This window comes from Monodon monoceros, unplaced genomic scaffold, assembly GCF_005190385.1.
Source record: "Monodon monoceros isolate NGI ecotype Baffin Bay Population unplaced genomic scaffold, NGI_Narwhal_1 Super_Scaffold_7, whole genome shotgun sequence".
NCBI classification, from domain to species: domain Eukaryota; kingdom Metazoa; phylum Chordata; class Mammalia; order Artiodactyla; family Monodontidae; genus Monodon; species Monodon monoceros.
Window position 1 is genome coordinate 60799818 of NW_021703784.1, and position 68700 is coordinate 60868517.

At 53.2% G+C, this 68700-nt stretch overlaps 1 protein-coding gene across 5 annotated transcripts; it reads right to left on the bottom strand.

The window, feature by feature from the left end:
* Positions 1 to 6319: 6319 nt before the first annotated feature.
* LMO1 (LIM domain only 1) lies at positions 6320 to 58479 on the bottom strand. Of its 5 annotated transcripts, XM_029208577.1 has the most exons (5): positions 58356 to 58435; positions 53654 to 53913; positions 23417 to 23630; positions 20556 to 20681; positions 18380 to 18759 (listed from the first exon to the last, which is right to left on the bottom strand). In XM_029208577.1, exons 2-5 carry the CDS (start codon positions 53676 to 53678, stop codon positions 18654 to 18656), a joined length of 471 nt encoding a protein of 156 aa, XP_029064410.1. In that variant the 5' UTR covers positions 53679 to 53913; positions 58356 to 58435; the 3' UTR covers positions 18380 to 18653. The 5 variants fall into 5 exon arrangements, with proteins under 5 accessions (XP_029064414.1, XP_029064410.1, XP_029064411.1 ...); XM_029208581.1 differs by lacking the exons at positions 18380 to 18759; positions 53654 to 53913 and adding an exon at positions 6320 to 6435 and having other exon boundaries at positions 58356 to 58479; XM_029208578.1 differs by lacking the exon at positions 53654 to 53913 and having other exon boundaries at positions 18388 to 18759; positions 58356 to 58479.
* Between the last annotated feature and the right edge of the window lie 10221 nt (positions 58480 to 68700).

Genomic DNA, 68700 nt, shown 5'->3' on the forward strand with positions numbered 1-68700 from the left:
GAACTTAACGAGATAGCCAAGCCTTCTCCTTGCTGTGAGACCGAGATAAGCCACAGCACTGTGGGCCCTTTAATAGATTGCCAAAATAAAGCATTTTCTATGCAAATTATTCATGCAGTGGGACAGCTAATCGCTTGCCAAGAGCCCGCCCACGCCTCTCTGCAATTAGTCTGCAAAGTTGAGGGAGCTCCAAACTCTGTAGGGGCACTCAGGGCTCCTGCTTCTCTGGCTCATTTTCAGGTGAGCTGGACTTTCTTTCCGCTGGTGGTGGGGCCTGGACTCCCCCGCCATGGAGACCGGTGAGGGGTGTGAGAGGGTGGGCAGCAGGTAGATGGGTAAAGGTGAAAGAGAAAGGGAGCTCCTGGAGTGCCATCCCAGCCCAGCACCTGACTTCATGTGTGTAGTGTGTACTTGGGCCGCCTCAGTTTCTTCATCTGTAACTTGGGGTGAATGCTGGTCTGAGGTTCCCAGTAGCCTAGTGTTTCAAGGAAAAGTGGCAAAGGGGATTGCGAGTAAGCTCAGCCTTTTTCCTGCTCTAGGAAGAACTCACTTTGGGCTTGCAGGAAGCCAGAGATTCAAGATCAGAATAGGGATTTGGAGTCAGGAAAACCTGCAGGGTCCCAGCCTGCTATAACTCACATCCTGGCAACTGTCATTGTAGACATAGGAAGTCTGTGTGGCAGCCAAAGAACAGTCCGGATAATTTAACCAATGATTAGCGCTCCCCCCAACTCTCACACAAACCAACCAGCCCTCTCTGCCCCGCCCAAGTCTGTCTCTGAGTCTCTCACTCTCTCTCTCCCACCAACAACTTGCCATGGAGGGCTCTCCAAAGGGGGCCAGCATTCAGTGACCTCTCGAAAGGTCTAGTGTTCCCAGAGTACCTTGCACCTACCAGTGCTCAAGGCACACACTTCAGTGGGAATTTGTATATTTAATTCTCCCCCACTGCAGGTGATTCTAAGACAGCTAGCGGTGGGAACTCTTGAAACCAGAGCAGGTATGATCAGGGAAAGGAAGATTGGGGTATCTTGCTGTTGCACCAGCTTGTGCAGGGCAGCACCCCCGACCTGGGATCACATGTTCACTCCCCAAAGGGGATGAGGCCAAGACTCCACACCACCTTTGGCCTCCAATCCCAAGATCTGACGACATGGGTAGAACCTGAGTTGCCCAAAAGATCAGACTTGCTCTGTGAGGGATCAAGGGGCACCGTGAGGGCAAAAGTCACGGTGGGCAGCTTCAGAAGATAACTGCTCACTTGGTAGGTTAGGGCCTGGGTTAATCCATGGGTTCTCAAGTTAGTGGTTTGCTTACTTAACAAAAAGTTATTTTTCTTATTAGGGTTTGTTCACACATCAAAATGGCAGTCATTTAACCTAGCAGAGTGATGGACGATGGGTACTTGCCTTTGATATTCTTCGACAGCCTTTCGATGCCGCCAAGAGCCGCAGAGAAGTCGCCGACGAAGGGATCATTTGGTTGAAAACTTGAGTATCAGCTGTGCTCCTTCCCTTGCTGCGTGCCGGTGACTCCCACGCAGACGGAGCACGTCTGAGCCTCCCCAAGGCCCGGGGTGGCTCTAGAAATGCCTGTTGACCCTCCCACACAGAGGTCAAGGCCCAGAAGGCCCCGGGTTCTCAAGGCGGAAATGACCTGGGAGGAGCAGCACTTGAGCCCTCGCTGCTGAGCCTCATTAAAGGCAAAGAGACGGCTCGGATTGGCTGCTTGCTGCTTCCCTCCCTCTCTCATCAGCCATTCGACCCCACCTGTGGCCTCAGTGGGGCCCACACTCTGGTCTCACTTCGCATCGCACCTGGTCCCTGCCTCAGGCCCCAGGGCTGATCCCTTCACTCTAACTTGTTATGAGGCTCGAGGCCCCACCGGGTCACCTGCTCATTGCTTAGAGCAGCTTCGCCCACCAGCCCTGCCCATGGCCCCTGTGGCCTGCTGATGCTCAGCCCTCCTTGCACCTGGCCCTGGCTGTGAATACCTATCACCAGGCTCCGCGATCTGCAGATCACTTCTGCACTGTGTGGGATCAGGGCACTGAGCCGGAGCTGGGTTATGCCTGGTGATTGGCCCTCCCTGTGGCCTCCTGGTTCCTATTGCTTGACTAATCCTCACTCAACCCCAGAGAGAAGATGGGGTGTGATCAGGGCGGGGGTGCTCTCCCAAACTCCTCATCCTAGGAGGGCTGCAAGTCCAGGTCCCCCTAAAGTCCTTCTACCCCTGTGACTCAGACTCTTTCACACGTAGAGACATGAGCAAGCTGTCCCCTGAGTATTGTGACTCTGGACACGTGGGTCTGGGCTGGGAGAAGGCAGGGCAGCCTACACGTGAGGGCAGGCTGGAGAGGGTGCAGTGATAGAGGATGGGGTGAAGAGAGAAGATGGGGCAGGATGGGAATGTAGGACACAGAGGCAACTGCCCACTCAGAGAGCAGCCAAGGCCCGACTCCGTGCTGTGAACCCTGGGAAGAGAATTGACAAGTTCCTTTTCCATCCTTTTCTTCTCTTTCTCTACTTCCTTCTCTTCCTTTCCCCATCCCACGGCCCCTCCTGTTAAGGAGATGTGCTGAGACAGCTTCGCTCTGGGTCTCATGGTGTCTGGGGACTAGCCCGGGGACCCATTCTCCTATGTGGAACATCATTTCTGTAGAGAGTGCGTTCTGAATACCTAATGGCTCCCAAGTGGGTTCCTGGAGCCCAAATCCTGTATAGCCAGAGCTTGCCTACACTGTTGCAGCTTTGTTCCACACCAGACATATGCAGCCTTGTTCCACACTGGACAAGAACCCCACCCTGCCCCCTGGAGGGCCGTGACCATTGCAGCCTGTTTCCCTGCCTCTTTGCTGGCCAGCCCTAGTGTTCCCAGAGTACCTTGTACCTACCAGTGCTCAAGGCACACACTTCAGTGGGAATTTGTGTATTTAATTCTCCCTCACCGCAGGTGATTCTAAGACAGCTAGCAGTGGGAACTCTGATCTTGTTAACTGCTTCTCAAACTTTAACAAGTATCAGAGACATCTAGAGAGCTGATTAAAGCCTAGATTCCCGGGCCCCATCCCCTGATATTCAGATTCAGGAGATCTGAGGTGGCACCAAGAATTTGTGTTTCTAACAAGCTCCTGGATGATGAATGCTGCAGGTACATGGACCACACTTAAGAGTCGCAAGGGTCTGATCCAACCTCTGGCCAGCAAAACAGGGCAGGGGATGCTGGCCAGCCATTCAAATACCCCTCTGAGGGTTCGAGTTCCCATTTGAGGAGGGCAACAACACTCAAGCCAGACCCAGCTGGGCCACGTGTTAAGCCACTGGCCTGGCCCAGATGGCCGGGGCATCGAGTGTCAGCCGCTGCCATTGGCTGGTCCCTCATTGACGGGTTGTCATTGACGGCAGAAACTTGGCCAATGGCAATCAATCAGGGCTCCCCCCGCTGCCCCCCACACTGCCTTAAATACCAGCAGAGCAAACAGCCTCAGACAAAGCTGCGCCATATATCAATTACCAAGAGGCTGTGTGCTCCTCGGGGTGGAGGGAGCCGGAGCCAGCGGCCAGGGCTGCTGCCCCAGCTGATAAGGGCCCCCGCATTGTTCAGGGACAGCTGGCGGCTCGATAAGGGCCTGCTCGTCCGAGATAATGGCAGTGGGCAGGCGCCTCGCGGCAGTTTAGAATTTCTTGGGTCTCCAAGAAAGGTTCTGTTAAGCCCACTGACCCCAATTGAATATTAATTAGCTAATTAACGGATTTATTGTTCCACGCCATTTCTGGAGAGGCCATTTTTTTCGAGTGCCATTATTTTTGTAAATGATTTTTCACATTGTGCATAATTGAATCTTTGCAGCTGCCAGCATCTTCTGCATGATTTGGCAAAAAAAAGGAAGCGGAAGCACTTAGGGTCCCCCCACCCCCTTCCCGCCTCTCTCTCTCTGAACAAATGTTTTCAGCCCCTCCTGCTAATGCTGCAGCGAGGGGGAAGGGGAGGGGCTGCTGGTTCTGTTTCACAGGTTTGTTTTTTAAGCTGAACTGCAACGTCCGCACTCCTTTCCTCCCTTTTATAGGCAGCTGAGGGCCGAGGTGCTCTGTGAGGTCCCGCACCAGGCCTTTGTCTAGCTGTCTTCAGACTGGCCAGACTTCACTTTTTGCAGCCCAGACTCCTTAAAGCATTGCGCTTTATATTAGGGGTAGGTAGAGGGGACAAGATCCAAGCTTGTCCCACCCAGAACTCCCAGCAGGGAGGCCAGCTCTGACGAGCAGAGCAGCATCCCTTGTGGGCTCTACCTCGGCTCCCACCTGCCCTTCCCGGCTGCAGCTCAGCCCTTCCCTAGCTGGAGCCTACCTGGGTCTGGTTGCTCTGAGGGAACAGAACCCCATCCCAGCATCTCTCTGCTGTTCTTTAATAAGCCTGCTCCAAATTCCACGCCAGGGCTGTGTGACTCCCTGGAGCCGGCATCTGCCCATAAGTTGACTCAGGCGGTCCCACAGGCCAATGGCTGATTGAATCAAACCCATTCCTCAGCAGAGGGTCTGGAATGGGGGGCGGGGTATGTGTGCTGGAGTGGGGCTTATGTGGAGGGCTCAGCAATATCGTCAGGCAGCACTGCGGAGACCCGCTGGACATCTCGGCCCCCTTCAGAATCATTAATGAAGCCGGGGGCAGACAGAGGCTCCAGGAATATTAGTCAGGGTCCCCCCCGTGGGTGGGTCTAAGGAAGGCTTATACCCAGGATCTGCCTCTGGCCGCCAGGAGCTGCAGAGTTTTATTGGGATTTTTTATTAAGCCACCTCTTCCTGCCCTCGTCCCTGTCCCTATCCTGCTGCTTGTGTTCAGAAAGGGGAATTCTGAGGGCTTTCCGAGCAGAGAGATGAGTCAGGAAGAAGGTCTTGCATCCGCCTGTGCAGACACTGGCTGGGATCATGCCATCTGCCCATTTCCTTTCCTCTGGGCTGGAATAAAGTCACAGCAGACAGCCTGACAGATGTCATGGGCATCCCCACCAAGTGCAAAAGTTGTGGAAGGGACCCCAAAAGTCTGTCCAAGAACTGGAGGTGGCTCTTAGAGTTGGGGAGGGGGGTCATTCAGTCTCTGTTTGAAGACCTCCAGGGAAGGGAAGCTTTAATAATAAGAGTCATCCTTGGGCTTCCCTGGTGGCGCAGTGGTTGAGGGTCCGCCTGCTGATGCAGGGGACATGGGTTCGTGCCCTGGTCCGGAAAAATCCCACATGCTGTGGAGCGTCTGGGCCCGTGAGCCCTGGCTGCTGAGCCTGCGTGTCCAGAGCCTGTGCTCCGCAATGGGAGAGGCCACAGCAGTGAGAGGCCCGCGTACCGCAAAAAAAACAAAACAAAACAAAAAGAGTCATCCTTGTATGGAGTCTGCATGCTCCTCCCTCTAACACCCCACCCCGAATCTCCCTGTCCGCATGACAACCATTCAGCTAATAACAGCAATAATCATAATCATATCTAACGTTAATTGAGGAACTACTATGTGCCACACACAGTACTAGGGGCCTATTATGCACCACCTCATTTAGTCTTCCTAATATCCCTGTGAGGTGAGATTTTGAGGCACAGACGTGTGACATAACCTAGTATGAAAGTAACAGCACCAGACATCAAACCCCACTTTGCCAGACACCACTTTTGACAACTTTACTCTCCAGACAGGAACACCATGGCCCAGAGGCTGTTCTTCTGTAGTTAACAAGCTCAGTTGCTGGGAATTCCCGGGCGGTCCAGTGGTTAGGACTCTGTGCTTCCACCGCAGGGGCTCAGGTTCGATACCTGGTCGGGGAACTGAGATCCTGCAAGCCGCTTGGTGCGGCAAACAAACAAACAAACAAACCCACAAAACAAACAAACAAACTCCTCATCTAGCAAGGTCTCCCTTCTCCCTGCCGTCCTGGACCTCCTTTCCGATGTCCAAAGCACAGAGGTGGTCTGGCCAGGAGACAGCAGTGTGAACCCATCACCTTCCACATTTTAGACACTATATTGTGTTAATGCAGCCTAGCTGGCAATAGGTTCTTAGCAAGGGGTCCCACTCCTCCCAACACCTCCTATCCTCCAAGGTTCAGATTCATTGTTTTGAAAAGGAGCCACAAAGAATAAAGACACCAGAGATAGGGTGGGCCCCAAGTATGTACTTCCGGCAGCTTAATGAAGCCATCAAGGACATAGGGGTTTCCATTCCTCCATTCTGCCTTCCTGCGTGTCAGCTTCATTCTAAGGCTGGTTTCCTTTGCGGTCATAAGATGCTTCCGGTGGCAAACAGAGCTTCCTCAAGACAACTTGTATACCTACTCACTCTGGGCCAATAATAGGGGCCAGGTGTACTCTTTTGATTTAGACTGATAATCTGTGGGATGGAGGCTGGGAGTCAACCAAACGTCCACCATATAGGGTGTCTCAGGGAGCTGCTCCCTAGTTCCTGTGGGAGAGAAAAAGATGTTCAAACTTTGACTCTACTTCAGTCTCTCAACCAGACATACACTGCTTCTTCCTGGATTTACCTAAGAGATATTCACCACTGCAACAAAGCTGATTCTCACCAGAGGAATGCATATTCCTCCTAATAACCTGATTTTTATTTCTCTCCAATAATTATGACCTGGAATTATTGTACTAAGGAAGTGTTTGACTCATTTCTGATCCTGCTTTCACAGGCTCCTCCATTCACAGAAAATGCTCCCCCCTGAGTCATTTGGGATATTGGCACCATTCTCAATTCCTTTCTCTGTAAGCCCCAAATGTCTTCCCTGGTAACAGGGGGTTGTACTGAGGAGGTGGCCACAGTCCATCTCTACTCATAAAAAATTGTTTACCCAATATGAACACCGTTCCTTTGGCTATTTTATTCTCTGTGCTTGCAGAAGCCCTAGGAGCAGAACATGGGTAAAAGTCTTTGGGAGGAGATACGGGAGGCTGGGTTTTCTGAAAAGGGAAAAAAGCAGACCTGAGAGGCTATGGCAGGTAGAGCACTTCACCTCTGCATCCCCAGGAGGGTTCTAGTATATGGTTTTTGAATGGGTATAAAAATTAAAAAATCCCAGCAGGGGCCCATGAGGAGCAAGTTATGCAAAACTCACTTCTCACCTGGGCAATTGAAAGTGCAGGTGTCCCCACCCCTGGTGTCTGCTCCCTCTGATTCACCCTTTACATCACCCCAGAGTGATCTTTCAAAGAGTACAAATCTGATCATGTCCTTGTTCCATTTACAAAGCTGTGACGTTTCCCTGTTGCTTCGAGGATAAAGGGCCATCTCCCCTGCCTGACATGAGGGCCCCTGCAAGCAGCCTGGCCACTCTCCCCTGGGGCCTCTGTGTTGCAGGCACACCGAGCTCCTGGACGCCCTCCACCCAAGCCCACTCTCTCCCACTTCTGGGCCTTTACCCGCTGCCTGCCATGCTCATCCTCCCTTGTTTGATGGTTCAAGTGTCCTTTCCTCAGAAACTCTCCTGTTTGCCAGGCTGAGTTAGTCACCTTCTCTCCCTTCTTTCTGAAGCTCTATCGTGACACCGACAACTCTGAGTTATGACTTTGTCACTGGCTGGCTCCTGACGCCCTTCCTTTCTGTGAGAGTTTCTGAGGGCAGGGACTTCGCTCCATTTCTTTTGTATCCCTCTTGCCTTATCCTATATTAGATGCTCAACATGCCTTGGATAGATAGAAAAGTGGATGGAAGGAGGAATGGAAAGAGGGAGGGATGGATGGAGGAGTTAAACCAACCTCACTCTTTTCTGCCTATGTCACTAGACAGCTATCGGGGATGATTTGCGATGTCTGTACTTCAGATAAATTCTTTCACAACCTCATCCGTGCCTGTGATGGAAAATTGTGTGACATGTTACTACTCAGCTCTTTGAAGAACTGCCCCCAAAGAGGACCAAATAATGGGAGCCTGATAGGAGGTGCCTAGTGACCAGCCACAGAACTCTGTCCTAGGCCATGTCATGCCCAATTTTTAGCCAAGAGATTGATCATCTCTGCTTGCAGTTAGCATTATTACCCCTCGGGAGAGGCAGTGTTTAAAAATATCACCCCATGGTGCTGAACTCTGCCACCTGTTGAACACTTCTGGTCTATCAGACCTCAGAGTCCTCCCCAGTCAAGGGCACCCCCTGACCCGGATCATGTGCCTTGTCCCACAAGCCAGAGACCATCCAGTATCTCTGTGAACTGCTCTCTACTTCTAGCCTACTTACCTATGTGCCATGTGTCCTGCTCAGGAACCTATTATAGCTCTCTATTGCCTTGCACATAAAGGCTTAAACTCTTCTTAATTTCTTGTCTCCCATGTCAACTCCAAACACATTCTACCTCCCCATGTCCCGTCTTCTGTCTCAACCAGTCAACTTCCCCCTGTACCTGTAAGGGCTTCCCTCATATTTCTAGCTATTCTTTCTGTAGGAAGCAACTCTGTATCCACCTCCTCTCAGATATTTTTTTACCACACCTCCTCTTCAGAGTTCTCACAACATGATACTCATTCATTCATCCTCACTGTGGATGGCTTTTATTGATGATGCATGCCTGAGGAACCACAGAGCAGGCGTCCTGCCCCAAGATACAGAAGAGCTGACTTCTATCCCCTCCTCTGCACCACTTGGCCACATTACAATGTCATTTATTTCCTCACCTGTAAAATGGGCCTATGAACCTGTGCTCTCCCAGGGAGGTTGTGAGACAAATACAGCAATGGAGGGGACATGGATTTAATAAGCAGAGACATTTCCATTATGGGGAGTTGTCATTTGCGCTGTTGGGTGGATAATTTCCCAGAGGGTACAGGTCTGTGACCTCAGGAATGTAGACGGTCCACAGGGAGCAAGGGGCTCTTGATATCCTGCCTCTAAAGTCTCTTCAGGCCTAAGGGCATTATTTTGCTGGACAAAGGGGATACTGATGAGCAGCGGGGGTAGGTAGAAATGTGAGCATTCCTTGAGGAAATAAAGGCAACCAGAAGTGTAATGGGGATCCGCTCATCACCCAGGTGGGGTCAGGAGCCCGGAATTTACATGTACTGTGGGACTCTGGGATCTGTGCCCCTTCCTCTGTGTGGAGCTTTTATCCTTGGCTGTTTTCCTGCAAAAATCAGAAGGTGAAGCTTGAAGGTGTACAGGACTGGCAGGGCAGAGGATGGGGGGTTAGGGACATGATGCTTCACTCTTCAAAGCGCTGCTGGTGGTGACGGTCACACAAGAGACAAAGCCAGTGGTGGAAGGTAGAGTCTGACCCCTGCTTGGCCTGAGATAGGGCTTGCACTGTGGAGGCTTGGGGGTCCCCAGCAGGACAGGCCATGCCACTTTTCTTCTTATATTCCCATTCTAACAGTTTATGGGCTAAACACTGGTGGACATCTACTGCTGGTGGGGCTGGGAAGACAGCATGCAGTAACAGCCTACCACCACATGTCCTTTGACAGGGGACTCAAGGGCTCCCAGAATGTGGGAGGGGAGGGACCTCTAGGATTATGTAGCAAATCCCCCAGTGAACACAGGGGAGCAGAGCCGGATGGAGTTGGGAGCCCAAGTTAGAGGCCCTAAATTAAGGAAACAGTGTTAAGGCATCCCCCTATATGATTTAAAATAAATATAATATTTAAAGTGCAAAAGAAAATTGTAGTTTTGAAATGAAACAAACTTACACATATGACAAAATGAAGACTGCCCCTTGGGAATTCCCTGGCGGTCCAGTGGTTAGGACTCTGTGCTTCGACTTCAGGGGGGCCGGGTTTAATCCCTGGTCGGGGAACTAATCCCGCAAGCCACGTGGCATGGCCAAAAAAAAAAAAAAAAAAAAGATTGCCCTTTTTTAGTTTGGTTTTTCCACCTTGCAGGTCCCAGACAGGAGGCAGAGGGGAAGAAGACAGGTCACAATGAAGGGCGCTGTTGGCGTCATTTCCTGGAGTTAGAGGGGCCTAAACAGGGGCCTCCCTTAGAATCCAGCTGCTTCTGGAGGCAGTGAGCTCCTGTCTTCCAGGCGAAGCCCACATCGTAATACTTGGAGGTGATTTCCACCACGGTTTCCACTCTGTGGCTGATTGAGGACCAAAGGGCTCGGCCTCAAAAAGTTCAGGACCACGGAGAGCTCCAGGGAGCTCCACAGCCGTAATCCCATCCTCCCTTCTACAGGGCCTGTTCAAGTCTTGCCTTTAAGCAGGGAAATTTTGAAGCTCCGGAGGGGATGATGGCCACAGTTCAGCACTGGTTTTCCCTTTACCCCTCCTCCTCAACACTGTCTCTTCATCCAGCCCTACCAGTTCGGGCCCATCCTGCGCAGTCTCCTCCAAGCTCGGCCTTCCTGAACCCACTGGGGCACGTGCCTGGAGGGAGAGGGTCCTCTGATGATGCTTCCACTGCCCAACAGCCGGGAGGCTCCTGTGAACAGCCACAGCCTGAGGCTGGGTGGGAGGACAAGGTACAGGATCCCTCTACAGGTGGGAAGTGGTAGTAATTAGCCTTAACAGGGAGGGAAGGGCAGCCCGCTTCATTACAGGGAAATGAGATTTTTAAATCCCATTTTAAGGGCCACATCAGTTCTAAAATGGCCTGTGGTGAGGCCTCAGAGCAGTTAGTAATTAGCTCTCTTGTTTCTAATGAGAGCAGAGGGGCGGGAGGAGGGGTCACTTAATGAACACAGGGATTAGCTTCCAAACAGGCCCTAAATAAGAAGACAGGTGCAGGGGAGGGCGTGAAGGCCAGGCCAGGCCAGCTGGGCCCCAGGCTGAGGGGCAGCCAGCCTGTGGGAACTTGGAGAAGGGGGTCCAGGGTCTCCTGAGCCTCACGGAGCCAGTGTCAACTCCAGCCCTACTTTATGCCAAGTCCCCCTCAGTTCTTCACTGTGAGAGGGTAGGGGTGGATGGTCGCCTGGCGTCCCCAGCCTAGAAGCAGGCGGCTCTGGTGTTAGCTGGATTCTGGAAATCCATGGCCCTGCATGAAAGGCCAGGATGAAGCAGGAGGGGTGTCCACAGGAGCCAGACAAAACAACCCTTCCTCCGGGGGGCACCTGATGGGGTGCACTGTTGGCAGCAGCAGGAGTTCCCAGCCTCAGCTCTGTGATGCACAGCTAAGAGAAACCCACCTGCCTTGCCCCCTCTCTGGGCCAGGACAGTCCATTAGGAACCCTGAGGCTGAGCCTCAACCTGGACCTCCTCCCCTCAGAACAGACCAGCCAGGCTGAGGGTGGTGAGGTCTGGAGAAGAGAAAAAGGAGGACTGGTCATGCTGGTCCCATTGTCCTGTGGCCCTCTGTGCATTGCCAATTCCTGCTTTTACAGCAAATCTTCTTTTTCCCTGGAAAACTGGTCATGCAGAGTCTGCAGAGAAACCTACTTTCTTGATGCCTCCTCTGTGGAGGGTAGTAATTCCAGGTGTTCAGAACAAGCAGGCTAGAATTCCCCAGAAGCCATGGATCCAGTCGACATGTCCCAAGTTAGTGGTATTGTGGGGCAAGGAGACCTGTGATGGCAGCCAAGATCCCAAGCCCAGTTTCTTGGTATTTTAAGGAAAACTATTTCTTGTTAACCTGGAAAACAAAGGAAGAGAAGCAGCGAGCAGGCATCGGGGCTGAGTGATGCTTTCTCTCCTCCACGCACTGTGTGCCCAAGTAGGACCCTTGGCTGGAACGCAGGTCTCAGGACGCAGGAGACAGAGCCCTGGGCCAGGCTGAGGGCCAGGAGGTCAGGCTTCCAGACCAGGCTGGCTACAGTGTGCCCGAGCTGTTGCTTCCTCTCTGGTCCTCAGTTCCCCCAAAGTGAGCCCTTTGATTAAGATGGTCCATAAGAATGGGCCAGAAAACGTCATTCCTTCTCACTCTGTCTAAAGTAGGCCGCCCTCTAGCTATTCAGAACTATATTTAGCTTGTTATTGATCTATTTGTTTATCATCTCTCTCCCCCACTAGGCTGGCTGTAAACTACACACAGAGAAGGACCCTGTCTGCCTTCTCCACTGGCATTTCCATTCCTCTGCGCCCAGCACCATGCCTGGCATGTAGCAGACACTTGATTCATGTCTGCTCACTGGCTGGCAGGCTGGTTCCGTGACTGAATGAATGATGATGCACTGGGGACTGCCTCCCTGAGAAACCTCCAGCTCAGGGACTGGATGACTGAGAAACCTCCAGCTCAGGGACTGGATGACTGAGAAACCTCCAGCTCAGGGATTGGATGACTGAGAAACCTCCAGCTCAGGGACTGGATGACTGAGAAACCTCCAGCCCGGGGACTGGATGAGCTGCCTGGAGTCCCACCACTGCTCCACCCTGCACTGCCTCTGACTCCATCATCTGGAATTGCTCATCCCACTCAGCACCCAGCATAGGCCAGGACCAGTGACAGGCTCAGTTAGGATGTGCAATAAGAGACAGAAGTGCCCAAGGGCCCTCCTTACCCAAGAAACAAGCTCTCAGTTGGGGGATGGTTTGTAGTGAGAAACAGGGGTAGGGCAGGGGGTCCAGGGGCTCTGTCATGGGTAAAAGCTACTGTGCACTCCTAGATCCTTCCACTGCACAGGGCTGCCTCTAGGTGTCCATTTCACATGAGAATTACCTGTATGGAATCTGGAGTTAGAACGGGTCTGAATTCAGATCGAGGTTCTATTACTTGCTAGAATGGCTCTTTGAGCCTCAGTTTCTTCAACGGTGAAAAGGGGATGATGATAATAATAGCACCCGTAGCAACGGGGGTGATAAAAATAGCACTTCCCTAATAGAGTTACAAGTGGCTCAAGTGGGTTAGGCGTGTTTTTACTTATGAAAGCCCACGGAGTTTGTCCCACACTGGTCCCAGGGTGCAGTGCCCTTTCCAGAAAGCACACACCGATGCCCAGGAACAGCCTGCGGGGTGCAGTTAGAGGCTGCTGTGGGGAGCCCAGGCCTCCTGTGGGAGGGTCTCAGGCCTCAGAACAAGTGGACCTAGACCTGGCTGTATATAGTGAATGTTCCAGCAGTGACTACATGTTCTGTTGTTTACCATGAGCCGGTCGCAGCTGTGAGTATGTGCTGTCCATGTGACAACTCAGCTAATGTTCAAGGCAGCCCTGAGAAGTAGGTACCATCAACACGCCCCTTGTAAGGATGAGAAAACTCCTCATCTGTAAGATGGGAGTAGGTAAGCTGCCCAAGGCTGTACAGCTGCCAAGCAGAGGAGCTATGATCAGAACCCACGTAATCTGGCCCCTGAGCCACATGCCACCACCATGCCACACTGCCCTTTGCCACCATGGTTGCCCTCACCCCACGCCTTCCCGGCAGTTAGAAGATTCTTCCCAGACTCTTTGCCCACTCTCTCTCCCTTCTCTCCTGCCCTCTGTCTCATCTCTCCCACGTCCCCTTCTCCTCCCTTTCCTCACTCTCTCCTTTCCTCCCTCCCTTCCCTGCCTCTCATTCCCTCGCTCACCTCTCCCTGTCTCTGTGTTCCTCTGTCTCAGGTAAGTGGTCCCTGATCTGTGCTGGCAGATGGGGAGGGAGGCAGGAGAAGGGGAGCCTGGGTCATTTGGGGGAAGCCTTTGGGCCCCTGTGGGGAAAGCCCCCGTGGTCCCCAAGTGCAGCAGGAGACCAGGTAGTACGAGAGGTGTGGCCTGGGAACTGCCTCAGTCCCTTTAGCACCTCAGACTCTAGAAGACAACAGTGTACCTGCCTTCCAGAACTATAGGGAACTCTGGCCACCAAAGGGCTTCCCACTGCTCACGGAGCAGACCCAGGAGGTGTGAGTCTGTAAGTCAAGCTGAGGGAAGAGCCCCTGGCCCAGCTCTCCTCTGGAATCTGGTTGTGCCTGCAAAGAAGGCAGGGGAATGGGGGGATGCAGACCTCCAACCTGGGCGCCACAGGCAGCCAAAGGGCGCCTGAGCCCCCGAGGGACTCACGCTTTCCCTTCAAAGGCCATAATCTCTGCCAAACCCAGTGCCAGTGGGATAGACTTGGGACTGGGCTGCTTGTCTTGGGCTCCGAGCATGTGAGTTCAGAGAATCGGGATCTAGGCAGCACCTACTGGAAGCCTTGGGTAGGTGTGCAGCCTGGGGTCTGAAGAGAGGGAGAAACCAGTGTTTTGGGGAACCCAGCAGCACAGAGGGTTTCCATCAGTTCTCAGAAAGATGGATGCTGCCCCAGAATAAAAACCATTTTGTAGAGTCCAGAATATTTGAATCCAGGTCTTTTTTCCCCCACTGGAAATAGGTTTTAAAAGCTAATTTCTCTCCCTCCTTTCTGAGGCCTGGCCCAGCTTCTCCCTCTTCCTGCTGCAGCAGTTTCATAGTAAAGTGCCTCTCACCTCTGCCCTGCACCCCTGATGAATGCCTTGAGCAGCAATGGCGTTCCCCTTCCTAGGTGCGGCCCTGAGCCCCTAGCGAGGGTCATGAGGGTCTAACCCAGGTGGAAGGAGCCCCAGCAAGGGACGTCCCCTGATCCAAGAAGGGGGTGCAGGTGGAGAAAGGGAAAAACCACATGGTGGAAAGAAGTTTGATGTGAAACTTATTGCGTGAGCACTGGACCCAGCCCCGAGGGGAGAGTGGGTGAGTGTGGCCTCACTGGAGCCTCGGGGCTCAACATGGCAGCAGAAACAGAGAGGTTGTCTCTAGGTTGCGGGCAGACCCACTGGTTGGAGGGGCTATTGCTGGGTGACGGAAAATGGCCCCAACAGGAGGGAGCTCAGGAACAATCTACTCTGGATGTACCAAGAGCCTGAAGAGATCTGGACACCCTTCAACCTCGTGTCTGGGGGTAGGAGGTTGCTACCTTTGCTGGGATAAAGCAGTATAAGAGTCTTCCCCAGGGGCCAGGAGCAGAGATGAGGTTTGCTCATGAGGTGCCGATGAACCAGCACCCTTTTCTGGATTTTAGTTGTGTGCACGTGCACGCGTGTGTATGTGTGTGTGTGTGTGTGTGTGTGTATGTGTTTGGGTCATCTGATCATTTTTTCATGATAAACCAATCTTGATCAAGTATTTTTCTGGACCAACTTACCTTCGTATCAGCCCATCTTTATTCATTCATTTTTAGCTAATTATAGTTTGGGAGGTAACATATAGCTAAATATTGACTTGCAGACTGACAGAATTCTCTCACTGGAATTTTCACCAAGAGTGATACACAGTCACAGCTACAAAGCATCTTTCCTTAACCTACCCTCACCTGGTGGCAGCACCCGCAGATGGGTGGTGCTGGGGATCACTCAGTGCCAGATTTAGTCTGGCCTTGACTATGTCTGACAGCTTTAAGGGCGAGAGCAGTTATCTCCATGTAGAGGTGAGATTTCCCAGGCAGGAATTTCACGTGGATTCCACCTGTGGCTCCTACATGTCTCATGATATGGGGCATGGTTTCTGGGACCAGGCCCAGGAGAAGAGGACCCATACGAGATTCCATGATGGGCCCTGCAGCAGTGTCAAGGTTAAAATCCAACTTCTTTCTAAACACAGACTATGCGGTCCAGCTTCAGACCAAGGAGCGGGGGCATAAGCAGGTGTCATGTTCCATGGGTCCCAGGCCCCTTGTTAGAGTATCTCTGACACCAGGGCACTAAGGAAAGCAGGTGGGGAGATGGGGTCCCAGGGGCTGGCTGGGGATGGAGGGGATTTGTGCATAGCTAGTGCAAGGCTTTCCACATCCCCACTACCCACAAGCCCCAGGCTGAGGCTTGAGCTGCTACAGCCTCTAATGGTTCACGTTCAGTGCTCCCTGGCTTCCTCAACTTCAATCCTCCGTGGTGAGCTACGGCCTCAAGGAGAACCAGGTCAGGACGATTCATGCCCTACACTTAAACAAGTTTCTCATACACAGTGGCTGGGGAGGCGGGGGAGATCAGGCTTTTCCTGGGTTTCCTCTGGGGGTTGCAAATCCTCTCCAGGTGCATAATCCCCGGCCCCCAGTAGCCATTCCAGCCCCAGCTTGGTTGCCCTGCTACAGAGGGAGATTGGTCTCCTCTCTGGCTCTCTCCCCTCCCCCCTACCATTGGTTCTACACCTGCCGAGGCAACGCCTGTGTGGCCTCTTCCTGGGGGCAGCTGTGGACTGCTATGGGTCTTCCTGTGCAAAGGGTTTCCTACTCAGGACCTCATGATATCCAGGATGGTGACCCCAGCTCACGTAAGCACAGCACTTCGCAGTGTAGATCTCAGCCTTGCGGCTGTCCCCAGCTCACGTAAGCACAGCACTTCACAGTGTAGATCTCAGCCTTGCGGCTGTCCCCAGCTCACGTAAGCACAGCACTTCACAGTGTAGATCTCAGCCTTGTGGCTGTCCCCAGCTCACGTAAGCACAGCACTTCACAGTGTAGATCCCAGGACACAGATCATCCCCATTTCCTGGATGAGGATGGTGAGGCAGCGGTAAGCGGAGCCATGATGCTGAACTTGGAACGTTCCATGCCATGTTAGGCTGAGGAAGCACCCTGACCAGGTATGGGGCAAGCGGAGTGGGGCTGGGGTCATCTTAGAAGGCCAGCTCTGCTCTTGGGGGCTTTCAAAGCCCGGCTGCCTGACTTTGAGTCGATCTCATTGTGAGTGAATTAATTGTTGTGCAACCTACAGTGTGAGACAAGTTAATTACATAATTACTGCAAAATGACACGTTATTTCATGGCTGCAATATGGTAACTCTGTTGGAAACAACTGTAATTGCCCAGAAACTGCATTCGAGTGGCTCCGTTACCTCTCGATAACCATGTAATTAACTTGTTACAACTTTATCTGCAGCAGACTCCGAAGTTAGGACTTGGGTCCTTGGGGTGGGCACAGCCATCCTAGACATAAGGGCCCAGGGAGGGTCTGGCATTGAGGGCTCTGCTACGGTCCAGGGAAATAATGTTCATGTTGAGCGAGAAAAAAAGCCCTCATTATAGACTCCAGCCTCAAGCTCACGTGCTCAAACCCATTCACAATCTCACATGGTCACACACAGACGACAGCTCCCTGGTCTCACCAGACCCACTCAAATATACCCACTGCAGCCTCTCTTTTCTCTCACGTACACGGGTGCGGCTCCTTCATAGAAAGTGGAAGTCCCAAAGTAGAGAACTCCTACCCCAAGATCCTTGGCCCTAAAGATCCCTTCCCACAGACTGGGCCACTGGCCACAAAACCATATCTTGGAGGCATAGCCTCCTCCAAGCGCCCATAAGAGCTCAGCCATCCTCCCGCTTCCCTCAAGTGGAGGAGCAGGCCCGGGGGCAGGTGACGTGAGATGGCAGCGCATCCCCGCTTCGCCCAGGCAGCCAGTTCCCTGCCCAGAAGCAGGCAGAGGATGAGGCTGTAGGCTAACTCCATCTGGGCTCTGGTCTGGGGAGCCTGTCCATATAGCCTTCTCTGTTCAGGCTTTGGACCCAAGGAGCCTCTCTTTTTAATACTGTTCAGTGATACCTTTTCAGTTCTAGGCTATGTGCTCGGCGCTATGGCTTCAGCCATGACCAAGACAGCATCCCTGCTGCCCTGGGTGAGCCTAGCTCAGCCGCTGGATGTCTGGCTGCCTCCCAGCCTGAGTACCTGCCGGCGTTCTGTCTGTCCCTACCTATCTCTGCCTACACATCCATCTACTTGTGTGTCCATCTCTCCTGCTTGCCAGTACACGTATGTGTCTGACTGTGTGTCTGTTGACTTGTCTGACTCTGCAGTCGTCACAAATGGTCCCATGTCTGCTGGAGGGAACCAGCCTGTCCCAGGTCTCCCCATGGTGCTCATCCTCACCTTGATGTGCTCTGTTTGTTTTCCTGGCTTTCCCCCTTCTCCTCAAGGGCACGGACTGTGTCCAGTCCATGATTCATCCTTGTGCCTGGTACTTGCAGCGCAGGGCTGAGACAGACAGATTTGCTGACGGAAATGAACGAAAACCTCCCGCCTGCGTGGGCTGAGTTAACAGGGAAACAGAATTGTTCTCACTCATCCAGGGGAGCAGAAAGGCAGGCCCCAGGTTGGGCCCAGGCTGTAAGGAAGAGACAGCAGATGCTGTCCGTCCCCATGAAGGTTAAGAGGGGTTTAAGAATGGAGCTCCCATGGCAGGGAGCTCAGGATTTGGGGTCCTACCATGGAGGCAGACCAGAGCTGGGTCCCTGTCTGGGCAGTCTGGGGGGTTTCAATGGTGGATGTAACACAGGAGCCCAGGGAAGGGAGGTTTTCATCTCGGGGGCCAGGGTATATGCTCTGCCGGGGGAGGGGGAGGACACCCTAGCCCCACCTTCTGGCTGAGGGGGTGCTTGGGGTTGTCCCCTCCCCTCCAGCTTCTTCCCGCTAAAGCCCACCTGGAGCCGCCCTGCGGGCCACGGCATACACTAGAGCCCCAGGCACGCCCCCCACAACCAAGGACCAAGGGGAGGGTCTTGTTTTACTCCCAAGCCAAGGGGAGGGGCCCCAGGTCTGTGTCAGTCATGTGATCAATGCAGAATAACCTCCCCGGAAACATTCATAAGTTTAATCCACGCCAGTAATAAAATCGCATTACATTTCTCATAAAATAAATGTTCCCATTTATATACAGAAGACAGACTGTACAGGCCCAGCCTGGCCCCAGGAGGGGTCACACACAGACGGGCGGCGCTGGAGGAAGGGCCCTTCCTCCCATCGAGGACAGAGGAGCTGTAATCGGCAGGAGAGCGGCTGGCCAGCCGGGCGGGTGGGCAGGCAGGCGGGCGGACGGACGGGCCGGGCGGCCAGGCGCCGGGCGTCACTGAACCTGGGGCTCAAAGGTGCCATTGAGTTGCCCCTCCTCATAGTCCATCTGACACAAGATCATGTTGTTCTTCAGGAAGAATTTGTCTCCCACACAAAATCTGGAAAATCCAAGCAGGAGAGAGAGGCCATGGAGGGGTCCCAGTGGACGGTGGCGGCTCCAGACAGGACCCCGCCCGGCCCAGGAAGTGGACGTGTGGGAAGTGAGGTCCCGGGGAGCCTGCTCCTTGAGCTTTCCAGAGGGGATCCCTGAAAGTCTCTCGGCCAGGCCCTGCAGCCTGGGGCGTAAGACACACAGATAAGCCTGGGCCACAGCCCTTCCACATAGTCAGAGCTCCTGTGGAGGTGGGAGCGGGGCTGAGGTCGGAGGGCAGGTGTAGAAATAATGTACCTCAGTGCCAGAGAGGGAGAAAGGGAGGAGGAACAAAGAAATAGGAAAAGACCAACGGAGGAGAGGGAAGGAGAGAGGCAGAGATGGAGCACGACGAAGGGATAAAATGGCTGACTTTTCCAACCCTCTGTTCCCCTCCCCAGCTTAAGGAAATGGCTCAGGGAAGGGCACTCTTCCTCTAAACAGGATCTGTGGGTTTCCGGGAACATCCTTCCAGGAGGAGGTGACGCTGTCCCACCATCTTCCCTCGAACCCAAAGCAGGCCCTGCTTTGCCTCTCTGCCCCTCTCCGTCCTCCTCAAGCGCTGGAGGACTCAGCCCTTCCCCCAAAGACGTGCCCAGGGTGTCTGAGGCCTGTACTGGGACCCCAGGGTCACAGGCTCAGTCCCAGCAGATCCCACTTCAACCACCAGGTGGCGCTGCAACTTCACCGAGCCCTCCCAGCAGTAGGTCTGGGCAGAGCCCCAGCCAAACCAGCACTCCCTGCAGGTCCCTCTGGACCTCACCCTCTGGGAACACTTGTATGAACTCCTTCCTCACCTGGGGGCTCCTGAGAAAAGGGCCTGCCTTCTGGGGCCCGGCCCCCAGCCAGGGTTGAAGTGCTCTGGCTCCTTAGGTCCCTAGGGTCTCCCATGGGGCTCGGGGCACAAAGAAGGGGCCAAAACACCAGAAACAAGGCTGGGCTGGAACCAGAATCACAGAAGTGAGTGACCGTTCCCCAAGGGGATTTCACCTTCCAGGTCTGGGAACCCTTTTTCGCTGGAATGTCCATGCGTGCTCCTGCATGTAGCACACACACACGGCACAGGACATGCATACAGAACTCTTGTGCACACACATTTAAAACATGCATGTACAATACATGCATGGGACTCCTCTGGTGGCGCAGTGGTTAAGAATCCACCTGCCAATGCAGGGGACACGGGTTCGAGCCCTGGTCCGGGAAGATCCCATATGCCGCGGAGCAACTAAGCCTGTGTGCCACAACTACTAAGTCTGCACTCTAGAGCCCGCAAGCCACAACTACTGAGCCCACATGCCACAACCACTGAAGCCCGTGTGCCTAGAGCCAGGGCTCTGCAACGAACAGAAGCCACCACAATGAGAAGACCGCGCACCACAATGAAGAGCCCCCACTCGCCACAACTAGAGAAAGCCTGTGCGCAGCAATGAAGACCCAATGCAGCCAAAAATTAATAAATAAATATATTAAAAAAATAAATGCATGGACACTACACACACTGCACACAGCTCATGCATGGCCCCGTCCATTACATTTGCACAGAGCTGTACTCCACGAACATGTACATGCGGTATCGGAGGGCACACATTTGGCTACAGGGCTCAGGTGTACATAAAACACACGCATGAACATGCATGCTCACAACAACATGCACACACAGGACCCGCATTTGCATGCATGCCTCCATGGCACTCCTGGTCTGTGGCAGCAGGTGTCAGCTGGGGTCTGCTGAGTGTGTTGGGTCTGTTACAGGCCAGCACTCACCTCTGGTTGCAGAGCTGGCAGGCGAAGCAGTCGAGGTGATATACATTGTCCCGGGCCCGCATCACCATCTCGAAGGCTGGAATCAGCTTGCTGCAGGCGGCGCAGTTTCCTGTGGTGCCGAAGAGCCTGCAGAGGGAAGGGTGCAGAGGGCTCAGGCACCTGTTGGGGTGGTGTGGGGGGCAGGGGAGTTGCCTCCATTCAGGGCCCCACCTGCCCTCCCCCTGGTTCAGCAGGTGGGCCTGGGCAAGAGGGAAGGAGCACAGGTGACAGTGTCTAGATTCTGCTAAGAGAGAAGGCTTCAGAGAAATTGGCGCATTCACCCAGGAAGGAGACTCTGGGGACCCAGGTGTTGGCTGACACTGCCCGTCCCCCGGCTTCACTGACAATGCCCTCTCCCAGGCTTCCACTGGGGTCCCTCAAGCACCTGAGGTCACCAGAAGAACACTGGGCTGGGCCCTGAGCAAGGACTCCAGACTCACACAAGCCTGAATTTAGAGACAGTCTGCTGATCATGGGCTGTGTGTCCTCAGGCAAGTTACCGAGTCTCTCTGAGCCTCATTTATTTCAACGGTAAAATGGGGACCATAATACATTCTTCACAAGCTTGTTGTGAAAACAGTAACCTCTCAGTCACAGCTCCTTTAGTAAATGCCTATGTAGCGTTTGCTATGTGCCAGGCACTGTTCTAAGGGCTCTCCAAAGACCAACTCATTTAATCTTGACAACAACCCTATGGGGTGGTCTTTTTCTGCTACCAACTCATGGTGTGACTTGCCTAACTCCCTTTTCTTTTTTCTTCTTTTTTTTTTTTTTTGTGGTACACGGGCCTCTCACTGTCGTGGCCTCTCCCGTTGCGGAGCACAGGCTCCGGACACGCAGGCTCAGCGGCCACGGCTCCCGGGCCCAGCCGCTCCGCGGCATGTGGGATCTTCCCAGACCGGGGCACGAACCCGTGTCCCCTGCATCGGCAGGCGGACTCTCAACCACTGCGCCACCAGGGAAGCCCTAACTCCCTTTTCTTGAACCTCAGTTTATCCTTCTTTAAAATGGGAAGGCTGGACCAGATGATCCTGTTCAAAGGTGCTTCTAAGACAGGACTGATGCCAAAAGGAAGTTCCAAGGCCATCTGGCACAACGCCTCTTTGGGGCAGGCACCCCTCCTCTTAGCTGCTGGTTGCAAAGCTCTAAGGACAGGGAACTCACTCCTTCCCCATGTAGGCCAGTCCTTGCTGAATGTTCCAGGGGTCTGAGCCAGCCAGGCCTCTGCTCTGCAGACTGGCAGCGCAAGCCCCAAGTGAGGCAAGGGGGCTGAGAGGCGGGCGGGAGGCCCTCTAATCCCTGGTTTGTCCAGCTCAAGCTCGGGCGCCTGCACAGGAGCTTGGCTCCATTATCCATCAGCCTGAGCTGCCTGGTGGCTCAGATTAAGGCAGACAAAGGCCGGGCCAACAGCATCTACTTGCCAAGAGGGGCCTTTCTGGCCACCAGCCCAATGAGAAGTGACTGCAGAGAGGCAGGCTCTGGACAGCCGTTCTCAGGGGCTGAGCAGCTCAAGGAAGCCCCGCACCCACGCCCACCCCGGCCCACTGGCCCACCAGGCCCCGAAGTCATTCCTGAGCCTCTGCCAGAGTCCGGGAGAATACCTTCAGGCTCCAGTAGCTGGCAGGGCCCAGGATGCTTGTGGGTGCGTCAGCTCTGTAGGTGAGCCCATCCTGTACTGTGGTCGTCCCTCTCCAGGTCCTGTGGACTCGTCAGATGGTCTGTCACACCCCCTCAACCTGGTAGGTTCAGCCCCCAGGTGATGTCCTAAACCTCCAGACCTGGAGACCCCTTCCAGGTTGCCGAGGGGTGAGTCCCCAGAAGCATCCTTAACCCCTCCTCCTGGCCTCAGCATCTCTCCTCCAGCCCCAGTCAGGAGCACCGAGTCACACATCCTGGTTTATAGCACCACTTAAAAAAAAACAACTCCTGCAAAGGCAGAAGTTAAAAGAGAAGGTGCAGGCAGGTAAATCTTAGGCTCTTCGGGGAAATAGGGGAGCCTCTGCTGATAACCCCGCCCTCCCCCCCTACCCCCCGACATGCCCAGTCCTGAGCAGAGGGAGCCCCAAGAAGCCTGGCCATGACCTACTAATTAATGCGATGGGCCTTCCTTCCCCGCAAGGCCCTGCTGCCGCCCAGCAGCCTGCAGGGGAGCCAGATGCACATGTTGGGTCTCCGCCAAGGCCCCTGCTCTGCGGCCTCCTTCCAGCCTTGCCGACGTCATAGATGGCCTAAGGGAGGGTTAACTGCGGAGGAGGAGCCCCGGGGAATAGGATCCGGGTTGTGGAGGAGGGTGGGTCAGAGCTCTGAGGAATGCCAGGAGGGGAAGCGGTAGTCTTTTCACCATTCACAGAGGGGTAACCTGAGGTGGGGGAAGAGGTTCAGGACTAGCTCAAACCCAGGTCTTTAAGTTCCAGCATCAGTAGCTCTTCTTCTAGGGTCTGGCTACCTACCAGGCTCCCCAGGCGTGGGGGTGTTTAATCCCAGGGCCCACCTGGAAGATGGGGAGCTGGGCCCTGGGGAGATTGAGAAGGAGACCGTCAGGCCAGAGGGGCCCAGGGAAGTCAGAGCTTCCCCACCTGCTCCTGGAAGCCCCTCCAGGGCGTCCCTTCCCAGATTTCAGGGACGGGGTGGGTCAAAAGCACCTGGCAAAGGCAGGGCCAGAGCCACACTGGTGCCCTCGGGAAGCTTCTCTTGGGTGCCCAATGGTAACAGATGTGCCCGCCCAGGACCCGCGCTGGGCACTGAGTCCGAGGGGCAGGGCAGAGCGGTGCCAGCCTCGGAGGATGGGGCTTTCTGAGCAGAAGGGCTGGGAGGCCGCCCACCTCAGGTAGTCGCGTCGGCACAGAATGAGGTTGGCCTTGGTGTAGAGCGTGGAGCCCACCTCGCCCAGGCGGCAGTCACAGCAGGCGCACTTGAGGCAGTCCTCGTGCCAGTACTTGTCCAGCGCCTTCAGCAGGTAGCGGTCCTTGATCTTGCGGTTGCAGCCCGCGCAGCCCTTCTGCTTCCCTTTGGGCTGGACGGAGAGCATCGGCATACCTGCGGATGGACAGACAGATGGACATGGTGGGCCCTGCGGCTCCCACCTCAGGGTACATCCCTCTGCTTCTCTCTGCTGCTCCCTTCCAGGAGCCCTCCCTGTCTCCCCAGCAGCTACCTCCCCTGGGCCTGGGTCCCGCCCTGTGTGGCCTGCCTGGCACGGCCTCCTCCCCTGACCTGTGAAGGTCCTCCAGAAGCTGCGGGAGCCCCGCATCTGCTCTGCTGCAGGGCACACAGCTAGTCCTCGGGTCCGCCTCCCTGAGTTGTTCCTCTCCTTCCAGCCACTGCCCCCTGTGCCGTGGGATCCACGGTAGGCCTGAGGCCTCCTCATGCAGCCACCATCCATTGGCTCTTTCGGCAGCCCTGAGAATGGAATCTCGGGCTTGGGGTCCACTAGAACTCCCAGATCTTTTTGCCACCTCAAGACTTCCTCACACTGCTGTGTGCTTGACCATTTTAACCTAACACGTCAGGCTACAGCCTCTTGATTGTGGAGACGTCAAGAAGAAAGTGAGGGCTTCCCTGGTGGCGCAGTGGTTAAGAATCTGCCTGCCAATGCAGGCGACACGGGTTCAATACCTGGTCTGGGAAGATGCCACGTGCCGCGGAGCAACTGAGCCCGTGCGCCACAATTGCTGAGCCTGCACTCTAGAGCCTGCGAGCCGCAACTACTGAACCCCCGCGCTGCAACTACTGAAGCCCGCATGCCTAGAGCCGGTGCTCTACAACAAGAGAAGCCACTGTAATGAGAAGCCCACGCAGCGCAACGAAGAGTAGCCCCCGCTCGCTGCGACTAGAGAAAGCCTGCGCGCAGCAACGAAGACCCAATGCAGCCAAAAATAAATAAAATTTAAAAAATAAAAAAACAAAAAAAAAGAAGGAAGTGAGATGCCCCTGTGATACTCCCAGGGGGCAGCAGGAGCTCTGGAGCTCCTGGTCAATGCTTGGGGAGGTAGCTGGGCCTGGCCTAGTTGACGCTTTCCTCAGGAATGTTTCTAGCTAGATTCAAACTTCCTACCTGCCCTAGCCTGAGGAAGGGGACCATCGGTGCCCCAGCACCCTTGCTCATCCTACCAGGATAAGAATCTTGGAGACACTGGCCCTCTCCCAGGGCCCATATGAGCTTCCCGACATACAAGGAAGTGGTAAGTACAAAAGACAGGAATCGCAGCATAGCCTTGACCGGAGGGAGGGGCAGACCTCCCACCAGGCAAGCATGTACACTCACGCATACCCCGTGCACACAGGCAAGGTGTGCAGGCGTGGGCATGTGTGTGCACAGAGGCACAGGCTCCTAGCCCCCGGCCCTGAGGCCATAGAGAGGGGCAGTTGAGAAGGAGGTGGGGACAGATGTTGTCTGGGAACCTGGACATCCACGTGGAGTCCTGAGCGTGGTGAAGACTAGGCTTGGAGGGAAGTGCGGAGAGTCTCAGAGCCCAGCTGGATGGTGGGGTTGCCTTGCACTTGTCTAACTGACCCTCACAAGGGCTCAGATGGGTTGAGGGGTCACCGCTGGGGGGAACAGCCCACGCCCTCCTGCCTCCTCGGTTTTCCAGCAAGCCCCCGAAGACTCCCTCCCCCTGGGCCCAAGGTCTCCACAGGACCCCTGCACTCTCCAGGGCTCTGGGTTCAGCTCCCGTTCCCTGGCATTCCTCCTCTCCCTCCCTCCCCGTCACTGCCCCCAGCCTGGAGTCAGAGCTGCTTCCTTTCCCTTCCCTCTTCTGGATTGTGACCCTTCCTCAGGCTCCAGGAGAGAACCAGCTTCCAAAGAACCTCAGTCTCAGAATCCACAGATGTCAGGTGGGAGGGGCCCCCAGAGTTTGTACAGGCAAATGCTCTCATTCTACAAATGGGGGAACTGAGGCCCAGAGAGTCCAAAGGGCTAGTGTAAGCCACTGATCAAGCTGGCTTCTGGGGTTCTTCCTCCCTCCTATGCTCTGTCTCAGCCTCGCTGCCTCCTCAGACTTCTCTTGGAGAGGGGGCAGCCCCCCAGCACCCGGGAGCAGCAGGACAGGTGAGGACAGGAAGGAGGCAGCGCATCCTCCCTCCTCCAGTGCCCGCAGGGCCCATCTGTTAGCTGGGAAGTTTGCTGCCTAATTTCCTTAATGCAGCTCTACAGGCTAATTGGTCTGAGAGAGTGAGGGGGCTCAGGCCCGCCTGTGTCTCCTCTGACAGCGGCCAGCCCGGTCACAGAGCTCAGGGGAGCCCAGAGAGGCCGCTGGGGAGCAGGCCCACCCGAGAGCTAAGGGGGGGCCTGAGAGGCTCCTTCCTAGGCCTGGCCTACAGGGATCAAATGGGGGAGGGGTTCAAAGAGCTGGATATGGAAAGGTCTGGGGGCTCCCAGGGTAAAACTACTGTCCCTGGGGCCTGTGGAAGGCGCACCCAGCCAGCATAGCTATGCATATACATTCCAGCTTGGAAAACCCCAGACCAAGCCTCTCTCTAGTCCCCCCACGGCTGATTTTCCCCTTGCTCCCCAGGGCTAGCAGCAGGCCTGGCTCCCTTCCCAACAGCCCTGAGCCCTCCCAGGGCTCTATACTTGTGCTATCACTGGGAGGGGGGTGAGTGGCTGGAACATCATTACTCAGGGGATACATCTGGCCCACTAAGTTATGCCCCCAAATGAAGGGGGATCCCAGCACTAGGAGCGTCTGTCCTGCTCCATCTTCTGTCTGGCCTGGCTCCTAGAGAGGCTGAGCCTGCAGGGCTATGGACCACATGGTAGCCGGTAATTCCATCACCAGCGGGACCGAGCACCTAGAGGATGCAGGGAGGATGTGGGGAGCAAAGCCACACGCTGCCCCAGGTCCCCCGCCTGGCATACAGCAAGTGCTCTGTAAGGCCTGAATACCCTGCTTTAGGGTTCTGGACTCTGCTTCCTGGGTCCTGGAGAACTCTTTAAGAAGCCACATGGTTTCTGCCAGTGTCTGATGTCCACTGAGACACGGAACACCAGGCCCAGTCTGGCTGAGGAGGTCCCAGAGCATCTGGGGACCATGAGCTTTCTTCGCCTGGGAAGGCTGAGGTCCTGGGAGAAGTCTGACTCACCCCTCCCTTTTTTACCGAGCACCCACACTGTTTGCCCTCATTGGGCTAGTCCAGGAGACTTGAAAACACTCCTGGAAAGGTGAAGGGCCTTTAAGGGGGGCATCTATAATCTCCTTCTCCCAAATAGAGCAAGATGTTCCCCAGAGGGTCTGGGTTCTCCCTTCCTGTCCTGCCTCCCCAGCTCCCACCCAGCCTGCCTGTCGGCCCTGCAGACACCTCTTCCCTCCCTCCCTCCCCTGCCTGGCTCTGGGAGCTGAGCCTTGGGCCATGCACTTTCCATTAAGGAGATAGCATCCCTTTGCTGAAGTCCATTTGGGATCCATTTTAGTGTTATCTAAAAATCAAATCTACATGGTAATCCTTTTAATGTACTCCTGACTTTAGAAAAAAACAGCTTTGCGCTCCTTCAGGAAAGGTTTTAAAGCATTACCCAGTAATTACTACTCACTCATGAAAACACTGACATTTTACAATGGATGATGCTTGCCCCTGCATGTGCTCACGCTCAGACACAACACACGGGACCCAGCAAAATAAACCAATTCACTCAGCCCGTGTGTTCCCCCAAATCTCAGGGTGTGAGGGGGACGACATTAGCGAGGAGATGGGCCAGACTCCTACCCCGCCTCTCCCCTGGGCGGGCTGATGGTGGAAGGAGGCAGCCTCCCAGTCTGACTCATCCGGCTGTCAGACACTTACCCTCAGCTCTTTAATCTGGGGAAAAGCCAGACAGTCCCGGTGACTGGGAGGCACTGCCAGAGGTCATTCAGCTCTTCCCGCATCCTCGAGAGTGGTCTGCCAGGCCAGACCCAAGTCCTCAGCAACTCCTGCCCACCTATCCCAGGACAGCGTGTCCCTCAGATGGGACTTCTCTAAGGTGCCAAGGCCACCGGCTCCCGGTCCCACCCATGCCTCCAGTTTGGACAGCACACTGAGCCCGGCTGTGCAGCACTTCCTCTGCTCACAGTGAGCTCCTCTGAGGCAGGTCCTCCTCCACAGAATGCCCACCCCATCCAGCCCCATGTCAGGTCATGCCCTGTGGCTCCCCTGCTGGAAGCCACTGTGGCCACCACTGGGAACCCTACCTGACATTCGAGGCCCCCTCCCACATGCCAGCACCCCCTGCATGGCACTGCTGGCTCTGCTCCCTGTAGAATCCCAGGAATAATATCCCTTTCCACCCTGCAAATGGATCTCATTTGCTTCTGCCCTAGAGCCTTCCCTCCGCCATTGCTCCAGGAAGAAATGCCTTGTCCTGCCTGTCCCACTCTTCCCCAAAGGTCAGAGTCAGCAGTGGAGTTGAGGCTAAGAGCACAGACTTTGAACTCAGAGGACCTACTTTCCAATCTGGGAACTGTCCCAAGTAGCTGGAGGGCTTGGCACAAACCCCTTTACCTTTCCAACTGTCATCTGTGAAATGGGGCCATACTAGTTTCCTTCCACCAGACTATAGTGAGGGTAGAATAAGGTTCTGCAGAGGAAGCCACAGCACAGGGTCTGGCAGCCAGCTGGGACCAACAAACAGGAACTGGTATATTGTTAACATGCACCCTGGGATGCCTTTCCTGTTCTGACACTTGTTTTTTTGCTCTTTTAACTTTTTATCTTGACATTTCAAACTTCCAGATTTTGCAAGAATAGAAAGAATTCCTGTATACCCTTTACCCTGATTCTCTAAATATGAACATGTTGCCATATTTGCTTTATCCTTCTCTGTTTATCTATCCATCTACCTCCCTCCCTCCCTCCCTTCCTATAATTCTTTTCCTGACTCATCTGAGAGTTGGTTTCAGACATGAAGCCCCTATACCCATAAATACTTTGGTTTGATTTCCTGAGAGCAAGGACATTCTCTCACGGAACTCCAGTACAATGATCAAAACCAGGAAATTATCATTGATCTAATACTATTATCTATCCATTCAGATTTAATCAGTTCCCCCAATATCTTTTATAGCAAAATAAAAGTCTGGATCACGCATTTCATTCAGCTGTCAAGTTCAGTCTACTTAAATCTGGAAGAATTCCTAAGCCTTTCTTTGTGTTTCAAGACACTAGCATTTTTGAAGAGTACGGGCCAGTTATTATGGAGTTTCCTTCAATTTGGGTTTATCTGACACCTTTGACTATATGACCTTAACTCCTCTGTACCTCTTTGTTATAAAATGAATATGAGAATAGCCCTCATAGAGTTTCCATGAGGGATCCAGGAGCTAATACGTGTGAAGTGCTCAGGACTAACTGAACCTGGCAGTCAAAAGTTAGCTCTGATTGGTGTCACCCCATTCAGCACATGGGGAAGGATGACCCTAATTAGTCACAGCTCCATCTCAGGCCGCTACAACAGTGATGGGCACATTTGGAGGAGAATTACCTGATTTGAATGTGCAACCATGGTTCAAGTCACGCACGCACTGGTTAGAGTCCAGCCTTACCCAAAGGATAGTCTAGTGGCCACTGCAAATGTGTGCAGGAGGTCAGCCCCATCTGTCCCACAGGCTGCTTCAGGGACCAGTCAGAGGAGAAGGGGGCTGTGGCAGCTTAGGGGGCGACAGTTCAGGGCAGGTCCCTCTGTGTGCCCTGGGAGGCCTGGGGCACAGGCAGGTGTAGGCTTGGGATTTCTCATCATCTCTCCATATGCCTCAGTGCTGTTCCAAATCCATGCCCACACAGCAAAACACAACTGCCCAGCACAGCGCTGGGGCTTCCTTTTCTCACACTGGGGGACAGGCAGGGAGCCTGGGCTGGACTCTTCTGGGGGCTAATGGCATTCTGCAGGGAGATATCACTGACTGAACACTGAGCAGTGCTCAGCTCATAACTGCTTTATGAGACGGGTACCATGCAGGCCCCATTCCTGTCTACTGTTGACACGTTTTTCCCCCTGAGCCTGTCCTAGGCTCCGCTGCTGGTGTGGGGCACCTGCCCCTCCTGCAGGCAGATAGAGCAGGGGCTCCATGGATCAGCTCCTGTCCGGCCTCCTGTGTGGAGCCCTGTTCTTGATCCTGGATAAATCACTGTGGCTCTCAAGGCCTGTCTGTCTCCCCAGCTGCACAGTGGGAATGATTCTAGCATGTACTTCTAAGGATGTCCTCAGGCGTATGTAGGATAAGACCTTGCATTAAATGCACCTCTCTCATCACAGAAACCAGCAAATACCCTTCCAGATGAAACCTATTCCCATTTTAACAATGGGAAAACTAAGGCACAAGAAAGGTTGTGACTTGTCATGGGTCACACGGAATGAGACAGAGCTGGGATTTGAACCCTGGCAGCCTGTCTTCAGGGCCCGAGCACTGGACTCAACTGCTCTGATGCCAGGCGGCATGCTGCTTACCCTGAGATGCTAGTAGACCGGGGAGGGAGACATCACAGAGATTAGGAGACACAGAAGGTATGCACATGCAGGTCACACGTGCAAACATACACAGCTGCACACATACTTTCACACATACGTGTAATCACACACATGCGTACAAGGTCCACGAGAGGCGGGACTGTGTCCGCTTATTCTCCCCAGAACAGCTTTATTCCAGGCTCCAGCACAGCGCTAGCATACAGTAGGTGCTCAGTAAGTTGCATGAAAAGACACACCCCTGCATCCAAGGACACGCATACATGGGTGTCACATAAAAATATACACACATATGCCTGAGCCGTCACATGCACATTTACTGCCTTTTAAAAAACTACACTTCCAAAAAGTGGATCGTAGCTATAAATCAAGCTCTGATTTGAACAAAACCCACGAATGAGAAGCCTGGTGCTCTGTTTTTAATTCCACTTGCCCCAGGAAATGGAGGAGCACAAGCCCTGAGGTTTCGCCCACGTGGACCCAGGCAAAGCAGGGGAAATTATCCAGAAGTGATCAGTCCCACAATCGTCACACCCATGTCAGCTGCTGGAGGGGTAGGGTCTGGGTCCCTGCCACCTGCAAGGTGCTTGTACCCAGCGGGGCCCACACCCGGGCCTGGAACTGCAGAGTAGGATCCCAAACAGAGCCAGCCAGCGGCCCCTCCTCGGCATCAATCCTGTTTAATAAGGAAATTTGAAAGTGCAATCTAATTTTGCAGAATCTCTTTAAATCTCGTTTTCTCAGAAGTAACTTCATTTCGCACGGACACATCCAGCCTCGTGCGAAGGCCTCCATTTCACACCAGTTTTATCTCCACAATTTCTCGTCTCACTGCACTCCTATCCCAGGGCCTTGCCACGCACCAGGCGAGGCCTGAACTAATAGCATTTCCTACTCATTTGGAATCAAAAGCCAACGAGAACAACTGTTGAAGCGCACGGCTACAGCCACCTAGAGCATGCTCATTACCGCCTCTGTGCACAACCCCTCGCCGGTAGCTGCTCATTGGATTTGATGAGGGAGGGAAGTGGGGTTCCTGTGGCCTCCAACTCCCCTAGGGGTTGGGGGGCTTGGCTCCCGGGATGGCGGTCAGCGCGGCGGCGGGACGGGCCCCTTTGACTCTAGCAGTGCCCCTCAAGGGGCTCCGAGAGAAGAGGCAGGCAGGTACACACTGACGGTGGTCCCTGCAGACAATATGGCCTCAGCTGGAATTCTGACTCCATCACTCCCCAGCTCTGCCTCAATATACTCACCTGCTAAATGAGAACAGACTACTTTAAAGGATTATTTGGAGGACTGAATTAGATAGTGGACATGAAATACTTATAACAATGTTGGACACAGTAGCTTAAAAACAATCAACTAAGAAAATTTATGCACATCTGATGACCCCCCCCAATTCTCTTCCTAGGTACGTGCCCAACAGAAATGAGAGCTTACATCCACCAAAAGAGATGTACGACGATGTTTGTAGCAGTTTTCTTCATAATAGCCCCAAACTGAAAACTACACAGATGTCCATCAACAGTAAAATGGATAATAAACTATGCTATGGTCATACAATAGAAAAGTACACAGCAATGAAAAAGAATGAATCACCAGTACACACCACAATATGCATTAATCAGACAGTATAATGTGGAACAAAAGAAGCCAGACACAGAAAGGTAGATACTGTATCATTCTATTTATATGTAATTCCCAAACAGAAAACCGATCCATGGTGATCAATGTCAGAATAATGGGGTGTATCATCACCTGGCAGGAGGTGTGGGGAAGCCTGCTGAGGTCCTGGAAATGTCCTTTATCTTGATCTGGGTAGTGTTTAAATGGGTGCATACGTAACAGAAAACTTCACTGAACTAAACATTTGAGACTTGTGCCTTTTACTGCATATATATGATACCTCAGCAACAACAAAAAAACTAAGAAGGAGACCCCTCAGTCTCCGTCAAGACTTTATATGCTTCTTCATAAAACCCACCATTTACCCACTGTTCACTACATCTGTTGTCTCAGTGAATCCTCATTCTAACCCTGAGGCACTAAATGACCACCACACTCAGCAGGGGCCCAGAGAGGTTCAGGACATTACCCGAGGTCACACAGCAGACAGGTGGCAGGGGGAGGATTGGAGGAGCCCTGGCCTGCCAGAATCCAGAGTTCCGTTTCTCACCCAGAACACACCCCGTGGCCTCCCTGAACAGCCCAGGTGAAGAAGGTTTGCTGGGGCAGCATCTGTGCAGCCTGGACACAGGTGATGCTAGGGCGGGACTCCGGGGGGCAAGCTTAGAGCAGGGCCCGGACTAAGACCGGGAGGAATGACAGGCAGTGCACTGTCTCCAGGCTTTGGTGGGTCACAGGCTATTCTTCTCACCTGTTGTTCCTTCAGAAGCTACTGCTGCTGTAGGATCTTGAAAGGGCTTCTGGCAGGGCCAGAAGGGGGACACAGACCTTCCGGCCTAAGGACAAAGACAGCACAGGGGCTGGGAGGGGAGCAGGAAGGCCATGTAGAGGCAGAGCAGAGACGTTTGCATCGCAGCCTTGACAGAGATGAAGAAGCCTCACTGGGGAGAGCTGAGCTGTGAGGGGAGAGCTGGTGGCTCCAGACCCAGAGCCACAAGAGTCGGGGAGCCTCAGTCAACAGCCAGGGGCTCTGTGTGAATGAGGGGAGAGGGGAGGGTGTGGGGGGAGCTGGAGAGGGGCCCAGCTGAAGGTAAGAAATTTAAAGGGGGTCCAGCAAACGCTTGCTGTCTCTGAAGTGCCAAGTTCCTCCTGGTCTCCACAGATCACCACAGTAGAGGCCGACGGAAAGCACTGTCCAGTCCCAGCCCCAGACAACTGTGGCGTTTGACCGCATGACAACACCTCGCACCGAATGCCTACTACGGGCCAAATGCTTTATATTCGTTAATATAAAGCATTTCTCATCATGACCCTGAGGTCAGGGAAATCACACAACCGGCCCAGGGGCATCCTGTGAGTGGCCAAGCAGGGCTTTGGATGGAGGCTGCTGGCCAGGAAATGCCCCACCCCCTTCCTGCTCTCTCTAGAGGTAGCATCGTGTCATTTTTTTCCCTAAGCAATGGGGTAAGTGAACTTCTTCTTGGACCCAAACTGGGCCCTGCCTAAGGAAAGCAGCTCTGAAACACACCTTACAGGGACACATCAGGGAAGGATGGGCCTCTGGTCCCCAGTATCCCCCCAGAGGACCCGTTTCCTATGCAGCAGGTTCTAGCAGAGACAAACATCCTGAGGAATGGTGGGTCCAGATGCCTAAGCCCGCGGGGACCTTCCAGTGTGGAGAGGTGGAGGGGCTGAGGAGTTTCCACACGTACCTCACGGGTCTTCCTTGCTGAGGGAAGCCGAACCCAGCACAGCCGGCTGTTGGGCAACGGCTTTAGGGGACCCAGTCGATAACTTGAAGGGGACCTGGACAATGTACCGGGAGACACGGGAGCAGCTGCAAACAGAATCTGAGGGGCGCTTTGAAACAGCAGAAGCTGCATGTGCTCTTTGGAGTTTGTCACAGGGAATGATGCCTACGTTAACGGCAACGTGTGCTCCTCCGGCACGGGTGTAGGCCTTCTCTTCTCATCCCCAGGTTGTCTCTGTAAAGCCCCAGACACATCTAGAAAGCAACAGATCCAAAATAGGACTCTAGATCTCCTCCCCCGAAACCTGTACCCTTACCCAGGCTTCCCGTCACAGTCCTGACACCATCATCCAGCCGGGTGCTCAGGCCAGAAACTCAGAGTCATCTTCAGATCTTCCATCATCCTCATCCCCTCTTCCCTGCTTGGTCCCCACCCCGTCCCACCTGCTTCTCTCCGTTTCCAGAGCCACCACTATCTCTCACGGCACTATCAGCTAGGCGCCCCACCAGCTTCTTGTTTAGTATCTACAATCCAGCTTCCAACGGCAGCTGGAGAAATCTTTCAGAACAAAGTAGGTCAGGTCACTGCTCAGCTTGAAACCCTTCCTTAACTTCCAGTGGGCTGGGAATATCACCCACACTCTTCATCAAGCCCAGGATATCCTTGTGTGGTCTGGCCTCTGCGCCTCCACCCCCAATGTGCTTCAGCTACACTCCAGACCTCCCTTCTGCCTCAGGGCCTTTGCACCTGCTGTTTCCCTCTCCCCAGAACACCCTTCCTTGTCTCTTCATGTGCCTGGCTCCTTCTCATTTGGGGGCTTCAGCTTAAATACCATCTCAGAGAGGCCAGCCTTGATCTCTTTATTTCCTTATTTAAACGACTCCCTGGTCATTTCCTTCTCAGTTTTTTACCACAATCTGTAACTGTTTTACTTTTTTGTGATTTTACCTAAGAAAATGTTTAAGAATTTTATTATAAGAAGGTAAGCCCCATGAAGGCCTATTTTGGGGGCTCTGTCTTGTTCACCACTGTGTCCCCAGGGTTGAACCCCATAGCGGTCACTTTTTAACCAGTTTTTAAATCAGTTCAGTTAATGAATGAAGAGACTGAACGGAATCTATCCAGATATTACTGGCAAGAGTCTGCTGGGAAGAGTGGGCTGACGCAGATAGGCAGGCTCCCCAGAGATGGGACCCTTAATCTGGCTTGGTGCTGCCCCGTGCCACACACCTGTAGCTATGCAGCTCTAAGAAACAAATGCAGATTCAACTGTGGCAGTGCCTAGGTCCCGCCTGCCACTATCTGGAATTTGAATAGGTCCGCCCCAGGGCTCCAGCTGAGAAATGACTGCTCCTGTGCAAATATAAACCCTCTACTCCTTAGATAAAGGGGCAGGAATCCTGTCCTTCAGCCCTGCAGACCCATAAGGAATGAAGCCCCCCTCAGTGCCTCTCGTCATGCGTAAATACTACATCCCAACTCTCGGGTTGCAGTGGAGGCCTGGAGCTCAGGCATCTGTGTAACCTTGGCAGTTCAGTCTTTCTCTTTGTACCTGTGGCCAGGGCACCACTCCTCCCTGGCATAGACCTAGCCCCTGCAACTCTCCACTTGAGGGTCCTTTTGGCTTAACGATGTAACCCACTCCCCGCCTAGTCTGAGCCTCTGAGGACCAGTAGGAGGAAAAAGCCCCTGAAGTTTGCTACAGAAAATCCCCAGGTCCCAAGTCTTTCTCTATCTGTAGCCTCCTCCAAGCCCCATCCCATCCTGGGCTGCTGGAGCCAGCCCCCAGAGCCCTTGACAGGATGCTGCTTGGAGCTGCACAGCTATGGGAACTAGCAGGAAGCTGCATTCCCCAGACAGCAACTCAACTGCTCCCTGGGCACCCGGAAAGCCCACGTCACCCATCTAATGAAACATGGCTCCCAAGGGGCCTGCAGTCTCCACAGAGGAGGAGGGCACCGACTCTCAGACGAATCTCAATTTCACAGCAACAGAGACGCGAGCACCAATGCGCTGAACCAGAAAACGAGAGTCTGGCAGGAGCTGCAGACACACCATGAGCGCCAGGGGATCGGAGATTAGGGCCCTTCAAAATCAATTTTGAATTCAAACTTTTAAATGTGTTCTCTAGACACAAGGAGGGGACCCTCCGGGCAGGCTTGGTCTAGCCAGCTGCTGGGTCCTGCTTGCTTCTCAAAGCAGCCAGGGCCCATCTGCTAGCCACTGGGCTGCGTGAGGGAGGGGAGGATGAGGGAGCTGGAAGAAAGACCCCGGGAGCCGCAGGGACAGGAGCGCCTCCGGCTCTTGTGAACCCAGCACGACCTTGGGGTACTTGCCTGAGGTGCCGTCCTGGGGCTTCCTGTTGAGGCCTTGGGGCTGCTCCCCCTTGCTTTGCAGACCCGGATGAAAAGAGCCGAAGGCAAGGCCCACGTGAGCTAGATCCCCATGCACCCCCAACCTGGCTGAGGAGGCTCATGGGGCCCCAGTGGATGAAGCTGTTAAGAACATGAGCTTCGGAGTCAGACAGGTAGGGATTTGTATCCTAGAGCAGCCATGGGCTCCTAGGGAGAAGGTATTGGTTCAGAAGTGAATTTCCCTTCGAGAAACCAGGTGGGAGAAAGCCTGCTGGGAGGGTCTTGGAGTGCAGGCCCTGGGAAGTGAGAGTGGTCTGAAGCCCCCAGTGCAAAGGGAGAGAAAGCATCACAGGGGAGCCAGGCTGCTGGGAAGGCTGCATGATCTGAGGCATGGTATCTGTAGCCAGGGAGCTGACAATCATGCTGCCTGTCACCTGTCAGACCATGTATGGCATACTCAGCACCATCCTGGCCCTGTCCTGTGAGGTGGATGGGGACACATGGGGCAGCGGGCCTCAGCAGGAAGCTGAGCAGAACAGACTGCTCCAGCCAAACCCAGGAGAAGGTCCCAGGGCCCGCAGGAGGAGGGCCCTGGGACGCCTGCAGGTAGAGGATGCTCCCAGCAGCCGCTGTTCCTGCCGGGGTTCCTGCTCAGCCACGTTGGTTCCCCTAAGCGCACGATCAGCCTACCGCTGATGCCTTCCCACCTCCGGGTGGGGAAGCCGGTCCACAACAAGCCTGTATGACCTCAATGACTCACAGCCCCTGCCCCTCAGTTCTCCAAACCTGAGGCTAAACCCCCAACTGTAAGCCACACTCCCGAGACAAACACGATCGACTGTGAACCACTCTTCCTCTGAGAGGCACCAGGAAGGTAGCCAAGGCCTTGGGCCTGCAGAGACCTCAAGGGGCCCCTTCTGGAATGAGCAGCCCTGGGAAAGAGCTGGGGTCACCAGACCACTTATGGGCGAGGAGGCAGGGACTCCCCAACCCCTCCCACCCCCCGGCTTGGGAGTGGGCTGCCAGCTCTGTAAGGAAATTACAACATGGGCCTGGGTAATGCTCTTTTAGTTACAGCGTAAACTGCGGCAATAAAGCGTACCTGGGGAATGTTTAGAGGAAGCACTAATGATTTCTTCCCCAGTGGTTAATAAATTCACTTCCAGATCAATTTGTTCGCGATAGAGCCCGGAGAGCGGAACCTGCGTGGCGGGCACAGCCGACTGTGTCTTTTTCAGTATAAATGATTTATTACGATGATTAGCGGCACATAAACAATTTAAAATACAACGCTAATTAGTTTGGGGAAGAAAGGAGGGGAAAAGCCACCCTGCCTCTCTCCCCATTATGTTCTACTTCCCTAAGTGTGTACTTTTTAATTAAATCCAAATGTCACAATAAATTTAAAGTGTTTTCTTACCATTTGGGTTAACTTGGGCAGTCAGGCAAGCCCCCCTCTCAGGCAGCTGTGGGCTAGGCTGGGGGTGAGGACTGCTGGTGCCAGCAGGGCCTGTCTACAAGCTCTCCTGGAGACGGGAGGTTTTTGTGAGACCCCTGGAAACCCCTCCTGGTTTCTGGCAGCCCCAGGCTGGAGAACACCGGCACAGCCAACTTTCTCTCACCTTCCCTCCCTAACACCGGCTCTGACCAGCCCAGAATCCAGCCGCTTCTCCTCAAAGGTCCCGCGGCACTCTGCACCCTCTTCCAGCCCTCCTCGGGTGTTCTATAACCTAACACGTTCTCCCTGCCTGGCATCGTGCTTGGCATTTCCTATACAACATCTTACCATGTTCCCCTTCCAGTGCTTTGAGTAATAATTACTGTTTCAATTTTGTGGATGGGGGAAAATTGAGGCTCAGGGAGGTGGAGCAACTTATCCAAAGTCACACAGGTAAAAGGGGACTTTTGCAAAGTCCTGATTCCTAGAGCACCATTCTGCCTCAGAGCCCACACCTTGCCATGTCTGGGTCCTGACTTTCCAGCACCCAGGATGGAGAATAGAATGTGATGGTTGCTCAGACAGGGATCTCGCTTGCATAATGCCCTGCTTTGCCCAGAGACACAGGTGAGACAGGAGTTCAGGCCAGGGACCTAAACTCTGATGAGTCTGGGTTCAAGTTCAGGTTCTGCCATTAACGCACAATGTAAACTCAGTCAAGTTCTTTAGCCTCTCTGAGCTTCAGCTTCCCCATCAGCAAAACTCGACTAATAATACCCAAGTTGTGGGGCCAAAGAAGCAAAGCAGCTAAAACAAGCGGAGGGCTTTGCAATCCTTGACACGCTATGTAAGTATTAATCACTAACAAAAGCCCTTGAGGCGAGCAGGGATCCATAAGAATCCCATTTCACTGATCAGAAAGCTGAAGCCAGCAGGGGAAAGGACTTACCCAAGGTTCCACTGACCCTTAGGAGCCCGGGGGACCAGGCTGCAGGCAACCTCCTTTCCCAAAGCTCAGACAGCCAAGGATGGTTTCTCTCCTAAACACTCTTGTACTGTTTATTTAAAGTGAAAAACAAATATCCCTAAACATAGAATTACCATATGACTCAGCAATTCCACTCCTAAATATATACCCAAGAAAAATGAAAACATATGTCCACACAAAAACTTGCATATGAATGTTCACAGCAGCATTATTCACAATAGCTAAAAAGGAGAAACAACTCAAATGCCCATAAACTGATGAATGAATAAAATGTAGTATATACATATAATGGAATATTATTGGGAAATGAAAAGAAATGAAGTACTGAGACATGCTACGACATGGATGAACCTTGGAAACATTATGCTAGGGAAAAAGTCAGCCACAAAGACCACATCTTGTATGATTCCATTTATATGACATATCCAGAGAGACAGAAAGTAAATTAGTGGTTGCCAGGGAGGAGGGGAATGGGGAGTGACTGCTAATGAATATGGAGTCTCTTTTTAGGGTGATGAAAATGTTCTTGAATTAGATAATGGTCACACAACTCTAAATATACTAAAAACCACTGAAATGCACATTTTTAAAAGGTTAATTTGGTGGCATGCAAATTATTTTCAATAAAGTTGTTATAAAGAAAGGCAAAACAAACAAACAACAAAACAAATATTCCTTTGAGAACAGGAGAAACCAGTTCATAAAAAATTAAGTCCTGGGGTCAGGAGAGGGATCCTGGGAGGTCCAGCAGCCAGCCCTCAGAGAGGCCGGGCCCTGGTCACCCTACCTCACCCCAGCTACTTCATAGGGAAGGGCTCCAGAGCACCCCCTTGCTTCCCTCCCCAGTCCCTCCCATCCAGAAATCTGACTGTGCCCACTATTCCAGCCCTGTTCCTAGGCAACTCAGACCCTACTGGATCCATCACTCTTCTCTGACCCATTTGCTTCCACTACTACACTCGTGTTTTGTCTTCCTAGATCTCTGTTGAAATTTCTGCATCCTCCGAGGCCTATGCCCCACCTGCAAACTGGGCACACTCTTGGGGAGGGTCCCTGTTTTAGACCCCAAGCTTGTCCTACATTGGGTACCACAAGTTACGGTACATGCAGTATGAATAGGATCAGAGTGAGGTCCTCCAGGCCCCCAGCCAAGGTTCAGTAAAGAGTGCTATCCTCTCCCAGGGCCTGAGAGCCCCGCCCAAGACAGGGTGTGCAAGCTCAGATCCAGGCCACGTAGGCCAGGAAGGAAGGCAACAGGGCTGCCTTTGGGTCAAATGAAAACTGCTGGAGGGAGAGAGTTCAGTGCCCAGGCTAGGGCAGCACCCATTGTGGCTAATCTGAGAGGGTGACTCAAGATGAAGCATGTAGCCGGCAGAGGGAGTCAGGCCTACGCTGTGGCAGGGTGCACCCAGCTGCCCCTGAATCTGGGGTCTGGACGGACGCTATTGGGGTTTCTCTCCTCTTGAGGGAAAGAATCCAAAGCCTACACCCTGGAAGGGAAAGCAGAGCACCTGGGAATGTGGGCCATGGGGAGAAGAGTGTGGCCAGTGTGGAATGGGCTGGGTGGCTCTCTAGGCCCTGGGCAGCCAGGCAGGAGCAGTGCTGTACAAAGATGCCCCGAGGGACAGTTCACTGCAGAGGCAGGGCCTTAGACTCAGCTCCCCGCGGAAGTGCTCTTAGACACAGGTTCTGCTCTTCTCGGGCCAGTCCTACTCACATATATAATCAGGGGGAGGACTGTATTAGACACAGATAAGGGTAGGGAGACTTAGCTCTTTCCCAGAAACAGGAGCTTTCGTGGAAGCCAGTCTGAGAAAGAAAACCGGCCCGGAGCTGGGAAGGCCACGAAACATTTCACAGACAGATCACATGAGATCACAGGAGTTCGGAAGTGGGTAGCTGGGCAGGTCTGGACTTGCCGTTTCCCTGCCCCGGTGTGCTCCCGCCTGCCTCAGGCCTACAGGCTTTGGCTCACTCCTTTGGAGTCTGGAAAGCCAGGATCTTGGTCCAGTCGCAGGGCAGCCACAGAAGAGGACGTGTAGGGGCCGCGGAAGCCTCCGGCCAAAGCTGGGCAGGGTCAGCAGGGGCCTCCGGGACAAGAGTGGGTGAGGACAGGCTTGCAGTCAGAGTCCGCCATCCCTGGGGCTCAACTCCAGAAACTCAGGCCCTGCTGCTGGTAGCTGAGACTCTCTAGCCAAGATCTTGACCACCAGGAGACCTCAGAGGAGCCCGCCACATTCCCAAGGCCACAGCTCTAGTCATGCCCTCCATCATTTCTTTCCCGGACTTCAACTGCCTCCTCTCTGACCATCTGGACCACCATCTGCATCCCCCCGCCGCTGCCCCAGGCCCAGACTGCAAGCTTGGAAGGAAGGAAACTGCTGGAAGGAGCGGGGGTGGGGGGCAGTCTGAGGCTGGAGGTCACACTACAGTGGTCACACTATAAAGCTCCAAAGGAAGAACACTTCCCTTCTACATCATGGCTGTTTTTTACTTTTATTTTCTGCCCCTAGTTTTATCCCCTCCAATTATTCTCCACAGAGTAGATGGAGTATAATAATATATTTGGTCTTTGTTCCAGGTTCCTGGCACAGAGCTCCTAAAAACCTCGGAATTTCCTGAGTGATAGGAGTATCTTTTATTATTCATAAGGAGTCCCTTTTGAGCACCTCTGAGTTTACGCTAATGAGGTGACTTAGGGTGAGGGCCCTAGGTAGCCTCAGGATGGGGCTGGTCACCAGAAAGACCAAATGATTAGAGGGATAGAACTTTCTGCCTCACCCGCTCACTTCCAGGAAAGGCTGGGGAGTGGCCAGTGAAGAAGTTCTATACAAGATTTGATAGGGTCTGGGTTGGTGAACATGTCCACATGTACCCCAACTCCACAGGGACAGACGCTGCTGCTGTGCTCGGGACCCTTCCAGACCTCACCCTAGGTACCTCTTCCTCTACCTGTTCATCTGTATCCTTTATCATTTCTTTAAACAGGTAAAAGTAAGGCAATGTTTCCCTGAGCTTTGTGAGCCATTCTAGGAAACTATCTCACCTGAGGAGGGGGTGAACCCCGATTTACAGTGTGTTGGTCAGAAGTACAGGTGACAACCTGGACTTGCGAATGGCCTCTGAAGTGGAAGCAGTCTGGTGGGACTGAGCCCGTAACCTGTCATCCCTACGTAGATAGTGTCAGAACTGAGTTAAATTTGTAGGACACTCAGTAGGTGACCATTGAGAATTGGAGAATAGCTTGGTGGTGTTGAAAAACATTCCAGAGTAGCCCAAATGATCTTAATAAAATGGAAATGTGCCCTCTCTCTGGGTTAAAGGAACTCTTATGATTCTCTCTGCTCTCCTCCCACCCTCCTTCACCTGTTAACTCATTCACTCACAGGTCACTCAACAAATATTTACTGAATATCTACTAGGGGCTAGCCCCTGACACCTTTATGTTAATAAGAATTATATCAACATTGATGATTTTTCATCAAGAAAGTAGCTCTTAGGGAGCTTCATTAAGTCAGTTCAATGCCTTGATCAACTTTCTATTCACTAGAGTTAAACCATTTCTTCCTCTTTCTCCGTTTTCATTTTATTGAAATTATTTTCATTGGGATAAATTATTTTTAAATTTTTAAGTGACTATTTGGTTTATGATCAGCTTTGGGCTCAAATCAAATCTTACAAGTTAGAACTTCCACTGTTGCTGAGACTTCTTTTGTAGTAATTATTTCTACCAGAAAATATTTCCTGAGCCAACTCCGGCAGATAAATTTTATCAGGAAGATTTGATTCCTCTGTCAATTTTTAGTCAATAACATATTTTGCCAGGTGCAGTCTTAGCTGTTGCCAGTTTTGCTTTGCGTTCATGATTTCAACCAACTTCAGTTTTTTCCTGGATCATTTTGTTCCTTTACATTTTCAGTAATACTAGTGAGATGTTATTTTCGTTATATAAGGCATATTTTAGCACCGCTCTGATAAAGCATTCTGAGGATCAAAGAGTAGCGTGAACACATCCTCGGGGCAAAAAGGCAGGTCAAAACATCACACTCTGCACTTGGGCTGAGTACCGGGTCAGGACCTGGTGCCCGAGGTAGCCCTGCCCACTGCCCTCTGCTCCTCCGGAGCCCTAGCCCCTGCCAAGATGCCTGGCAGTTGGGAAACAGCTTCTGGCTGGGGTGAGAGCAGCCACCTGCAAGAGACAGCCTCTGACTGACAAGCAAAGAGATGAGGTTCAGCCCTGATGTCCCACCCCAGGTTGCATGCAGCCTCTGCTGGGCCCCAGACTTTTCTACTCAGAAAGTATCTCAGCTGAGATTTCAGCTGAGTATCTCAACGTCAGCTGAGAGAGGAAATAGATGCTTCTTGGTGCCTCAGTCCCCCCACCCCCAACCCATCGATAAAAGGAGATAATTGACCAGGGTCCTCTCAGGTCCGAGGCTGTGACTCGCTCACTGGCCTCCAGGCTTTGGGTCTATTCCAAGGGTCCCCTCTGCCTCCTAGTTGAGGCTCTGCCTGGGAACAGCCAGGGATGGGACCGTCCACCTGGATTCAAATATGGCAAGACCAAGTATGGAGGGCAGGAGGCCACAAATGCTCTCACCTGGGATCTCTACTTCTCCTGACCCCAGGAGACCAAAGAAAGACACAGAAACGTCAACGGGGTGGGTTCTTTCTCCTGGCCTTGGCCTCACCCCACCCGTTCCCCACCCGTGGTCACGTCTCCATGCACGGTACCACTAGGCATCAAGCAGCCAGCGACCCTTGAAACATCAGTGGGAAAACGTAAACCCAGAGAGGAAAAGAGGCCTGGCCAGGGACGTACTGGGACATTCCCAAGGAACGTGAGTTGGTGGCAGAGCCAGGCTGAGGGTGCATGAGTTCTGGTCCCAGCCCAAAGGAGAGCCTCCTTCAGCCCTGCTCCCATGTGAGGAACTGCTGAAGTGGCCTCTGCCCAGGCCACCTCAAAGACGCCGTCTCCACCCGGCCCGGCAACAGCCAGCGCGGGGTTGAGGCCCCCAGTCCAACAGCTGTGGGGAGGCTGGCTCAGGAAGGAAGCACCCTCACCTCCTCGGAGTCAGAGGAGAGGCCCTGGAGTAATGGAGGGCCGCTTTGCAAGCTTGCCCTCTCTGGGCATAACCTGCTCCTCTGCAAAATGGGGCTGGTGTTTGATCTCCAGCCTCCCAAAGGTGCTGTGAAGATGAAACGAAAGGCTTTGAGACATCTGTGGCCTTCCCTGGGGTGAGGTGATGTAGGAAACAGAGGTACCAGGCCTCCCGATACCTTGGACACCTTGGGGCCTAAGATGCTGTTCCAGAGGCTGACCTCTCACAGTATGCCAGTTCCTAAAATGGCCCTAGTGATCCTCTGTTACACAGGGTCTTCATACCCTGTGTAGCTCCCCTCCCCGCCCCCACACACTTCCTTGAGTATGAGCTGGGCCTAGAGACTTGCTCCCAAGGAAGAAAATACAGCAAAACTGATGGAATGTCACATCTGTGATTACATGTGTCACATCTTATAAAAGACTGTGACTTCCTGCTTGCTAGCAGACACTCTCTCTTGATGGCTTTAGGAAGCAAGCTGCCCTAATGGGGAAGCCCACGAGGTATGGAACCGAGGGCGGCCTCTGATCAGCCGTCAGTGAGGAACAGAGGCCCTCAGTCCAGCAGCCCATGAGGAACGGAATCCCACCAGCAACCACATGAGTGAGCTTGAAAGCTCACTCCCCTGGATGAACCTTCAGATGAGATCACAGCCCCGGCCAGCGCGTTGATCATCGTCTGTGAGAGACCCTGAGCAGAGGACCCAGCTAAGCTGTACCTGGACTCCTGACCCACAGATGCTGTGAGATTAAAAAACGGGTGTTGCTTTAAGCTGCTAAATTGTGAAATAATTCATTACACAGCAGGAGATAACTAACACACCGCCACACCGGCAGACACACATGAGACAGGAGGGACCTTTCTGCAGGCCAGACAGACAGAGCTTGTGGACAGATCTCTGCCCTACAGCCCCTGCTGCTGTGAGCTTCCTTCTGGAGCCCCATCCTTGCTGTGTAGTGTTGTAAGGAGAGGACAGAGGACAGCAGACTCCCTGCTCTCCACTGGGCGCACCAGGAAAGCGGGTGGAGCTGACCCACTTCCTCGCGGAGCCATCACCCTGGGTCCTCTCCAAAGAACAGTCCTGCCAGAGCTCTGAACCCCAGGCATGTCTGGAGCAGAGTAAACGTTCCAAAGCACACCCACATCCGCTTTCTCCCTTGCTCCTCCTAAAACCCTAGGAAGGGTAGGGAGACCGCACCAACCATCTCTAAGACCAACAAGAGATGTGCTGGGTGAAGGCTCAACAGACCTAAAAGGTGTTCGTGAACATACCCATTTTACCAGTAAGAATTACTATTCAGTTTACTATCTAGAATTATTCAGTGGCCGAGGCGGGATTTGAACCCAGGCTGTCTGACTCAAAGCCCGAGCCAGTTCCACTTGTTTTACAAATGGGAAAACTGAGAAACAGAGAGTTTAAGAATTCATGATGGCACCCACAGGCAGCCCCCCCACCCCAGCCCCAAATCCTTCCTGGACAATCTGTCACCAAGGGATCAGGAATTGGAGTTTTTAAATATTCAGGGGAGAGGAAAGACAGGATGGAGCGGGTGCTCGTGGGAGCCATCGGAGCCCAGGCCAGAGCTGCTCCCACTTACCCGAGAAGAACCGGCCTCCCTCCCCTTCTCTATCAAGTCATTGTGCCAACCAGCAAAGTTGAATTATTAAAACTCCCTTCTGGGGTACCACATGGATTTTTCTCCACTGAGACTCAGAGCAGAGGGGTGGCCGCTCCTACCACACAATATTAAAATGTCAGGGAGTTTAAGGCTTGCGTTGGTTGAGTCATAAGTTATCAGCACCCAGTGAGGGCCGACAGAATGCCTCCCTTAAATTATTAAGCAGAAAGCGTCAGACTGTAATATTTTGCTAAACCAAAGTACAGATACAAAGATGTCATTTCAATATTTGAAACCAGCAAGTTTAATTTAAAATAAGAGCAAACCAATAAGCTCAGAACATAGCGGTGTATGAGAGGAAAATTATACTGAGAGAGGAAAAAAAGTGGAAGGACTTAAGAAATTTATAAAAGTAATCTCCAAGTGGAAATTAGAAATCAAGGCCTAGAAACAGAATAACACAAAAGAAATATTACTGTCCACTTTCTAAATCAATATAACACTGCTCCACGCTGGAATTACCATGGTAACTCAAGTAAAAAGAATCAAGCAATTCTTATTATTTCAAAATAAAATCACAGCCTGAAGCCTGGGTTTTATTACAACCACTGATAGATCGCTGGCTTGTATTTATCTGAAATATTGCTTTTCAATCAGCTGGTTTATGAATGTACATGGGCCTCTCACCAGCCCACCTACTGCCCTGCTTTGAGGCAAGGGGCTAACCAATGAATAGATTCTCGCCTGGCTTCATCTGCATGTATGTCCAGGTTTCAATCAGCTCTGGGAACCACGGAGCTTCACGCCCCTTCTAACCGATGGGTGGCTTTGCAGGACAGAGGAAAAGCCAGAGAAGGCAGCGGGGACTGACCTCACTGTGGTCCCCCTCCAGGCTCGCCCATGGAGGAATGGGCCAGGGCTCTGATGTCAGTCCCCAACGAGTGCGCCAACAGCAAGTCTCCCTCACCCCCACCCCAAGTCATCCTCTTGCTGGCTCCACCCCTCTCCCATGAGCTCTCCCTACCCCGAGTGTCCTTCTCCCCCATCCCCAAGCCTGCCAGCCACAACGGGGGAGCTGGGAACCAGCAGAGCACAGAGGAGAGCAGATGGCCTGGGTTCCCAGCCCAGCCCTGGACTTGCGAGTTGTGAGACCTGCACACGGCACCACATTTCTACCTCTTCCCCTATCCACTCCCTTTGCAATGTGACTTTTCACCTCCTTCCTTCAAGGACAGAATCTGTTTCCCCATCCCTTGAACTTGGGCTGGGCTTGTGATTTATTTTGGCCAACAGAATGTAAAGTGACAACATCCCAGAGCCAAGCCTAGGTCTCAAGAAGACTTGCGTCCATTCTCTCTCCTGGACCTGCCTCCAGCCTGAGAACAATCTGGAAGAGCCTGCTGGATGATGAGGGACATAGTCTCATTACCCCCAGCATCCAGTTTGATCAGCCATCTCCCAGGTATGAGTGAGTCTAGCCAAGACCCGAGAAACTGCTTAGCCAAGCCCAGCCTGCATCACTGACCCGCAGGTTCGAAAGCTAAGTAGACGCTTGCTGTTTTGCGCCTCTGAGTTTTGGGGTGGCTGGTTATGTAGCAATAACTAACTGATACACATGCACAGTACAATGCTCGCCTTTAACTAAGGGTTCACTGAAACAAGAACTGTTGTGTAAAGACTGAGAGGCCGAAGCCAAAGAGATCATCCTGTAGCTGTGTAGAGAGCACTGTCACTTCACATAGGCATGAGGCTTCCAGGTCTATCAAGTGTGTACATGGACATTAGGCGTCAGTTGGGTGTTGCTCCCACTGTAGAGATGTGAAAACTGAGGCTCAGGAAGTTGTCTGAAGTCACACAGCAGTCAGCTGGGACTAGAAGCCAGGTCTCCTGACTCATGCTAGCAGGCTACACCTGAAGACAGTAGGCCATTCAAGAAAGCCCACTTAGGAAGGGGCAGGAGGTAGAGCTAGGGGCCCAATCTGACCCAGTAGGCCTGCAGTCCGGGGCATCTGCCTCGGCTACCTGGACCAGCCTGCTTACTCTTCTCTGTCGTCTGCTTTTAATTTGCCCCCAGTTATGTCAGCCACTGTAGGCTCCTGCCTCAGCCAGAACACAAAATAAACATACTCCGACCACTGAGAGACGAGCTTCGTACTAGCTTGGGTGGATGTGACTCTGAGCAGGACCTGGAATGGTCTGTAAGAGGCTTTGACCTACAGGAGTCTGTAGGCTCCTACGAGGCCAACCAAAGGGGAGAGGATGTGGCAAGGGGACAACGTGAGCAAGGGTATAGAGGCAAATGCCAGGTCTGCATGGGACACAAAACCAGAGCGGACATATTAGACCTGCCCAGCTCAGTGTGGCAGCAGGTCTCAGGCAGAATGCCAGAGTAGCAGAAGCTGGGTCCTCTGAAAGGAGGTAGATGGGATGGGAGAAGGGTGGTGGCAGAACAGAAAGAGCTGGGTCCAGCGTCCCAGATGAATGCAATCCAGTGGTGTGCCGACAGATAGCTCGCGACTGATTCTCTGGGGAAAAAACCCTTGATTTGTAGCGTTTGCCAGTTTCTGTGGTGTTCATACTTCCACCATGGCTGATGTCAAGCTACCCATGTGATATCACTGAACCCAGAGCTGGGGAGAGATGTGCAAAATCAGCTCTTGCAAGCCAGTGCAAGTTGACTCCCCTGGTGTAGTCCTATCTTGAGTACAGACCTACCAGGAAAACTCACTCTAGCAGCACCACGAAAAGTTCAGCCTGAGGGGGGAAGGATGCCCTGTGTGCCTCAATGTCTTTCAACTCCAGGTAGGGCAGGCAGGCAGCAAGGGCTACAGGCCACATGCACCTCTGGGGCTTCTCCAGTCCGTGAAGGCTCAGGCCACGTTAGCAACCATCAACACCCGCCAGGAGGACCTACATCTGAGGATGGAACCATGAGCCCTGGGCTGTCAGTAGGGCCGGCAGTAGGATGCCCAGACACATGGCCTTGGTCCAGCTGACATTTTTCCTCATTGGAGATTTCTACCATTCAGCCTTATCATGTTTTGGGTACAGGCAGAGGGCACGGAAGCCGGGCATGGAACACTGAAAGATGCAGAAGCTCTGGGCTCTAACTCCCTACATAACCCTGGGCAACTCTCTTGCCCACTTTGAGCCTCAACCATGCCATATAAATGGAAGGGCTTGCAAAGAGTGATCTTAGAGCCTTCTTCCCATGGTGCTACCCTCCTTGGAAATCTGGACAGTGGTGAGTAGTGAGTCTACCCTGCTTCCTGGACAGTGGTGACTGATGGCCATTATGGATAAACTAGAAGAAGGAGGGTTAGGACCCAGTGCCTGGCAGTGAGCAAGGCACTGAACTGGGCACAGGACAATTTCAGATCATCCTGTGGCTGTGTCGAGAGCACTGTCACTTCACACACGCACGAGGCTTCCTGGTTTATCAAGGGTGTACGTGGACATTATCTCATTTAATCCTGATAACAATCGTGCCGGTTAGATGTGGTCGTTCTCACTGTAGAGATGAGAAGGCATAGAGGCAAAGCAATCTCAACATTGGGTGGGCACAGGACACAGAACTACAGTGGATGTGCTGGACCTGCACCGTTTAGCACTACAGTAGCTAAGCCAGTCCCAGTCCCATGGTACTTGCCACACTGGGGTACCCAGGTCCTTTTTTCTACTTTGTTCCCTAACTCCTTCCAAACTTCCTAATGTGTCTGATTGGGGTTCCTGGGAGGCCCTCTGGCCCCTGGAGATGGACCCCAACTACAGCTTTGGCCTCCTGGCTACATGCGGGCAGCTCTGCCCTGTGTCGATGCAGCTCTGGAGGGGGCCTGCATCTGCTGAGAACCTCACTCCCCCATCAGCCTCTCCATCTCTGTCTTCTGCTCAGAAGGCCCAGCCAGGAGTACTTCCCAGGTCCAGCAGCCTTGCTTGCCCCAGCAGCGCAGCTGCACTGAGGCTAAACCGCGTGTCTCCTTCGGCCACAGAAGGTCGGCCGCCAATGCTTGCTGGCAATCATCCATCTGTTCCATGGGGGAGAGACCAAAATAGACCTCCCCTTGGTCCTACTCTCAGATAGGGCCTGCTGAGTGGTTCCTTAAATGGAAGTGGGTGGGGCAGCTGCCCCATCTGACTCTGGGACCTGGAGTGGGGTAGGAAATCAGTTCTCAGGAGGGATGAGAGGCAGGCCCCGGCTCTAGGAAAATGAACATTTCCATGTGCTAAAAGCATCATTGTGGGACGAGAGAGAGAGAGAGAGAGAGAGAGGCAGTTCCTATGGCCACAGAGGCCAAGTGAGTGGCCAGGCCAGCACTGAGCCCCGGCACGCCAAGGGTGAAGCTTTTAGGCGAGCAGCGGCCAGTGATCTCAGCTTCCCCCAGTCCTAATGCTCCCAAAAGGCTCTCTCCCACTCCCTGTAATTGGGCATCAGTAGTTAATGCAGTATTGACTGCATTACACGCTCCCGTGCCTCCCCTTGCTAATGCCAATTGCATCACCTTGTACAGTCACTGGCTTGCTTAGCCAATAGCCGTTAAAAGCAATCCAAATCATGAATCATAGGGGAAACTTTTAGCAAGACACTGCCATCCGAGGAGACAATTTACAGTTGAGTTAATCTGGGTACATTAGCGAGACACGGATTCTGGACGACAGACCAATTTATGTTGTTTCCCTGTCCCCCCCTCCCCACCCCGCTTAGTGCTCTGCGTGGGCAGATGAATGGAAGAGCAGGGAACAGACAGAAGCACCTGCTTTTTTACCCCAGGCTCTGGGAGCGGGCCGGGGAGGCCCATCTTTACAGGCTCCCTGCCTGGCTGAGTTGAGGCAGGAAGGGGACACGGCTGTACGCGCTGCTCAGGTTTTGTGATGCCTTGCTTCCCTGTAGTGAGGAGGTGGCTGCAGCCCGGGCTGGCCTGGTAGGTGCAGATGGAGACCTTCCTCTTCTAGGCATACAGTGGGTGCCAGGCCTGGTCCCTACCCTGCCAGCCTCACAAGGCCTTTAGCAGCCCTCAGCAGGCAGCAGTGTCCGCTGGGCTCTGTCGTCCTGCTGATGGGCTGGGATCTGTAGTGTGGAACTGCATCACGGCCCACTCCCTGCCTTCCCCCCAGGGCTGCGGAGGGGTCCTGGCCACAGGAGAGGCCGCCAGTACCCTCTGTGGCCCAGAGCATGACGGGATATTCTGGGAGGTCCCGCTGGTCAGTGCCCAAGCACAGCTGAGAGCCTGCCCTCGTGGATCAACGGAGTCAGCTGTGGGCACTACACTCACAGTAGTCGCTAACATCTGGAGGCGCACTGTCTGGTCCTCCCCAGCCCAGCTCCGATACCTTTAGGTGTTTTTAACTTATTAAAAATGCCCTAGGAATTAGGTCTGATGTTTAGCTCCACAGCCTGCCCGCTGCTTCCTGTGGTCGCCCCAGCCCTCCTGCTGGGCCTCTGCAGAGGCCGCTTACACCCGGACCTATCCTTCTGCAGCACGCACCTGGGGACACCCCTTGGGGGTGCCCTCGGCATCCTCCCCTGTCCCTCACAACCCAAGGCGCTCACAGTTCTTGGGGCTGCTCAGGCGCCTTTTCTCCTACAGCGTGAGGGCCAATTTGACTCTCAGGACTCAGGGCTGTAACTCCCCTTGCTCCCCTGGGGCTGCAAACCTCCCCGGAGAGCCCACAGCCTGGTGCCAGCCCAAGAGCAGGTGCCCGGGGAAGAAGGGCTGTTTCTCCACGAAAGTTGGAGCTGGGCTTCCGTTGCTGACAGGCAGGCCCGACGGCATGTAGAAAGGCAGGACCCTGAGTTCCAGTAAAGTGGAGCTGCCTAGGCCAAGAGCAAGCATCCAAATGAAAGCAATTAATCTTAAAACCTGAAGTTTAACCGTTTGCAAAACAGATCTCTCCTCTCTGTGGTGGCCCTTCACTGCTCGACCTAATGGATTACTTTATTAATAATGCACTGTGCTTAAAAGCAAAAAAAAAAAAAAATTTTTTTTCTGACGATTCAATACTTCAGAAAGTCTCTTAAACCCGTTGCTACGGCAAAGCGATTGGTATTTTATTATCTTTCAGAAGTGCAACATGAAAGCCCTGCAGCCCAGCAGAGCAAGAGCTTTGGTCCTCAGCAGCTGGCGGACCTGACTTCAACCAGAGGAGCCCCGGCCTCTTCCGACAAGATGCTGTCAGGTGGAGAAAAGGCATTGGGGGTGGTTAATAGGAGCCTGAGTCCACGCTGCAGCCAGACAAAGGGTGCAGCCCGCAGCCCTGAGGAACACACCCCCTTGGGGGCCCTGGGGACCAGTGCTGACTCCCAGCCCAGACGGCCACCTGCTGGGAGGGCATAAGTGCAAGGAAGGATTTAGGCAGCAGGTGTGGGGGGAGGGTGAGTACATCCAGAGCCTTTCTCCCTCCCCCCAACTGAAGGTACCACCTTCAAGGTTTCCTGGAACTAGGAGATGCTAGACTCCAATGGGGAGTGGAGGGTGGATTTTATGAGCAGAAATGTTGCTTTTGGAAGACAGCTCTAGGCTGAGCAGGACAAGGATCAAATGGCTCCTCAGGACCTAAGCCAGCCTTCTTCCTTGTGCTGTGATGTGTCCCAGAGCTCAGTGGCATCAACAGTACAGAGCACCATATGGTTTAGACTGGACAGGGTGGGGGACTTGTGGGGCAGCGCGAGCTCTCCTCCATAGGTCTGGTGAAGACCAGGGAAAATACATATGCCCGGGGTGTAGGCAGGAGATGGGCTAAAATGACCTCCAGAGAGCCATTCCGATTCAGGGCTCATCTGGAAACCTTTAGTATCACAAAGCCCGGGGCACTCTGGGTGCCTGCACAGAGTGCAAGAGCCGAGGTGGTGGTGGTGGTGGCGTCGTCTTATTGGCGGGAGACCAGTCTCCCTGCCTGAGGCCGCCCATGTATGGGGCCTGGGTCTTCTGGGTTTCTGGCTTGGGCCTGGGGAGCCAAGCATGCTAAACAATCTCTGCTAAAGACATACCCTGATTTCCACGTGCTCCCCACGGTGGGAGTGCCTCCAAACGCCAAGGAAGGACCCTCTGCCCTGGCTCCTCATTCTGCCAAGAGGGAAAGTGAAGAGATGGGCATGACTGGTCCGAGATTACACAGGGAGTTAGTGGAGAAAGGAGCTAAATCAAGGTCTCCTCCATCCTTATCTGACCTGACCCCAGACCCCTTCTTCTCTCTTTTCAATCTGTACACAACTGCACCAGCCCAGCCCTCTGATGGCCCACATGGGGCTCCAGGGGAGGCATCCATGAAGAGAGAAAAGCATAAGGAGATGAATGTCACACCCCAGCCAGACCCTGGACAATGGATTCTTTTGGCCAGACCATTTAGTTCCCCCGACCTCTCTTTCCACACTCACACTGAGAAATGGCCTTGCGGGCCACAGGGCTCCCGCACATGCCACCCCCAGGCCAGATATTTTAAATGTCCCTCCCTGCTGGAGGTCTCAGAAGGTGGGAGGGGAGGCTAGGGGCATCAGCACATGGTGGCAGCAAAGTGAACATCCTGTGTGACCTTAAGTCACTTAACTTCAGATTTTCACCAAGTGACCATGTCAGTAACACCACTGGCCTGGAGAGCAAGAGGGCACAGACCTCTACTACTCACTAGCGGAGGTCAGAAGATGTCACTCTAAGAGGATTTCCACTGACTCACAGAAAACCCACCTTCTCAGTTCCTTACCAGTAGAACCCAGGTGATGGCGTGGGTGCTAACAATTACATTCACATCTCCCTCCTGACAACACTAACAAACTTAACAAACCAGGTAACCCTCACCTACAGGGCAGGAGGGCCTGGGACAGCCCGGGGATGGCCACTCTTGACCCTGAGGGCTGCCCTTGGGTCACAGGGCACCCCTGGTTTTACCCTCAAGGGGACTGGGTTCTCCAACCTCTCCTGCACATACCAGGACAATTACTGCAGGGCACTCCCAGTCAGGAAGGCTTTGGGGTGTGTGGGACCACCATGGGTCCCTCTGTTCTGACCTCTCGGGCGCAGCGAGGCTCTTGACCAGGGCAAGTCCATGCCGCTCCTGCACTCGTGCTACTGGCCAGGAGCAGGACACTTTCTTCCTCTGGGCCAAACTCTTGCCTCCGATTTCAAGAGACAGTGAGAATCACACTGGGAGACAGTAGGAATCACAGGAGGCAACGCTTTTTCTCACCAAGCTTTCGGGCAGCTGTCTCCCCGAGGGTCCGGCCGGCCTTTCCCCTCGCCTGCCGGGCACCCGGCGGCCACCGTCTTTCCGCGCGCCCGCTCGCCGCAAGCTCTGGAGTCCGATTTCCCGAAGCCACTGATTTGCTCGGCGCTCAGCGCCTCTCGGGTTACGCGGGCGGCGCGAGGCTGATGGCTGCGGTGAGAGGAGCAGCCGCAAAGACGAGAACGCTCTACGTGAACCACTGCTGCGCCGAGATCGGAGGGCAGCCGGAGCCTCCACGCGGCCCCGCAGAGCATCACACGGCCGGCGCACAGCTCGCCCTCCCGCGGTTCGGTCCGGCCTGTCCCGGCCCCGGGGCCGCGCAGCCCGGGGCTCCCTCATCTCCCCACGCCAGTCCCACTCGGTCCTCCCCCCGCCCCAGGCTCCAGCCCCAGCGCCCTGTGGACCGCCCGCCCGGCAAGCCCGGCACAGCCCGGTGTGTGCGCGCCGGTGTCCTGGCGTGTGTGTTCCCGCGCGCCGCGGCGGGGGGCGCGGGTGTGCGGGGAGTCGGGACCCCCGCCCGCCACCTACCGTCCTCCTTGTCCAGCACCATCATTTCGGGCGCTCCGTGTCCAGCCGCAGCTCGGCTCGGCCGGGAGAAGGGCGCCGGCTCCGGGCGCGCTTCGGCGGGGCGGCCGGTCCTCGGGCAACGAGCGGGCTCTAATTACCCGCTTGCCCGGCTCTTAACCTAGATTGCACTCAGCTAGAATTACATTCAGGAGTGAAGCACTTCGCAGATACAAAAGCAGTCTCACCTACTTTTGTGCCTCAGAATTGCAAGGAACTATGAACTGCAATTTAGAGAGAGAGGAGAGGGAGAGAGAAGGGGGAAGAGAGGATCAGAGCCGTTTCTTTGATTCTCACCTTCTAAATGGCTCAATTTGCCCAGTATAATCTGTCTTAATGTAATTGCATTTGATAGCTCATAACCCTGGCTCTGGCAACGACACAGCTTTCAGCCTCATAAAGTGTTTTCCCCTCGGATTTAATCTGAATCTCAATCTAAAATTATATTCAAAGAGATGGGGGAATCTCGGCGGCCGTCTCCCGCTGCCTTTCTCCCTCAATGTATGAGGTTTGCACTCCTGCTACTGAATAAATGCACACATTTCCCGAGGCCCCCCTCCCTCCCGGGTTAATGGGGAGTGGAGACGCGCGTCTGCCCGGCTCCGCAGCGCCGCCTGGAGGCCTGTCGGCCCCAACTCGGCGTGTGGCTCTGCTCAGGACCCAGGGTCCTCATTCCCAGTAACTGCCTGGTGGACCACACCTGTCTGTCACTCCCAGCCCCTCAGCCTTGATTTTGCCCCCCTCCCACGGGGCAATGTTTCTCTGACCTCGTGCCCTCCCTTCCTACTTCCTCTTCCCGAGGTTTCTGGTTGCTTCCTGGATTGTTTGGCAAAATTAACCCTCTGCAGGGCACAAATTTTCCCACTGTCTTACAGCACCACCTTTACCCCAGAAGCCCCTCCCAAGAGCATCCTGATTTCATAGAGAATGGGATCCTGTCTCAAATTCTCTCTGAGCAAGCACAGCATGGCCTTAAAGGTTTTTTTCATTCCACAACTATTTATTGAGCATATACTATGCACAAAGCACTATTTTAAGGCCCTGGGGATATAGCAGTGAAAACAAAGATTCCTGCTATTGCAGAGTTGACAATTCTTGCTCTGTAACTCAGGAGGCAGGAAGGGAGACAGTGTTCATCTCCTCTCCCTCTGAACCCTGCTTCTCTCCCAGAGCCCTGGGTCTGGTGCCCAGACTGCCTACTCCAGGAAGGCCACTCTTCAATATCAAGAGCATTATTTCCTTGACAGTACAGAGTTCCAGGATGACATGAAAATCTTAATGGCTTTTCTCCAGACAGATGTGTCAGAGGCTCATCCCCGCAGTCACTTCTGAGGACTAGACCCAGGCAAGGAGAAGGAAGCTGGAGTCCCTGGAGGGGCAAAGGGCCACCAGTTGAGACTTCATCCCATCTCTGCCTATTACCAACAGTGGACCTTAGCAAGTCATTTTCTCTCCCCAGGCCTCAGTTTCCCTGTTTGTGAAGTGGGAGACCTGTTCTGCTATCTCCAAGGTTGCTGCGCGGATCAGAGGAGATAATGCATGTGAATGTGCTTTGTGAACTGTGGCACCCCAGACAATGGAAGGGGACGTAGTGGGTACAAAGGAGACTTGGAGGCCAGGTCATGCCCCTTAAGCCCTGGGAGGCCCCAGTGCAGGGTGCTTGACTGGGGAGGGGGAGGGGGGAGTGGTGCTGCAGTCTATGGTCCTCTATCGTAGGCAGCAAAGTCAAGCTTTGAGAAAACAGAAGAGAGGCTGCTTCTAATGAGCTGCTTCCTCCACAGCTCAGAGAGTTTCGCTTTCCCCTTCATCTTGAATACTTAATCCTAATAGTCCTTGAGTATATTTGATGTTAAATATATCATTTTGCTCAGACTCACCATCCCTCAGGACTGCGAGCTTGATCTCTCCCCTGTCACTGCAGCTGAACTGTACCCTGAGGGTCTGAGGGAGGCTTTGGCACTGCTGCCGCCGGCACATTTAGTGGGAGCCCCTCACCCCAGCCTGAGTGAGGGGGCCAGACAGTGTAGCAAGCACAGGGCCTGACAGGCTGGCAAGGGGTAGCTTCTTGCTGTAGATACCTCTGTGCTACCTGGAGGTATTCACTCCACAAGGGCTGCAGCCCTACTCCTGACCTCCAGGGCTGCTTCTCCTGACTTTCAGGGTCTGGCCCTGACCCACACACCTGGACTCCATCAGCTGGGGCCACTTGCTCACTCTTTCATCCATGTGTTGTGCTCAGGATTCCGTCCCAACACCAGCTCTCCCCAGCCCCCACGGTGCCCAGTTAGCAGCCACACAGCCAGCCTCCCTCTAGGGAGTCAGAGGCCTTGCATGCCACCCCAGGGACTGGTGCAGCCTTGGGGTACTGAGCAGGGGATCGGTGCTGTGTGTGAAGGGCTGGCTGCTTGTGCCCACAGGCAGCTCTCTCTGCAGCCCCAGTGGTGAGCACTGAGTTCCCACACTCACCTGGAGAAGTGCCTCTGCAGAGGCCTTCTGCTTCACAGAGCTACCTGGCAAGCCTTGGACAGTTTGGGTGGCTTGAGCTCCCAGCCAGGAAGAGGCCTGCTGGGTTTACAAACCCAGACATGAGCCTGGCTCATCTAGCGGCCTCCCTCTCAGCTTATGGGTAATTGCTGTGCAGGCAGGTAACTCCCGCGCCCATGCTCATTCCTACGCCTCCAGGTCCAGGGGCACGCCCACAACACCAGGGTGCAGTCCTCGGATCCCCTGGGGCTGGGGGAGGTTGTCTGCACCTGACACATTCCACAGGTGATGAGCATATACTCTCACTTCCATACTGCCAAGAGTGCTCCAAAATGCCCTTGAAATGCCTCTGGGGACGGCAGGGGGAGGCCATTTGATCAGTCCCCTAGGTTACGGTGAGGGAAGAGGGGTTGCTCCTGGCTGCTTTACAAAGTTTTGGGCAGGTCCTAGCAGTTTGTCTTGTACCTGGCAGTAAAGTCCTGAGGAAGGATTCCTGCATCGGGGTTGGGGGTTGGGGGGGGACGTTGGAGACTTGGTGCCCGAGGGCCCAGGCAGACCAGATATTCCAGAACCCTTCAGTAGAGCCTGTCAGATGTGCCTCAGCCTGACTGAGGGCCCTGCTCCCAACACAGTGCAGCTGTCTCCAAGATGGGGTTACAAGCTGGCCTCACAGGTGACACTCAAAGGGGTATTTGGAGTGACAAAGGCCATTTCCCTGTGGCCGCCACAGTTGACTGGACAGGGTGAATCTACAGACTTCGCAGAACAATCAGGATACCTGCTGGCCAAGTTCAGATGCCCTGCCCTGCCCTGCCCCCTACTCACACAAAAGCAGCCCATGCACAGAGATTTGCAACCAGCTAGAGTGGAGAAGTACACGGTTGGCAAACTTTTCCTCTTTTGGTTTCTGGAGGCCCTGGACAGGCCTTCTAGGAAGCTGCAGTTATAACTTATTAGGCTTTGTGGGTGCCTAGACAGAATCTGCACTCCAGAAAACAAGTCTCCCCACTCACTTGATGAAGTCCAATCCACCCCGGAACAACAGCCCAGAGAAGGTTGTCGATATAGGCTGTCGACCAAATGTCCTAGTTTGCCCTGGGACTGAGGGGTTTCCAGGATCCAGGACTGTCAGTGATAAAACAGGGACGGTCCTGGGCAAACCAAGACAGTTAATCACCCTAGTGGGATGTGGTAGGGTGGGACAAGGGACTAGTGGGGCCGGAGAGAAAGGCCAGGCAGCCAGGCCCTTCCCTGCAGACCAGCAGCTGCCTCCCAACCCCAAATTTCCCAGCCTCCTGCCTCAGGGCTCCATCTCCTGGGCACCAAATAACTGCCCTAGCAACTGGCAGTGCTCCTTGGGCCAGCAGCACTGTGAGCCCTGCTGAGAGACTGGCAGTTAGAATGGGAAGGGTGTGAGTTCGATCCAGGGGTGGTCCAGATTTTGGGAGAGCCAAGCTTCCTTATGCAACTGGGGCGGGGGGTTTTTAAGAAAGGAACAGTAGATCACTAATACAAATTACAACAGAAGGACTCTGAAGCTTATAATTCAATAGCTTCAAGGTGAATCCGGCCCTGATATCTTGGATATATGGCCCATCCACGGGCCCTAGCTAGCGGAGCACCTCCCAACACGCTGGACTGGGGGAGCTGATGGTGAGAGTCCTCCCCAGCCCTGCCAGGGGTGAAGCAATGTCACCCATCCCGCAGCTATGAAGTTCCAGGCCGGAGGGACCCCAGGACAGTGCCGGGTTCTCTGGGCATCCCCCTGGGGGAGCCGTTCTGCAGTCGGTGCAGAAGGGGGAGGGCGTGCTGATACCCAAGTGGGAGGCGCGGAGACTGGGGCCAGCGGGCACTGCGGGGAATCCCGCGGCGCGGATCGGAGAGGCGCTCCTGTGTCTGCGAGGCGACAAGAGCCAGTGAGAAAGTTCCCGGCCCGAGCGTGCGGGGCTGGCGGGCTCGGGGTGGCCCGTGTGACTTCCTAATCCCCCTGAGAAGCCTCGGGGGCTGAGCCCGGCACCCCGACACACACCCGCGCGCACCTCCACCGCCCGGCTTCCAGGAAGCAGCCCAGCGGCCCGAGGCAGCCGGGAGCCGGGGGCGCTGCCGCCGCCGCGCGGGGTGGCCTCGGCCGGGCCCGCGCCGCCGCCCCCACCCTGCGGCCCGCGGGTCCCCGGGCACCTACCGTCCTCCTGGTCCAACACCATGGTTCCCCCCCCGGGCCGAGGACGCGGAGGGGCGGGCGGCTCGGACACCGCCGCCGCCCGCCTGCGCTGCTCCAGTCGGCCCCGCGCGGGCTCCGCGCCCGGCTAGCGCTGCCGCGGACGGGGGCGGCCGGACGGGGGCGGATGGACGGGCGCCGGGAGCTGAGCCCAGCGGACAGGGAGCTCGCGCGGGCGGGCGCAACCCGGGGGCGGGGCGGGGCGGGGCTGGGGCGCATCAGCCGGGCCGGGATCGCCGAGCCGATCCGGCAGCCGCTGCCCGAGCCGGGCCGCCGCCGCCGCCGCGCGCCCTTCTCTGCGCGCTGGCAGCGCTCGCGCAGCCGAGTGAAGCCTGCGTTTCCCAGGGCCCCTCAGATTCCCCTGTTAATTAAATCAATTCATTATGCTCAGATCTGATTAGCGGCCCTTCCCCCCTTTGAATCAATTATTCAATACACAAACATAATTGCTTGGGCCAGAGGTGCACGCCATTAGCTTATTTAACTCCAAGGACACTAATTACCCGCAGGGCACGGGAACTTTTCTCATTAATTCTGACAAAACACAAAAGCACAGCCAGAGTGTGTGCGTGTGAGGACTGTGTGTGTGTGTGTGTGTGTGATCACATGCCGGAGTGTGGGCTGTGTGGGGTGGTGAGCCACTGTGTGAGCTTCAGCTGGGACTTGGGGGTGGCGGAATGTGTGTGATTTCGGGTGGGAGTGTGTGGGGTGTCGTTTTGAGTCTGTGACCCTGTCCTCGTGAGTGTGGGACTCTACGTGTGCGACGGTCAGTGCATCGGGCTGGGTGTGGCTCTGAGTCTGGGGACTGAGGGCGAGGGTCCGAGCCCCAAAGCAGGAATGTATGAGATTGTGCGAGTGCTTCTGTGTGTGGCTGTGAATGTGACTCCCTGGCTACTGTGGTAGGCACCCATGCCCTTTCTTTTTCGCCTAATTGCCTGGCCATTGCCCACTGCACGCTCAGACCCACAAGGGCAAGTGCAGACCACACAAGAGAAACCGGAAGAATCAGGAGGCGGTGCCCAGGTTGGGGCAGTGTCCCCCTCCCCCCATCACCGGTTTGTGCACCGATTGGACTATGCTCCCCCTCCCCCCAGTTATAAACCTCAGGTTCCCATCATCCCCTTCCCTCGCCCTCTCACTGCACATCCCTATACTTCCCCCATTCTCCAGCGTTTATTCCAAAGCCCTCCTGAGTCCCAGCTTGCCCCCTTCCATTTCCACAAGTGCTTGATATCTAGGCACACTCCCCCACCCAATTTCACAAACCTTACTTCTTTGCCTCCTGTCTGTAAGGTTGAACGGAGGGTGTGCCTATGGTCGACCAACTTCTCCACATTTTACCTCCCAGGAAATCTCTATTGAGAGAGAGCCAGTGAGAGAGCCCACAGAGGCAGGGACACAGAGGGTAATTGATTCCCCCAAATTAGGTTTCTGCTTTCTAAAGACCGGTATTGTTCCTGTTCTCAATGTGCACAGAGGTATTGAAGATTTCCTTTTTGTTTCCTCGGGCAATGAATGAGCTTTAATCCATCTGGCTTTATAAATCAGGAAACTAATATTCGCTCCTTCCATAGCCGCTTTTTTAAAAATTTAATTGGTGGGGCAGGCACAGCTTGTCACCCTTATGCTGTCCCCAAGCCCCCACTTATCAAAACACATTCTGATTGAGGGGTGGAGAGAGGGCTGGGGGGAAGGGAGGGCTCATCCTGATTCCTCCTGCCCTCCTCCATCCTTGCCCACGGACCCACATAGTTCCTATCGGGAAAAGTTTGTGAAATGACTGAATTAATTATATTCAGTTCAGTAAAGAAAAGCAGACTGTTCAGAGGTGCTCTTCAGGACGATCGCCCACATCTGCTGCTCTTGGTCTCCCATGAGCACTGAACATGGCCTTGCCATGACTGGGTCTGGCAAATCCTCATCCTCACCATCCAGCACAAGCCGCTAGAGTCACCTTCCTGGTGCCAAGACCTGAGCCTGCTACTCTCCTGCTCAATGTACCAAAATGTTCATTGCAGCTCTATTTCCAATAGCCCGGAGATGGAAGCAACCTAAGTGTCCATCATCGGATGAATGGATAAAGAAGATGTGGCACCTATATACAATGGAATATTACTCAGCCATAAAAAGGAACGAAATTGAGCTATTTGTAATGATGTGGATGGACCTAGAGTCTGTCATACAGAGTGACGTGAGTCAGAAAGAGAAAGACAAATACCGTATGCTAACACATATATATGGAATTTAAGAAAAAAATGTCATGAAGAACCTAGGGGTAAGACAGGAATAAAGACACAGACTTACTAGAGAATGGACTTGAGGATATGGGGAGGGGGAAGGGTAAACTGTGACAAAGCAAGAGAGAGGCATGGACATATATACACTACCAAACATAAGGTAGATAGCTAGTGGGAAGCAGCCGCATAGCACAGGGAGATCAGCTCGGTGCTTTGTGACTGCCTGGAGGGGTGGGATCGGGAGGGTGGGAGGGAGGGAGACGCAAGAGGGAAGAGATATGGGAACATATGTATATGTATAACTGATTCACTTTGTTATAAAGCAGAAACAAAAAATAAAATTAAAAAAAAAAAGAAGCTTCCATGGCTCCCCTTTGTCCATAAAACAAAGCCCTAACTACTTATCCTATCATTTCAGGCCCTTCGGGAGATCTGGGGAAGCCTTTGTAACAACCACTGCCCTTCACTTCAATTCAATTGCTATCTATTGATCTCCAACAACAATCCCACACTCCAGCCCCTCTGGACTGCTTTACTGTAACTGAACACACCCTGCAGGTTCTTGCTCTAGTGATTCTTCTCATGGCATCCCTCTGCTTAGAAAGCCCTTGCCCACCTCTCAAAGCCCTCTAAGGAAACATCTCCCCTACGTTTCTCTAAGTGAGTGTCTCTATGTGAAGTCTGGATTACTGAGTGGTATGTGGATTATTCCATTGAGCCCTGGAGTATAAGGTCAGCCCTTGAGGGCAGAGTTTCAGCTCTCCTCTGGAGTGGAAGGACAGATATCATATGAAGAGTCTACACTGGGTCACTGGAGAAAATGGGAGCTGCAGAAGCAGGGGAGGGATTCAGATATAAGAATGGAGGCTCAGAAGGAGGGAACCTTGGGTACCATCTTTCCTCCCTCCCCAGGATCTCTGATGGCATGGGACCAGAACCCAGGTGCACGCTTCCTCTGGATCTAATATTTGGATCTCCATGCTTCTCTGTGTTGCTGGGCATGGCCACTGCCTGGATTGGTGCCGGCTGTTCCTGGCACTAGGGCATCTGGCCAACAGGACAAGAGGGGGCTGAAATTCTGCCCTCTCTCTGCTCTCCAAGCCATGTGCTTGACATGGGCTGCACCCACCAAAAGAGGGTACTTTTTGCTAATTTGCACAGAAGCACTATGTGGACTCGCGTGGCCCCGGAATTGAGTGATCTGCTTGGCCAGATCTGACACTCAAGGAGGCCGGCCTGAAGGGTTGAGCACCCAGCCTCCTCTGCCCCCACCCTCACTCACACCAAGGGCCTGTGTGAGCTCTTAGAAGACCAGCCTCCTGGTTTTCATAGAGGAAGAGAAAATTCAGAGAGTTTAACCATAATGGGTGGTCAGGGATACTGAAACGGATGCCCAGCCCATCTTTGAATTTATATGGGCCCCAAGCACTGGTGAAGGACACTGAACTCAGTTCATCCCTGACATTCAGACATGGACAGACCTACTGTAAGGATCAAGGTCCCCAGCGGAAACCACGCTGGAGGAGAGACGGTGAGCTTCCTGAAAGGAGATCCTCATGGGCATCTAGACTGAGTAGAAAGGCCTGGAGCTTGGAGGGGCAACAATTCCAGGTATGGCGCAAAGCTAGGCCTGACCCACTTCCACCCGGCGCTCCCATAGGAAGTGGGCAGTGGTGCAGTTGAGGAAGCATATCACTAACGGCTTTACTATTGAAGCCTCCTCTGAAAGAGCTGGTCACTAGGGACAAAAGGTAACTGTAGAGAGGGACAAGAGCAACCGGGTCAGCAGCTCGGTGGCATTGGTGGCAGCACATGCATGCAATGGACGACAAGATGGCAAGAGTATTGGGAAGCAGCTCTCGTTATATGGGAGGCATCTGTATCCCTAGCCCATCAACCCTACCTCCCAACCCTGGGACTGTTAGAGAGAAAATGGCTTTATCCAGAACTCCAAATCTGATGGTGTCCAGAGGGCACTTGGATAACACATGTAAGCATTCCTAGAAGGTCTTACACCTTTTCGGAGAGGAGGATCCAGAAGAAGAGAATCAGAGCATGAGAATTTCGGGCAAATTGTTGTAAATGTGTAAGATCTGGTACCCGGCATATGTATGGGCTCCATATTCCAAGCTGCTTTAGCTATGTGACTGGTGTGAAGGGAGAGGCTGTGGGAGCAGGAATGGGCCGGAAGAGCCCCGACTGCCAGCTTTGCCTGATGGCAGTGGAGATCAGCAGAACACGCAAAGGGCATCGTTAACACCAGGCCAACCAAAGGCTTTGTTCCCACGGCCCCTCGCTGCCCGGAAGGTCTCCTGAAGCCACGCAGGCTCTCCCATGCTCCTGAACTTCTGTTTCATTTCTCTTCTTGGCTCCCCAATCGTCTGATTCATCCCCTGCTCCTCTGAAGTCTCAGCAGATGGTATCACCTCCTACCTCATGAGATGAGGCGTGTTAGACAGAAAGGCCCACCGCCCCCTGCTGGACACCTTCCCCTGGGGTGCTGTCCACGGCTGTTGGGGTGTGTAGCCCTTACTCGGGATTTCTCCTTTGAGTTCTACTCCAGTGTTTCCAAATGCCCCCTTGATATTTCCACTTGGCTGCTTCAAAGGTATCTTAAAATTTAAAATCCAAATTGAGCTCATGATTTTCTTCCCAAATCTTTCTTCATCTTGTTCCAGTAAACCTGCCACTCAGTTCTTAATACCAGAAATCTGGACAGCAAATCTATGGAATAAGATGGAATAAGTAAAGTATATCAGTATATTACACTAAATGTGAAGAGACTGGATTTCCCTATCAAAAAACAGTTTGTCTAAGTTAAAACATAAAATAGAGCCAAATGCTGTTTACAAGAAATATTCCCAAAACAAGAAATTCCTCTATGAAAACCAGACCCATTAATTCCACTTCTAGGTATATAGACAAGAGAACTGCAAACATGGCCACACAAAAATTTGTACAGTGATGTTTATAGCAGCATTATTTATAATAGCCAAAAGGTGGGAAAAAAACCAAATGTCCATCAACTGACAAATGGACATTACTGGGCCATAATAAGGAATGAAGTACTGACACACGCCACGAAATGGATGAGCCTTTAAAATGTTATGCTGTGTGAAAGAAGGCAGTCACAAAAGTCTACATGTTATATGAGTCCATGCATTCAAAATGTCAAGCGTAGGCAAGTCAGTAGAGACAGAAAGCAGATGAGTGGGGTTAATAGTGGGATGACAGCTAAAAGGCACAGGGTTTCTTTTTGAGGTAATGAAAGGTTCTAAAGTTGACTGTGGTGATTCACCCATCTATAAATATACTAACATGCATTATATTGTACACTTTAAATGGATAAATTGTATGGTATGTAAATTATATCTCAATAAAGCTATTTTTTAAAATGGTGCTACCATAATTGGTTATCCATCTGGAAGAAACAAATGGGATCCCTACCCACTCCCATAAAGATTATGTTCCAAATGGGTTAGAGATTTTAATACAAAAATGAAACAATGAAAATATTAAAAGAAATTTAAAGGAAAAATGGAATAGATTTGGATAATGAAAACATGAGTAAATTTGGTGGGGGATATCTGCAAGAGTAGCAAAAGGAAGGACAGACATTATACTAAGTTAATTTTTAAAACTTTGATGGCGGGCTTCCCTGGTGGCGCAGTGGTTGAGAGTCCGCCTGCCGAGGCAGGGGACGCGGGTTCGTGCCCCGGTCCGGTAAGATCCCACATGCCGCCGAGCGGCTGGGCCCGTGAGCCATGGCTGCTGAGCCTGCGCGTCCGGAGCCTGTGCTCCGCAACGGGAGAGGCCGCAACAGTGAGAGGCCCACGTACCGCAAAAAAAAAAAAACAAAAAAAACTTTGATGGCAAAAGATACCATAAACAAAGAAAAAAGACAAATGATTTACCAGAAAATATACGCAAAATATAAAACAGTAAAAGGGAAAATGTTGTATATACAAAGAGTTTCTATAAATTGTAAAGAAAAGGACAAATGCCCAAAAGAAAAATGGAAATAGGGTATGAACAGGCTGTTGCGGGAGGAGGAAATCTAAATGGCCAATAAAATGCTTACCCTCGTTATTGTTTAGGAAAATGCAAATTAAAGCAAAATAAGTTTTCATTACTTTAATTCATCAGATTGGAAAAAAAAATTAAGAGTAAATTTAAGGTCTGTTAGAAATGTGAGAAAATGGGCGCTCTCATTTGTTGCCGAGCAAGTAATCGGGCACTATCTGTTACAATTTGGGGCAAGTAACCTGGTGCTATTGATTAAAATTAGAAATGCACATACCTTTTTTTTTTCTTTAACATCTTCATTGGAGTACAACTGCTTTACAATGGTGCGTTAATTTCTGCTTTACAACAAAGTGAATCAGTTATACATATACATATGTTCCCATATCTCTTCCCTCTTGCGTCTCCCTCCCTCCCACCCTCCCTATCCCACCCGCACATACCTTTTGACCCAGAAATTCTCCTTCTGGGAATATATCTTATGGAGGAAAACCACCCGTATTTAAGGGTAGCCTTATAATTTCAGCATTGTTTGTGGTGGCAGGAAACTGGAAACTATCTGATATCAATGTCACTCAATGATCAAATAAACTGTCGTACAGCCCAGCTGTAGAACATCACGCAGCTGTTAAAACGGGAGTTAGACCTACAGCTATGGAATCGCGAAGGGTGTCTGTGACGTACTGTTAAGCGAGAAAAGTAGGTTGCAGAGTAAGTAACAAGTAATATCCCATTTAAAAGAAAACCTCTCTCTGCTTTAGATGAACACAAAGGCAAGATGTGCAAGGCTGCTCCTGTTCAGGCTGTCAGCAGGGTGGCCTTAGCAGGTGAGAGTGGAAGGCGGGAGTTAAGGGCAAAGTACCAACTTTCTTCATTGGGTACCTTTAGAATCTTTTCATTACTTATAATAAGTAAGTAACTTGTAATTTTAAAAAATTTAGAAATAAATTGGAGTCATTTTTGACACTCCCTCCGATCACACAGTCACCACGACTGCGCTAGTCTGAGGGACCATTATCTTTTGCATGCTGCTGCAAGAGCTTCCTGCTAGCCTCCCTGCATCCACCCTGAGGCCCGCTAATACAGCCTCCATACCCCGTATGCAGCCAGGAGATGTCTTCAAAATGCAGATCAGATTTTGTCAGCCAACCGTCAGAGCTGTAATGGCTCCCCGTTGCTCTCCGCAGAAAGCCCCATCCCCAGCCTGTCCCTTGGCTCTGCACAAGTAGGGTCTCCTGAAGCATCTCCCATCACGGGCACCCACCACTTGCTCCCACCTGCAGTCGTTGCCCTTGTCATTGTCTGAACCACTGCTTGCCTCAGGGCCTGCAGGCTTGCTGTTTCGTCTACATGGAACGTTCTTCATTTGGACCACCTCTTGCTCACCCCGTGGGTCTGGGATTTAATGTCACTCTCTTCATCAGGGTGGCCTCTCCCCTCCAGACTAGGTTAGATCTCCCTCTTACAGTCTGGCGGGGCCCTCTGCTTTTCCTCCATAGTTCTTATCACAACGATCTAGTTAATTACATAGTTATTTGTATACTTATTTGTGTGACGGGGATCAAAGAAAAACTGTTAAGTTGTAAGTGTTTGCATCTTCTCTTCCAACCCCCTACTTTGGGGGAGAAATGGGTCAGACAAGAAGGCCCAGGGGTCTAACCCAACTCTGAGATTCTGAACTTGTCCTTGCCCTTCTCACAGCCACCACCCTAACCACAGTTGGGAGAATTTGTCTCCTCACATATCTCCCTCCACTCTTGTATTTATCTAGTCATCTAGCTTGTTCTGAGAACTGGTGATGACAGGGCCCTCTGTGGTGCTGGTGAGCTTGCAGGCTTCCCCGGCAGTTCGAGAGCGGCACACTCAGTCTCCAAATGGCTTTCTTCTGCACCTCCCACCCATCAGAGACCCTCACCACGGGGGCGTCTTGGAGCCCCACTGTGCCCTCTGAGGCCACAGCCACCCCAGCAACCAAGCTCCAGCCTGATTGGCAGCTTCAGAATCCCAATCCCATGGGCTTCCCTGCTGGCTCAATGGTTGAGAATCCGCCTGCCAATGCATGGGACACGGGTTCGAGCCCTGGTCTGGGAAGATCCCACATGCCGCGGAGCAACTAAGCCCGTGTGCCACAACTACTGAGGCTGCGCTCTAAAGCCCGCGAGCCACAACTACAGAGCCCGAGTGCCACAACTACTGAAGCCCGCACGCCTAGAGCCTGTGCTCTGCAACAAGAGAAGCCACCGCAATGAGAAGCCCGCACACCGCAACGATGAGCAGCCCCCGCTTGCCGCAACTAGAGAAAGCCTGCGCACAGCAACGAAGACCCAACACAGCCAAAAATAAATAAATTATTAAAAAAAAAAAAAAAGAATCCCAATCCCAATCAGAACCCCGAATAATCATCCTGCATGATTAGGGTCCTCTGCTCCCTTTCCCGTCCTCCTAATCACCTGTCCACCGAGGACTGAAGACCTGGAGTGACCCTGGGCTGGGCCTCTGAAGCCGGGCATTCCCACGTACTCGTGGGGCTGGGGCTGGTCCCAGAGCTTCATGGACTCCTGCCGACCGGCCCGTGGGCTGAGCACTGTGACTCAGTCCCAGAGAACAGACAGTGTCCTGACAAGCTTACCAGAGTGAACACGCCCACGTGCAGGTGGTCCCCTTGGAGCTATAGCCGCATGTCCCAACAGCACACGCATCCCAGAAGCCATCCTCCCGATGCTGCAGGCAGGGGCCAAGGTACGTGAGGCTGATGGGGAAGCGCTCCTGGTCTGCTTCCTCCAGGCTCTATCTAGTGGGGTCCTTCTGTCCTACCCCTGCCCCCAAATCGAAGAGGCCCAAGGGGTTCTTTGTCACGCCCAGCCTGTCTGAGAGGCCCCACCAGTTCCCAAATGATACAAGTTTGGAGAAAAACCCATCACCCTGGAAGCACATAGTCCTCTATGGCTGCTGCTACCCAGGACCTGCCTGGGTTTCTCCAAGCCAGGCATTGAGCCCTCACACTTGGGCCCCTTCTGTGGTCAGTCGTAGAAATATCTGAGTCCTGTCAGGGCTGGAGGTCACAGTCAGCCACTACTCAGGGCCTGCACTAAATATGCCCCAGCCCAGCAGACTGAGTCACCCACAGCCTGGAGACCGGCTGCTAATTCAGACCCTCAAAGAGCCTGTGGTGCTGCCCTGAGGGCTCTCAGACTTGGCGGTGACGGCTCAGGCCTGGATCCTGATTCAGGTTCCAACACTACTTCATGCAGATCTCAGGCAACTTCCCCTTCCTGAGCATGGCCTACTGCTGTTGGTGTCCCCAGCCTCCGTTCTCCCCTCCCTCTAGGGCAGCTGCCCAACTGGAGACTATCTTTCCCAGCTTCCCTTGCAAACAGGTGTAGACAACTTACTATTCTCATCTGTAGGCAGGAGAGATATGAGCTACTTTTCCCTCTCCTGTGTACAAGGACGTTGCTTATCCAGGGCTTCCTGTCTTCCCCGCTTCCCATAAGCTAGAATACAGACATTCCAATATCCAGATTTGACTATGCAGGTGACAACACCAGAAAGGATGCAGGGAAACAAAGTGGAAGGAAGCTGGGTCCCTGAGTGACCTTGTAGAGCAGCCCTGACAACCTGAGCTTCTTACCTCGTGTTATGAGAGAGAGAAATAAAGTTCCATCTTATTCAAGCCATCGCAGTTTGGGGTCTATTACAGCAGCTTCGCCTTTCCCCTAATGAATACATTGAGCCTGATTCCCCAGCAATAAAATGGTTTCTTCAAGTTCCAAGTTTCCAACTCCAGGCTTTGCTTTGCCAGGACTTTGGTTTCTAGGAAGCTGCCCAGAATGCTCCCTTGGCCTGGAGCAGACCCTTGCTATATGCCCTGCTTCATCCTTCCTTCAAGAAGTTCCCTGATGGTCACATAGGGCCTGACCCTGGGACAGATGGGGGAAAGGATATGCAGAAGTATATCTTTTTAGCTGAGGACACAGCTGGAACAGGAGTCAAGGCCAGCGGGATTAGTCTCTGTCTTAGGCTGCCTAGATCCCTGGTTTGAGCCTAGT

What these genes read in the sequence shown, in the direction of transcription:
- LMO1 (XM_029208576.1), bottom strand. Translation starts at nt 23,844, where the DNA reads ATGCGGGGCTCCCGCAGCTTCTGGAGGACCTTCACAGGTCAGGGGAGG. An exon ending in TGCCGACGCGACTACCTGAG is followed by an intron (nt 20,682 to 23,416) that starts GTGGGCGGCCTC and finishes TTCCCTCTGCAG; the next exon opens with GCTCTTCGGCACCACAGGAA. An exon ending in TGCCAGCTCTGCAACCAGAG is followed by an intron (nt 18,760 to 20,555) that starts GTGAGTGCTGGC and finishes TGGATTTTCCAG; the next exon opens with ATTTTGTGTGGGAGACAAAT.